General features: G+C 30.0%; 5 protein-coding genes across 5 annotated transcripts; 3 read left to right on the top strand and 2 right to left on the bottom strand.

The window, feature by feature from the left end:
• Positions 1–12,657: 12,657 nt before the first annotated feature.
• On the bottom strand, positions 12,658–15,110 carry LOC114378109. Its single transcript, XM_028336653.1, has 3 exons — positions 14,868–15,110; positions 13,445–13,650; positions 12,658–13,241 (listed from the first exon to the last, which is right to left on the bottom strand). Exons 1-3 carry the CDS (start codon positions 14,955–14,957, stop codon positions 12,980–12,982), a joined length of 558 nt encoding a protein of 185 aa, XP_028192454.1. The 5' UTR covers positions 14,958–15,110; the 3' UTR covers positions 12,658–12,979.
• Positions 15,111–18,443: 3,333 nt separating this feature from the next.
• On the bottom strand, positions 18,444–26,089 carry LOC114378309 (COP1-interacting protein 7-like). The gene is made up of 9 exons (XM_028336882.1): positions 25,573–26,089; positions 25,296–25,472; positions 24,957–25,081; positions 24,222–24,274; positions 24,089–24,141; positions 23,825–23,977; positions 22,788–23,017; positions 20,615–22,338; positions 18,444–19,927 (listed from the first exon to the last, which is right to left on the bottom strand). The coding sequence occupies exons 1-9, from the start codon at positions 25,629–25,631 to the stop codon at positions 18,938–18,940; spliced, it is 3,564 nt and encodes a 1,187-aa protein (XP_028192683.1). The 5' UTR covers positions 25,632–26,089; the 3' UTR covers positions 18,444–18,937.
• Positions 26,090–37,245: 11,156 nt separating this feature from the next.
• Positions 37,246–37,647, top strand: LOC114379045 (uncharacterized mitochondrial protein AtMg00810-like). The gene has a single exon (XM_028337601.1). It carries the CDS (start codon positions 37,246–37,248, stop codon positions 37,645–37,647), a length of 402 nt encoding a protein of 133 aa, XP_028193402.1.
• Positions 37,648–40,527: 2,880 nt separating this feature from the next.
• On the top strand, positions 40,528–48,318 carry LOC114379044. The gene is made up of 4 exons (XM_028337600.1): positions 40,528–41,131; positions 41,754–41,836; positions 47,726–47,853; positions 48,046–48,318. Exons 1-4 carry the CDS (start codon positions 40,638–40,640, stop codon positions 48,316–48,318), a joined length of 978 nt encoding a protein of 325 aa, XP_028193401.1. The 5' UTR covers positions 40,528–40,637.
• An 11,188-nt stretch (positions 48,319–59,506) lies between these two features.
• Positions 59,507–61,552, top strand: LOC114380548 (NAC domain-containing protein 72-like). The gene is made up of 3 exons (XM_028339656.1): positions 59,507–59,815; positions 59,912–60,180; positions 60,623–61,552. Exons 1-3 carry the CDS (start codon positions 59,635–59,637, stop codon positions 61,208–61,210), a joined length of 1,038 nt encoding a protein of 345 aa, XP_028195457.1. The 5' UTR covers positions 59,507–59,634; the 3' UTR covers positions 61,211–61,552.
• The last annotated feature ends 10,537 nt before the right edge of the window (positions 61,553–72,089 follow it).

Raw genomic sequence — 72,089 nt, 5'->3', positions numbered from 1 at the left:
TTTTCTTTTACCAAAATATATATTTTACTTTTTTTTAACGGTAATATATTTTACTTTTAAAATTATATATAAAAACTAACAAAGATTAGCATAGGTGGTTCAGGGATTGATTTCTTGTGTTGATCCTTACTTATGAATTAAATTATGTTAGAAGACAACATAAAATAGTGTTTATGATTTTAGATGAAAATTAGTCATTGATTTCGATAGGATTATTGGGTATAGTTATCATGATTAACAAAAATAAATATTACAAATTATTTATATAATTAATTTTTTTCGTTAATTCAAATGCTTGTACTTACATGACATTTTTAGTGACAACATGATAGATAACTATTGTCATATATCATTGTCACATGTAATCTAAGTAATTATTATGTGTCAAAAAGTTTACTTTTTAATTTAATAGTTGCACCTGAATAATTGTTGTCATTTTAGTTCATTTTAGTTTTTAAATTTAATCACTTAGTGATATTTTAATCCTTAAAAATAACACATATTATTCTTTTAGTCCCTAAAAGCACTTTTTAACTTTCAATTAAGGGTGAGTTTGTTTAAACTTAAAAAAACAATTTTAAAATAAGCTTTCTTTATATAAACGTTTTGTAAGAAACATATAAGATTTACTTCCTAAAATAAGTAGTTTTTTTTAAGCAAAAACAGTTTAGACAAAAAAAAAAGAACTGCTTATTTTATTAAAATAAACATTTATTTGAATAAATAAGTTTAAACAAACTGACTTATTAGCATACACATTAACATATTTTCTTACTTATATTATTTTTACAATTTTATCATTTAAATTATACTATAAATATGAAACTAATTTAATGAGTACATTACAATAGTAAGTGTTAAATCAAAAATATTATTAACAAAATTTTATAAGGTTTGAAAGCAAATACTCTACTCAAATTAAGTTATTATATGCTGTAAAATGTTAAATTAATTAATTTATTTTATGAAATAATGATAATTAAGAAAAAGAAGTTTAAAAAAACTTGACCTATTCATTAATTAATCTATTAGAATATTTAATTATAATACAACTTTTTATTTATTTAATTATAAAAAAAGCTATTTTAAATTTTATTTAGATGACAATTATAACACACATCAATCATCGAAGAAATTTAAAGTAGATCTATACTAATTAAAATACTCAATAGAAATATCATGTATTTCAAATAGTAAATAATATGTGTGCTTTATGGCACTGAAGTTGAAAATAATTAGTAATAAAATAGTGTTACAAGAGATCTTAAGAGAAGCTAATTAAGTTGCAGATCAATTGGCAAAATAGACTTTTAACAATATATTTTAATTTTGATGATTATGATTTTGCTTTTGATTGATTGCTTATACTTTAAGAGCTTATATGGCTTAGACATGTTTTCCTTTTCGAGAGGCTTTTAGTCTTTTTTTATGTCAATTATCTAAAAAAAACATAGAAACATTAGTAACACCATTTTATTCTTTTTTCTTTTGACAAAAGCAACACCACTTTTATACACCTTTTTTAACACGTACTTTATATAATTTATTGAAAACTACTAAATTAGTAAAGTGATAAATCATTAAATAAGAAGTGAAACTCACATAAAATTATAATTTTTCATAGATTTTAGTTTATAATTGTTAAATCTGACTGTGTCCAAGTTACATTTGAGTGTACCAAACAATTATACCTCCTAAGGTTTTGATATTAACAAAATATAAATTTTATGTGTTAATCTTTCATGCTTAAGTTACATATTATTTTATCTTTATGAGATATAAGCAAAAAAACATGAACTGAAGAGTTCTGGATGATAGACAAAGTATTAGCCGCTAGATGATAATGCTTCTGCGTCCAATCCTGAAAAGATAAATGCTTTTGCACTTGACTCACAATGCAAAAGCAATGGAAAAGTTACTCAATCTTCAAGAACAAAAAATAATCACAAGAAATTAACGTCCATAGACTCAGTAAAAAATTCGTGCTTTAGCGCACAAAAGGAAAGATTTAAAATATCTTGTTTTGACAATCTTAATTCCTTTTGTCTTATGCTACTAACATTTCTTTTAACCTGTATGTTGAAAGTCAGCTTTGAGCACCAGACGACACTGACAAAATGTACTTCTCTGAAGATATGCTGCAAAAAGCGTTTGTGGTCTCTACTTTTTCTCTTTGCACAATAGCGACCTCGTGTCAAGTGCCAAAGCTATTAGACAACGGCTAGTTGGAATCTCTCAACAGATCAAAGCTCTGAAGTCTACATAAAGCCTGAAGATGTTCGTGTTAAGGTTGTCAAAAAACAAGAAAATATTATAAGACAAAATGAACCAGTGTTGTAACGCTGTCAGTTCACTGAACGAAGGAAACTTGAGTGAATTGAGTGAACCTTAACATTGCTAAGTTAGCAAGTTTCATAGTATTCAAACTTATTGTGTAAACACTAATTGAGTGATTAGAATACTTTTTCTATCAAACATATATTATTTGTGAAAATTAGGAGTGACTTAGTGACAAAAAATACTTTGGTCTTAATTTTAGAGGGAGATTAAGTGTAGTGTCAAAAGTGGCCTAAAGAGTACTCGTTGTAGCCAGAAGTGATATAGAGAATACTTGGTTGTAATCAAATATTTGATTAGTGAAATCCTTTAAGGTTTGACGGAGAATTGAACGTAACTTAAGAGTTGGAGTGAACCAATATCAAATCTTTGTGTTTTCATTATTACTTATAGACGGAGAATTGAACGTAACTTAAGAGACGGAGAATTCTTTTCCTTAAGTCACTTCAACACTATCATATCTAAATTTTGTGAATTAGTTTTCCAAGCACAAAGCTATTTTGAACCCTTTAGACGAAATCCTTCGTCCATTGATATTTGCTTTAAGAAAAGTCTTTTATAGTTTTTGAAAGACCAAGTTTTATCTATTATATTATTCAACCTCCCTTCTATCGAGTTTCATGTATTTTAATAATAAGAAATGTATTTAAAAGTAAAGCATTTAATGTTTTAAAAATACAAAGTAATACTTAACATACAAAGTAATGTTCTTCCTTCATTGAAGTGTAACTTTTTAACATCTTTGAGGAGAAAAGAACCAAATAAAACAAATTGAATAAAAAAAGAGACTAAAAGAATAATTTAGGTTAATTTAATACTATTCCTGAAATCAATTAACTCAACATATGAAAAAAAGATATGCATATTTATGACACTTGTTATTGACCGGCAAGATGATTAAATTTGATATGTTAATGTTAGAATTTGAATTTTATCCTAACTTAATCCTACAAAAGTAAATCCTTCTTGTATATATGAGATATCCATTACACTTTTATATCAAGAATTTGACATCTTGAGAATAAAGTTTATAGGACTAGATTACGTAATCCAGTAACAATCCGATAGTGAGAGCTGTCCTTAATCATCTAACAAATTTCTCCGTTGAATGTAATGAACTAATAATAAACCTACAAAAATTTGTAATGAAATGCCAAAATAAAATTAAATAATTCAGTAAACCAGAAGTTTCCACAACTTAAATAATTGCTGCACTCTTCTCATGTATTAAAATATAATATAAAAGATATATTGTTGGTGGGAGATGATTTAGTTAATAAGAATCCAAACCATTCATGTGGACTTGGAAATTTGGAATGAAGTGTTCTTCCGTTCACTACTTCACTTGGGCTAATTTGTACCAAAAATAAATAATACAGTGATTAATAATAACTCTTACAATTCCACAAACTAATAGTAAAACTGTCAAAGGACAAGAAAAGCCTTTCAAAATCCACTTGCAGAATTTAAATGTTAAGTTCACTTCTATTTTTTTCTTTTTCCTCACATGCATTCTTTCTAAAAGACAATTTTATTGTCCAATACTAAATATGAATATTTTTTTCAACAAAAATTTGATCATTAATTCATTATGTAATAAAAGACTAGTGTATCTCCTTAGATTCAATTTTGGTTGCATCTACTCTAAATTTCCTTGATTGTGAATTTCCTTTTCTACCAAACAGAGAAACCCAACTTTTACTATGTATCCACTTTCGGTCAATTAGCCGCATATTGTTGGATCTTTTTAAGACATATTTATTCTCACAAACTAAGTGTGTGTTTGGTTTTACGCTTCTCATTAGACGCACGTAATTGTTACCTCAACGTGATTTCAATAAGTTTAGCACATGTTTGGTTTCATTTCTTCTAATCGATTCGGCCCCAAGAATCAATTCTAAGGTGAAGCAACTCTGGGTTGCTTTCACGACAAAGAAAATTGATTTTATTTCTTGAGTTTGATAATTTCCCTTCTTCGCCCTTACTATGATGTCTATTTTATGATTTTATTATGTTTTGACACAGGGATGGAGGATAAGCTGTACACACGACACTAATGTTGCTTTCTGGCATAATAGGTGTACTCAAAGTGTTTGTGAAAATGGTTCAGTGGGGAAAATTTCTGGATTAGAAACAGGTTAAGGGACAGTGGCATGATGACATCTAGCATTTGATAGCAAGTGTTTTTTATTCTTTGTGAAAGTCGTTTTATTAACAAACTTGTTTCATCCTCGCAACCGTGTTGTTTAATTCCTGGATGGCATATATATCACCTCACAGCTTCCTCATCAATGAATATGTTATAATTTTTTTATCATTATGTTATAATTTAAAGTAAGTTAAAGCAATTTGAACTCGGATGGAAATTTGTGATTCGCTGGCTGTCAGTCATTAAAGTGTGTTAATTATTAAATTATATATAAAGATTAGAGAGAGATATCAAAATAACTAAAAGTACATTTTGGTAATTACATATTTAAAATCAATTTTAATTTAAAGTATCCAAAAAGACCTTTTATTTAAAAAATAATTTCCTAATATTTATTATCCAAACAAAAATCATGTAATTTTAAAATTAATTTTAACCATAATCAATTCTATAAAATTAAGTTAGTCTAAAATCAATTCTATTCACGTATATCTAAATACACACTAAATTCCTTAAACTCTCCTATTCTAGTCATGGCTTCGTAAAATTGGCTTGCTACTTTATGTTTTTGTTTTTCTTTTGACTCTATTAAGCCTATTCTCACATACGAATTTCTTGTACAATTCATTCTATGTGAAAAAGTTGCCGTTACCTGTTCCACCTTGCTCTCACTACATACACTGCGACCATTGTTCTCAATAATAACAACCCTTGAAACTGTCAACACCACAATAACATGAGAAGAAAAAAGAAGTGTTCCAATCGGCCAAGAGCTAAATATTGATTTCTTGAAATACTAACATTTATTTATGAAGATAATATTTTACAATAAATATTTTATAAGCATTAATCAGAAATAAAATTCCTAATTACATGATAAAAAAACAATATAATTGATAAAAAATATTACATCAGTGACGTGATACTGTGCTGATAAGTGGACAGCTAGTAGGATTTTCAGGCCCTATCCCATCTCTGAATCGTGCAGCTTTATATTATATGATATCACTTCATGAGATGCTCCAAAACTTTCACAAACTAAGCCAATTCAATTTATGTGCATAGTACAATTATGGACCATCATCTAACGATTTTAAGTGAGTAGGGTAGCTGCACGCCCTAAGGTACTAACTTACCTCTGGTTTCCGCACATGATAGAGGGACGGCTACAAATTTAGATCATTTGCATTTTTCTTTTTTATATTATGATTGACATATGGAATTGAATTTTGATTGAAATTGTACACTATGATGGTATGTGTAATATGGGTTAGGACAAAGATCAAGTTGAGATTATAAACTTAAGCTTAATCCAGATTAACATTCGTCAACGAAATTAGTTGTGGCTGTTGTTTCCTACAACGATTGATGGTGATTCGAAACTAGATTCATAGCCAATGGTTTGTGTATGAGGCCAAAAAATAAGACTATTGATGGTTTGTATTAGGGGTAACTCTTGCAATCATGGTTGAAGGGATGCGTGAGATTGAACCTCCCCTTTCATTTGAAACAGGAGAAAACTTTGTTTTGTAACGCCAAAAATCACTTCATATAAAGTACAAGTCACGTTGCTGTCACTTTGATGCAACTTTTGAGGGAAAAAAACAAAATAAATTATACGTACGAGAGATTATAACTTTTTAATTATCTAATTATTGTATCTTATCAATCTTGCATATGTTGAAAGCATTTCAAACGACTTAAATTGCCCCAGCTGTCATCAACCTTATCTAGGTGCATTGGTGTAAAGGGTTATTGAAATCGACAATAATAATGTAAGAAGTTGAATGAAGTATATTTTGTATACTTTGGGTTCTTACTTTGATAAGATATTTTGGCCTGTACGACTTAAGATCAAATTGACAATACTAGTTCGGATATTGGAGATATTGCATTGTTTATAATAATGCAAGTGTTATAAAAAAAAATACACCACTAATTAAAAATATCATGGATAATTTTATGGCAATGTTGGGCATTGGAATGTGAAATACTACTAAAATCATGACATGACCAATAAGAGATGGATGCAGAAAAGTACAATTGAGGTACCGCTGCATGCTTTGAATTTGGCAACTAAAAACTTTCTTAGTATTCATTCATTCATATGAAACGATTACTTCGAGTGTTCTGTTGGGGTTTGTGTTAGGAATTGTTCCCTTGAAACAGTATCTTATGTTTCAGAGATGCCAAGCACTAGCGCTAGCATGTGGCACTTTTCTTTTTTTGGGGTCAGGGATTTGACCCTATGGGATTCGATCCTAGTAACTATATTAACTACATAGGTCCTAAAAAATTAAAATGGACCCGATCCCATTTGATATTTTTTTATAACTCCTCACTGTTTAATTTGAGCATGTGAAGTTATGACTTATGAGTGAACCAAGGACTGACAGCTTCGGAAAAGAAGCGAAGAAGAGTAACCCCCATCTCCTACTACTATCTACAAAATTCATTATATTTGTTGAAGTGCGCGTATAATTGTTGGATACCCAACTAGAACCAATTAGATACCTATGCGCAAGGCATAAAAAAAGAAAAATATAGGCTTAATAAAAAATTATTAGGTAGTTTAAGATTATTATTAGTCTATAACATCTATTAAGTTTTTAATTTATGAAATTTTTTATTAATATTTGATTATATGTCATCTGAAGATTAATTTGAAACATCTAATTTAGGACAAATAATAATTTCTCGTATAATAATTAATATAACAAAACAAAAAGAGAGACAAAATAAATGATAAGTGTTAAAAATGTGTTGTATAGAATGTTGAAATGTCTAAATATCATTTCTCATGCCACTATTTGCAAAAATTATGTGTGCATAAAGGTATATGATATTTGGATATTTCATGATTTTAAACACATTAATTTTAAGAGGAGAAGATCTAAGTGGAAATTTTACATGAGGGAATCCAATTCCCATCATCTATTCTTCTTGTTTTTCTTTAGGTGTCTCTTCCTATCATATTATTATCACGTGTCATATATATGATTTCTCTCTCTCACTAAGTGTTAAATAACAATTTTTGGATGTCCAAGTATATTTTTCTAAAATATTATGTTTTAATAGATAAAATAATTGATGCCTTCACACTATAAATAAAAATTTAAACTATTAATCAATCATAATATAAAGAAATTTTGAATATGTATATTAAATTTATTATTTTATAATTATATTAAAAGTCATATCTATCATGATTTTTTATTGACAATATAAATCCTTTTAGATTGAAATTTCATAAAAATTAAGCTCTTTAATTATGATCATATATAATGAAATTTCTTTTTCTTTTTCACTATGTTATAGACTAATCCTGTTCACGGTGCATAATCGTTATTAGTTTAAAAGAATTTTACATATGAAAGAAATCAAATATGAATTATTTTGACAAATAAATTGTTTCTTCACATATAAACATATTAAAAATTTATATCACTGCATCAAACTTATGAATTATGAAAATTCTTTTGTTATTATAAAAAAGGATTAAAGTAAAAATATAAAAAATATATTATTTTAAAATTTAAGGGTAGATAAATGAGTAGCTCATTTGTTATTAAAAGGACTCTTAAATTTAAATTCAAATTTAAATTAAAACATGTAGGTCTTACTAGTAAAAAAAAATAGATAAATTTCATTTAATTATTCAGTGGTAATATACTTTACGAAAGAAAGTAGCACAAATAGTACGAAATGAGAACGCATATCAAAACCTTTTTTTTCAAATAAATCTTAATTAAAAATTAAAATTTATAAAATAAGATTTGACAAAATAAAAAAGGTTCGTAAAACTATAAGAAAAGTGTTTCATGCTAATTAATATTTCCCTTAATTATTTAAAGGGAAATATCTCATCTGTCATTCATTCCTTGTCTCCCATTTTGCCACACTTCAAGTTATGGGTTAAACATCTTTGAGTTGTGCTTTTAAGTGTTATGCCCATTTTCTCGTTAAAGAAAAACATTGACAAAAATCATGTGTATCTGTGGGTGTACGAAATTTACTCAGGCCAAACATTTCGTTGTCTTCTCAAAGGACATAAACCAAACATTTTCTATTTTTCTTTTTCCAGTTCAAACAAAATTATTCTTTTGAATCTTTTCATAACCAAAAAAAGAAAAACTATTTTTCGGCACCATAGTAGCATTTCTGATGTCGATGCATATCTTTAACCTTTTTGGCTGGTCTTCATCACAAGAAACCTATTTTTTTTGTCGGTGCATTTGTCTCACAACGTAAAAAACTCTTGTTCTTTTTTTTTTTTTTTGAAAATCGCCATAAAATATTTGTCATGAAAGATATTCTTAGAAAAATATCACTTTATTTTTTCTTTTTCTATATTTTTATGATCAGTTTCTTATATGGAATTGTGTATTTCTTTTTGTTACAAGGGCAACTACTTGAAACCCTACAGCAAAGAATTCGAAAATTCTTACATTCTTCTATCATAGGAACCGATCATAAGAAATGATATAGAAATTGATTATAAGTACTTTAAATGTGAAGATAGCATTATTATTAAGACGAATTTTATCCTTGTTTTTAGGTTACAAGGGCTATGTTTTAAAATTGACTAAAATTGATTTTGATAAATTAATTTTGAACCATTTGATGTATTTCAAATACTAATGTTTAGATTATCTCAGCTATAAATTTATATTGAAATGTGCATTTTTCATTGAAAAGTATAAGAATTAATTTTCAAAGGCCAAAGCAAACAAGAGTAATACAAAATGCGTTAAGGAATAATTTTAAAACTTTGGTAATATTAATCAAAACTTCAGTGATCTGGATGGGCCATGTTCACTGATAAAAAAACGTTGACACCATTCTGGATTATGGATGTCTAGGTCCAGAAAGTGGGCTAATTACTTAACGCAACAGTATATTTACTATGGTGCATCCAAATTACATTATGAATTAGATAATCCGTAGTACAATTAGAAAGTGTCATTGACCAACAAAGTTAATAAGACCTATCTCATGTGCCTACGTGTAAAGTTAGTTTATTTTGTTAAAAAAAGAATTAATTTTTTTTCTCAAACTTTGTGTTATATTTTATTCTTCTTAAAATAAGTATCGTATTTGAGAAAAATATTTATTCTAAAATAAGTATCGCATTTAACTTTTTAATGTAATATTAATTTTTTTAATAATATCCATAATGAGTGTCATTTTAATTTTTTAATATAATATTAATATCAATATTATTTTATAAAATTATTATTATTTTTATTTATTTAACAATTTTTCTTGGTCTATATAAAACAACAGACGCTTATGTTAGAAGGGAGAGTTACCATATAACAATAATTTCCTCTGAAACTGATGGTTATCAAACTTGCATTAATTCTGGTGCGAGTTCCTTTGAAGTACCAATGCTAACTAATCTATAGAGAAAAGAAGTAGTTAAAATGTGATATCTTGTCAAAGTAATAAGAGAATAAAAGAACGTAATCAATATGTGTAGATGACTTTTCTGAGTTCTGAAATGGGTTTGCTTCCATCTGATTCATCCTTGGTCACATTTGAATAGTTGAATTAATAAATGAGAACGTATTATTTATCCCCGCGGCTTGTTTTTATTATTGAGTTACAAAATAAAATACAGACCCACTTAGTCAATATACTGACTGGGTGTTTGGGTCAATGTGTTTAACTAGTTTTAATTTGAATATAAATAAATTTTGTGTTAAAAATGCTGAGGCATATTGTTAATACTTAATAGTAATATATGTGTATCTGTGTACATAGCTAACCAGTGCTTTTCTTTTTTTAAAAAAGAAGCTAACTAGTGCTTTAATGATAATGTATAAGAAATTAAAAATTAAAAGTTTTTGTTAAAAAATGTAACATTTAACATTACCAATATATCTTTGTCATGATTTTCAATATAAAAAATGTTTAGTTTTTAACTATTACCTAAAAAAACCATATATATGAACTCATAAAAAAAACTATGCTTTGTGTCCCACCATCTCCCTTTAGGTTTTTTTGGTTTGGGACTTCGGGGAGGGGAGATTGTTTGACAATCAGAAGCATAGGATTAATTCATACCCCTTTTCCCCTATTTTCGATTTTTTATTTTAGACAAAACAGGTCAATGCAGTCCAAAATAACAATTTAAACTGTGGCGAATATTGCGATATGCCTAAAACACATCTCAAAATAAAATGAAACCATTTGAAATCATTTGACACAAGTTGAAATGATTCGAGACACAGAAAACTGTCTCTAAACTAAACTTTAAAGTTAACTCCTCCATAACAATTGAATTTGTTAAACTTTGATGCCTTCTAAGATTAAAACTTGTCTAATATTTATTTAGATTTATAAGTACTTAAAAAATAAATTCCACCATACCAGCACTTTATATAAAATTCAAAGATCCAAAGCAAAGTCACGGAGACAAACAAAAGGCTACAAAGTTACCCCAAAAAAACAGGAAGGAAGAGAAATAGTTCGAAAAACCTAAACAAACTTGCACAAAACGTAATAAACAACTAAGACAAGTATACATGAGTTTGAGAAAAAGACCATGCAAAAGTATAGAATAATTTTATATTCTCGTCGAATTCTTTTTATAATAATTACGTTAAAAATTATATCAACAATCATTTAATTTATAATTAAATGTTAATATAATTTTATACTATGTACAAACATTAAATTCCATAAGTTTTTGAATTTAAAAACTTAAAAGTTACAAGGCAAATTTCTTATTGGTAATCTAATCATAAAAAAACAAGTATGTCCATGGTTGGGTTCCTTCTCAATAGAAGGAAATGAAATGACATTATTGACCAATATATCAACAAGTAGTTGGTAATGGTGGTTCCATACTTATGTCTCTTAATTAAAGTTTGAGGTTCAATTTTTGGGTTGGGCATGAGTTACAACTAGAGATATCATTTTATCTCAAAATTGACAAATCCAGTATGAGGAAGATTAGTTAAGTGTCAAATAAGAAGTCTTAAATATCTCCTTGCTACATTAATTTTTTTTGTCCAATATAGGTAATTAAGAAGGTTGCATAAGTAAATACATAGCCTAAAAAAATTGGGCTAATCCAATCAATCAACTTAACCCAGCCTGGTCCAAAATGTATTCATCCACATTGAACCTTCCATTGCATTTTGAAAAGTCCATTCTAAAATACAAATTTGTATTCCAAAATGGATTTTCTGGAACGCAATAGTGGAAGTATAGGAAACAAATGGCATGGAGCCAACCCAAATGGCCCAGGCTAGTTTGAATTGACAACCCTGGCCGAAAGCTCCATTTGAGACGATCCGACTTAACACTTAACAGCCATATCAAAAGTTGTGTATAGAACAAAGACCACATTCAACAACTAGAAGACCCATTGAAGACCCGTTTACTATATTGTGACTAGCTCCACCAGGACTATATTTCCACAACTAGGAGAATTTCTAATCCAACCAAGTTTTATACTCTGCCCTTTATTTAACCTCAAATTGAGGTGGAGACAATTCCAAATTTGGTGCAAGTTGCTATTTTTTGCTGTAAAATGATCCTAGTGAGATCATAACCTAAATGCTATGAAAGAACCTAAATATACACTAGGTCAACCTGAGCGGTGGTTATGACTTTTTTTACTACACTTTGAAAATAAAAACTAAATACTAGTAACTTTTTTGAAAAATAAATTATATTTAAACTATGTACTTAAATTGAAGATTTTGTTTGTCTACAAGTTATTTTGAAAATTCTATCTATTGAAATCACAATTGAGAACTTTGAAGTCGAACCCATGACTTTTACTTATTTGAAAGTTTAAAAAAAAGAAATTGATATACTCCTTTCTGTCATGTTATAAGCAACAAAAATCACTTATTTTTTCTCAAATAATTATCTTATTTAATAAAACTATCTTTAAAATATCTTTCATTTAATATTCTTTGGACTTTTTTATGTTTAATATCAAATTTTAATTAAATGTGTTTTAAAAAAAAGGCTTATTTTTATTTTGAGATTAATACAATTTAATGAAATTAACTAATTCTTTTAATAAGTGTAAAATCCATTATTTTTAATAGAGACCAAGTAACGTGGGGCTAAAACCTTTTATATTACTCTAAAAATAGGACTAATATTTTATGTGTCAATTTCATATGGGGCAATTATAGCACTTGCTATAAACTAAAACTTGCAGCTGCCTTATGCCCTTATGTAATATATATGGACAAGGTTCTTTTGAAGCACCAAATGTGTGAAATTCCTCCTATCACAAAGTACCAAAAATATTAAGGAAATTGACCCTACAATGAAGTTACCAACAATGAAAGGACTACAATTTAAGTATGCAGACACTATAGATCAAGTGTGATCAGAGAATGTAAGAAATTATTTCTCTTGTTGATATGTATACATGACAATATAGATCAAATGTGCTGCAGAATCCAGACTCCAGATATAGTCACACCAAAATGTTTGCTGTAAAATTCTTAACTAACAAGCTCATTTGTAGGTTCCCATACCTACACCAGTCTCGCCACCAGCGTAAGGTTGGAAGCTTTCCCTGGCCCTTGAGTAGTTGATATAGTAGAATTCAGAAACTATGGCAGTGAAGAAAATAAAAGCAGCACCAGCAGCAAACACTCCCTTCCTAACTGTTTCGCAAGACGGAGGATTCTCCCCGAAGATGGTCCTGTACTTGGTGTGATAGGCATTTTCCACTGATCCAGCCAACAAGCACACCTCAGATATGATGAAAAACACCCTGAAGGAGAAAGTTGCAAAACAAATGTTATCAGTTAAAATGTTAAATACCAAAAGTTTGTCATGGTGTATCATGTATGGAAATTAAATGAAATTAATCAGCTTTGCAAGATGTAAAAATATCTGACTATTCTACATTTAGTTAAGAGTTAAGACTTGATATCATTATAGGTAATTCATTGAAGAATGATAATGATAATATACCAGCAGATTATGAAAAGGACAACTGCACAGGCCCTTGATCCTCCAGGGTTTAGAGGCTTTCCACAACAGAAGCATCGACTTGCCACCATTATCAGGACTTGACTAACCAAGAGGAACAAAAATGCTCCAACACCATAGCCAGTTGCTATATCAGAGTTATAGACACAGTAATTATAATTCTTTTCATTGTCCGGCACAATGCTAGCCTGCCAATGAAAACAAAGATACATCTTTTATTAAGGAGGAGGTAAAAAGGTAAAACCTCAAAATTTGATTGCATTGTATTTATATAATAGTCACTTATAAGTCATTAAGAGTGAACTGGTGGTGAGCGGTTTTGAAAATTTAGAAGAGATTATAGGTTCAAACTCAATGCCAAAAAAGTAACAAGGAGTAAAAAAACATTTTATTCCTTCAACCAGAAGAATTATGATAATGCATCTCCTAACTCTAAAAACGGGTTTACCATTACATTTTCACAAGTACTTCACGAAATTTTTTGAAAACTAGATGAATCTTTTGTTTCATATATACCAAAAATTCATCATTTGAACCCTAAGTTACATCAACCAGGATTGAAAAAGAACCTTGACTGCTAAGTTCTATAAGCATTCATAAGTTGCCACTATGCATTAGGGAAACACCTGTGTTAGCTAAGTAGTCATAGATTCATGAGCGGCAAGTACAAAATCTGAAGCTAAGGTGGCACATATGACACCTTTGAAAAAAATAATAAACAGATAGACAATTTTTCATTGTTGAGCTTCAATGAAAGAATTATCAGCCTAAGTTTGATACATGATAAGGTTAAAAAGAAAGAGAAAAAGGAGAGGTCTGAGGCTTCAAGTCACAGAGAACATTTCTTGTATACAAAAAGGACAGTAAAATGTATATACAGATCTAGAGTTCTATTCACAAACATAACCAGAGAGACCACAAACCTATGACATCGATGCCGAACTTCTTCACCCAAGGGAGAAAAAAGTTCAAGATCTGGCATGTCTTGGAATGCAAACAACCAAGGAAAAAAGTCACAGAAACACAAAAAGACGGCAGTTATTTTCATTTGTAAACTTTATCCAATATTACATTCACAACGAGTTTGAAAGAAAGAGCACATTTTCAACAGAAAACAGATCTGGGTATGCCCACATCAGAACAAACTGGGAACTCAATAAATAAATAAAAAAAACAAAGGTACCCAACATCAAATTTTCAGACTTTAATTCATACAAAGAAATGTAAAAGATTAAAGATTCAAGCTTTGCCCACATTTTCTCATTTCATCAACAATCAAGATAGAGTAAAAAAGAAATGATCTTTTATCCAGCAATGGTTTATTGATCACATGGTTCTTCTCAAACCCAGATTTTTGTTTTGGATTCAGAGAGAAAAAAGAGTGAATTGAAATGAGAAAACTCACAGTGCTTCTTCTCTGTTCAGCAGCCACAGCCAGTCCAAAAGCAATCAAATCAAAAACGAAGACAGTGATGAGTAAAAGCTTTGAAGCCATGGTTGAGAGTGGAAAATGTTGCAGAGAACAGAACAATGCTGGATTTGTTCACTCTCTCTCTCTCTGTGTTTGTGTTGTGTTGTGTCTTCACTGCTCTTTGCAACTATAAAAGCAAGCTGGATTCCTGACTTTGGAAGTTAAGCAGCAATAAATCACACAAAAAAAAATGTAAAAGGGTAAGATACTTAAAGATTAAAAAATTGTGATGAAAATAATAGAATAGAGAAAAAGAAAAGGACGTGGCATCGGTTGTCTAATATATGAAAATTGGTATTTTACCTGCTAATACAAAGATTACTTACCAGACTATAGGATTCTCTTTTGCTAGGGGAAGTAAACTAGAATGATAGTGTAAGGTGATACATAAATTATTTGTTTGTGTTAGTTATAATCACAATGTGTTACATAATTAAAATGGAAATATGTAAAAAAGATAAAAGAGAATGAATGGATTGATGTGTATATAATTCAAATTTAATTAGAAAATATTAAAAAAATAAACACCCCTTCGTGTAAAATTATCTAATTATAAATTATTAGATATAATTATTCATCTTTATAATAATTATATTAAATTTTATAATTAATGTGATTTTTAATTAGTTGAATGTATATAACTTTTTAGAATGATAGTATATGAAAAATAAAATTTTTATATATGAATTTAATTATAATGTATTAAAATATTTTTTATATATTTTTATTCAGTCACTCACATACTAACATATTAGATGGTATGTTGATTTTTATAATAATAAAATTTAAAAATTACGCCTTAATTAAATGACAGTATAAGTTTATATAATAATGTATAAAAAAACAAATTTTTATATTATTATTAAAAATTTATTATTATCATTGTTTTAATTTATATATGAAAGTAAATCTTGAAAACATATAACTCAGGAGGTGGCCTAATGAGGAAGATTTTTTATAACATATATAAGGATTTAGGTTGGATTCTCATTTATTATATATATAAAAAAAATCTTAAGAAGATGATAAATTGATGATCCCATTTCAAGAACAAATAAAATTTCGATTTATGAGTTTCCAAAGTAAAATAAATTTCAAAGTTGTTATTGTTATAATTGTTAATTGTCATTGAATAATTAAAGTGTAATAAATAACATTAGAATGGCCTATTTGTATGTTGGTACCCTTGAATCAAGTTTGATGGGAGAGTCGGTGGGAAACCGACGGTTATTGAAGAATTGAAGAATTGAAGAATTGAAGAAGGGGTAGTATGGTAATTCAGGGGGCACGTGAGGGAGATGGAATTGTTGTCGGCGAGGACATAAACGAAAGAAAAATTACGTAGCAATGAAAGGACAACTGATCAGAAATAGATGATTCTATTCTACAACACAAAGTTAATCAGCTTTTATATATATATATATATATATATATATATATATATATATATATATATATATATATATATATATATATATATATATAAATCTGTCTGTATTCCATCGATGAAAAGAAGAAAGAAATCACCACTCTACTTCAATTTATTTTAGAAAATAATTATTCATTTTTATCAATTTCTTGAAAAGTCATTATTTCTAAAAAATAATCATTTCTATATAGATGCTATCAGACCACACAGCTTAGAATTAGATGGCAGATCCTTGCTTTCATTTTCAGCCTTCTCCTTTGTTGTGGGTTGAATACTTGAATTCTTATAATTTGATATTTTAAGCAGAATAAAATTATAAGCAATTGTAACGCTGCTATGTTTAATTAATTATACTTGATAATTGAACCAGCTTATTTTAAAACGAAACTTGCAATGTGTGGATTAAATGACATGATTATTTTTTTTAATTAGAAATTTCAAATTTAAGTTGTATGTATCTGTGTCAAATATTTAGAAGGAATGTTTTGTTATTGATAATGATCTTATCTAATTTGAACAAAATTTTACGAAAGGATATGTGATTTAGACCAAAAATTAAAATGATTATCCTATTTCTCTATTGATTATAAAAATAAGCAGTATGCATAGACACATGACTATGACTAGGAATTGTGAGGAACATTTGTTATTTTTTTAAGTTTACTAAGTGTATATAACAGTGCAACCTTCCTGAAAAATGAAGACTTTTATATGATCGCTTCCAGAGTCAAGTTACAAAATATTGATTCTACACTCATAATTAAAGGTCGGATTCTTTATTTCGGTTTTCCTTCTTATATTTTATTAATTTTATAGGGTTTTTGAAATCAAGAGTAGAGATTTAACTTCCTTTCTCTATCCGAGTATATTCGGGAAATTTTATTTTAATTATTATCTTTGTACACGAGAAATGCGTAGTCTCATTTTGATTCCTTTTATCAATTAACTCAACCTAAATAACATGAATGTGTATTGGTATGAATAAGATCCTCTAAATTAGGAAGTCTTATCGTTTTTGTTCTTCAATTTGAAGCTGTTGTGTAGTGGTAACGAGGAGGAGGATTTCGGCGATCCTCAATGGATGACTTCAATAATGACACCAAGGCTATGTTTGAGAAAACGTCACATCCCATACAACAGAAAAGTAATAAATATTTTCAGTAACGTTTTGTATCTAAAAAAATGAAAAAATACTTTGAAAAACGTAAAATGAAGTTTCTAACTGATTTCCAAACACCCACCTATAAAAACTCATGACGATCAAGTCAAGATATATGAGTATAAAAAATGAGTGAGCTATTGTTCCTCGAAAGGCTTCACACACATGCACTTTTGCCATGAAAGGTTGTTAGCTACCATGTGGGGAGCCACATGGCTAAGTATGCACGAATGCTTGATCATCTTGTTTTACTTATTATTCTCTCCTGTCTTGAATATAAATAACAAATTTTAACTTATAAAGTCTTATGTAATGAAATTATTCTCAAAATACCCTTTAATTAATAAAGCCAAAAGACTTTTTTTTTATATAGTTAATAACAAGTTTTGAAGTGTTGTTGTTCAAGATAAATAAGATTACTTTAGGCCTGTGAAACTCAACAGAAATATTTATAAATTACCTAAGAAGGTCCTCATGTAATGAGAATCAAACTCTAAAATATGAGTTTGTTTCTTTTCAATTGAAACAAGTTTTGTTGATAATATTGTAGAATATGTATTTCTTTAATGTAGATGTAATTCATACACGTGCTCGTGTATAGTGACAAAATTATCCCACTCTAGGCACAGCTATGCACCGTTCGGTTTTCAGCTAACGTTTTCGTGATCTTGTCTTACACTTACATGTACATCATGGTCATATTTTTATTGCTATTTATGTCGGTGGAGCATTCATTTTTTTACCTTTTGGTTCTTCCATCCCTATTTATGTCGTTGTAATATTGTGGACATTGATTATTTTTCTCCTTTTTTGGTTCTGTCATCAATGCAGAACTATACTAAACACTAAGCAATTTAACATTCATTGGACGCCTCCAAGGAACAAAATGAACACAAAAAATAACTCATTGGTGTAAAAAGTATTTGCAAAAGAATATAAACATGAAATAATATGAAAGCCATACACAACCAAACATTACAACTTTCATGAGTACATGGAAACAGTTTTTTTGGCATCAAATGACACCAAACAAGATAAGCCTCGTATAGAGTTCCAACATGGAAAATTTATTACCTAAGAAATCATTCCTTAATAACACAATAATCAGATAATTTACATCATGGATCTCTAACATAACACAGCAACTTCCAATCTCATTGCCTTGTTATTCAGTGTGTCAAGCAGGAAACTATCTACAATCTTCCACATGACTTCCATAAGTGTGTTCAAAACAACATATAATTCAATGTGCCAAACACTTTCTGTTGAGCAAAAGAATGGAAAGAGTGAACTCTTCTTGAAATATTGAAAAACCAAAAGCATGGAAAAGAGAACTGATAGCTGATCTGAACACTTTTGAAGATTATTATGAACCAATTTGCACAAAACCAATCAATCCACAAGGGTGATTCTGCTTCAGCTCTTTCTTCCAAAGAATAGAAGCTTACGAAATCCTTTTGCTGGTTTTGAATTGTCCTCAACAGTGTTCCATTTCTTCCTGGAGTGGACTGGTTCTGGCATCATCACTTGGTTATCAGGTGGAGGGGTAGTAGAAATTTGTTTCTCAGTGACTTGAGGCAAGATAGTATTACTTTCATCTATTTCTTGATTAACCTTTGAGTTCACAGAAGAAACTGTTTGGGGTTTGCTGGGTAATGCAGCTGTAGGACTTGTGATCACCTCAGTAATATGTCGAGGTTTGTTATCACCAGGAAGTAAAGATAACTTGTTTGACACTTCTTCACCTCTTGACTGATTTCCTCCCAACGCACAATCATGATTTGGCAAAGATGGATCGGCGTGAAGCTGGCCAACATTTGCGTGCACGTGCTCTCTTTCTGAAATCCAATATGTTGTGTGTTTCTCTAATGATGTCTTGGATAGCTCTCCATTGTCTTTCGAACCAAGATTACTGTTGTTCGGTTCGACAGATTGTGCAGGGACAGACTTCATTGGCAATGCTACTGAGACTTCTTTTTCATTCTTATCCTGGCCATTAGTGGCACCTACTAGAACCTCCCCATTTGTTTTCTTTTCGTTTTCTTTATGACTTGAAGATTTGACTTCTTTTGGGGCCTGCTTCTTCTTTTCTGTGCCAGTAGTCTTCTGCAAAGGTACACCATTTGCCTTCAAGGATGGTTTCTTGGTTGGACCTGATTTTGCTGGACTTGGTGAAACCTTCGGCTGACTTACTCGGGCAGTTGCAAGGCGTTCAATGGTGGAATTCCTGATGACTGGTTTTTGCAATTTCTTGGTCTCCTCATTGGATGGATGTATCTTAGGATTCTCTTTCTTTGCAGAAGTCAAGGAAGTCTTAGTTCCAGTCTTCTTAGAGGCACTTCTTTCAGCAATTCTTTTCTGCCGCTGAATCATCAGTTCCTCCTTTTTCTTTCTATTTTCCTCTTCCTATAAATAAGAGGGAAATAAAAGTGAACAAATAAAAGATTAAGTAAAAGAATGAGCTACTCCAATAACTCATGATGTTACAACTAAGATCTATAGAAAATATTAAGAGAAGTAAAAACCCCATCCCACATGTATTTTTTTGGGGGACATCCGATCCATGTATTAATAAAAGAAATTGTTACTTTTTTTCTAAGCCATATAATCAAAGAACTATCCATGTGGATCTGGCGCAACGTAAAGTGTTCTTTTCTGAGCCATATAATGATATAATCAAAGAATTGAAAAAGAAATTTCTACTTTTTGAAAATAAGCAAGCAGCTGTTCAATTCAATGAAATTTCAAAACAATTGAAAACTCACCACACAGTTTGAATTATTTAAATCACTTGCAGTTGGACTTATCAACTGATGGGGCATCTAATAAGTGGGGGCTCAAATTCCAATCCAAATTAAACTTCAAAATGATTGAAAACTTACAGTTTGATTCAAAATGAAACATCTACAATTATTAAATTCACTTGCAGTTTGATTTATGTATCTCAAAAAAGAATCCTATCATATATGTCTTGTTCTAGATCTAACAAAAGCAATTATGCATCCTAAAAAAGAAGCAATGTTTAATATATTCCTCTTTCTTTCACTTAACATTTCAAGGAAATTGCTAGAGCAAAGACAGTTGTTAGTTTACCTTCTCAGATTTGCTCTTTGTAACTCTAGTTTTGCTTCCAGGGGATGCTTTGCTTCTTGACGTCATATCAGATTTGCTTTTCCCAAGAGATGCATTTAGAGCCTTAGACTTTGCCTCTTTACTTGAAACTTTCCCATTTTTCACTCCAGGAGTTTTTGTATCAGTACCCTCGAGATTAGATGGGTGATTTTTATCAGTTTCAACTTCAAAAAGCTTTCTATTAGCTTCATTTGAAGAAATGTTATCATAATCCATTTCCATGCTCCAGGGTACCGGACTTTGCTCTAAAGCAGAATCACGGTCAAGAACCATGAAGAGATCATCAGGCTCATGGGAATTTAAGGTTTCAGTCTTATTGTGTGAACCTTCTTGTGTGCTGTTCATGAATTCAGTAGCCCCAACAATGTCTGAAACCAAACTTAGATCAGCTGCTGACTGAGAATTGAATTGATCTTCTGATGATCGAGCTTGAATCATGAAAGAGTCATCAGTCATAATGTCTTTCTTGTTCTTCTCTACATGAAAAGAATCAGTAGCTGCCGATGAATTGGAAATGCCATTAAACATGCTGAAATCTCGGTTTTGATTCTCATTTCCTGGTTTACCAGACTGATTGATAATGAACCAATCCTCTTCTTTCTGGCATTTAGTGAGGGAAGATTCTAGGCCATTGCCCGACAGATTTGACATAGAATAGCTACCTGATTCGCCAATTCTCTGAGAAAACAACATCGCCTCACCTGAGTTTATGCTTTTCCTCATTAATGAAGGAGCATCCTTTCCTTCCTTAAAGTTATCAACACGGTTTTGACCCTCACCCTTGAATCCCCTCTCTGTCACAACAAAGGAATCATTTGAAACTGCTTGAGTTTTACTAAAGTCTGGTTCGTGGTTAAATTCATTTGATCTTCCATTCTCAAAATTCTGACTGCCAATATATTCCTCCTGGAACTTCATAGGCTTTTCTCCGGCATCAGGAGTAGAATCATCATCTCTCAAAAGAAGATTCTGGAAAGCATCCCAGTTGTTATTGCCTTTCATGCCATTGGAATCAGCATTAGTTGAACCATTTAGCTTGCCAGAGTGCTTTGCACTATGCTGTTTCTTATGGTGACGGGAGCTTGACTTGTTTCTTCTCTCGAATGATCCTACAGGTTCCTCTAGCTGTTGTTTCAGGGAATCTACATTGATATATTCTTCCTCATTGGACAAACTCCCCTCTGTGGCACTACCTTTTTCACCATCTCCATTAGAGGTTATATAGTTTATATTGCGTATAACCACTTTCCTCGAGGACTTCTTTCCATGCTTCTTTTTGTGCTGATGTTCTGTTGAAGAGTGCTTTCTACCTTGCCTTGAATGGTCATCTGAATCACTCTCATAACTAGAGTCAGAGGATGCTGTTGAGCTATCTTCTTCAGACTGCTCCCGTGCTTGAAAATGTTTCTTCTTCTTCTTCTTATATGATGATTTATGATAATCCTTGTCTCGGTGATGAACAATATTAGAGTCTTCCACATTTGGAGGCCATTGCATATTCCCTGGATGGTATGAAGAAGGAACCTGCATACCAGGATAGAGGTACCCTTGGTATGGGGGCATTTGTTGAAATGGATGACCCTGAAAGTTGTGCATGTACTGTGGTAGATGGTTTGGCCAGGACATTGATATTTGAGCTCTTCCATCTGTTGATGGTGTTTGACCTGATGCCGGCAAGCTATAATCTGGAAGTTTTCAAAATCAACAACTAAAAAACTTTTGGATCTACCTGTACAAGATTTAAGTTGCTAGATAGACTTTGTTTCAAAAAATTAGTCCCACATACATTTTGCTGGAAATTCCAAGTAGTGATTTGTATAAGTCTAGTCAAGCATGAGGCAAGCACAATCCCCCAACTGACAGGGAATTCATGTATTAATTCTAAATTTTCTCAAAAGAAAGAACTATGTATTCTTTTTGTTTAACAATGAAGAAAATAGACTAACAGTGGTGAGAATACCATAATATATATATATATATATATATATATATTTTATTTATTAAAGATGACTATGGCTAAAGGCAAATTGTTTAAAATAAAAACACATTTGTTCTGCTCAGTTTTTGGAAACCTTGTACTCAGGACGGGGCAAAGACTGAGATAATGAATCAACTTAGCAGTAAAGGAGGATACCTTGGCCTATGTCCAAACTTGCATGACTTGGCGTTGACTCAGAAATTGAGGCATCAACTATGCCATTTAGTTTACTGCTTGTATCATCTTCACCAGCAAGTATGATTCCAGATGTCCTCAAGTATGGCAATTCAGGCTGAGCGGCTGCCTGCATGGCTGCTATCTCATCTATCCAGAGCTTGTCTTCATTCTTTTGTTTGCACAGCTCTAAGAAATTAATGCATGCTTCCCTACATGAATTGAAATAATATTAAATAGCAAAACAGAGAAAGTTTTCTGGGGCTAATCATTCATACGATAATCCTATATCAAGGAATCGTGTGAATATATTGTATTCAATGAGTCTACTATGTCGAAGGATAGAAAGATTTATAACATAAATCAAATAAAGTTGAGAGAGAGAGCGAGAGGTGTTGAGACAAATTCAAATATCAACAGAATACTGTTTGTTCTGCTGATGGTGCATCTATAGTTTAACTAGTTCTCATTACTTCTATAGTCTAAACAGTAAATGGAAACTGAGAGGATTCCCCTTTTGGGAATATTAAATTTTGTTTCCTTTTTCCTTGTTTTTACCACTCTTTCTTCCTGCCTAACAAGTTTCATAACAAGAAACACACACCTGCAAATTATTTAACATATGTTTCTCATAACTTTTGATGTAATAGACAAGCAAGTTATTATGGATTTATTTTTAAAAAATCCATTAATCATTTGAAAAGGATTTTCAGCCAAATAGGAAGGAGGCAATATGTATATGCAATTGCTTGAGGTAGGTGCCATTCATGTCATATCTCAAAAGGAACACTGTCTAAATAATGCAGTGACAAAACAAGAGTAAAATGAAAAACAAGCAGTGAAGAGTTAATAAGGGGCAAACCACTATGTCCAAACATAAATGTAAGTATAAATGAACTTCCATTCAAGCGAGCTAAAGGTTTTATTTATCATTATTATTTTTTTCCATTCAAGGGGAACTGTTTCAATTGATGAATGTCATTTTGTGGCATTGAACATTTTGTGGTACGCTTGCTGACCTTAAACGTGAAGCTCCAAATGCATCAGCAAAACATATTAGATCATCCACAGATTCTGGGTAATATCCTGCAACTAAAGCACGGGCATAGGCCATTGCTTGTTCTTTGCAAAGCATAGCTTTACGATTATCTAGAACACGTTGAAGGCGAACCCTGTTCATTGAAAATTGATGAAAAATTTATTGTAAGGTATATATGGACACATCCTGAAGAACAAAAAGATGTCATACAAGACAAATAAGGAAAACACCAAAAATTCAATACCTGGAGTTTTCTTCATGTCCATCTTCATTAGTTCCAGATGATTCATCTTTCATCTAAAAGACACCAAAGGTGATAAGAGTTTCAATATCTTAACAAAACCAAGGCAACATTAGCAAGCGTCATATTTACATACCTTAGAGGAAGTTGTTGACCTTTTGACACGCCCATCAGCAGATGAAATGCTTCCTGTTAATCCCAGGTCAAAATATGAAGTTGAAGCTACAAGTCTTTTTTCTATTTACTTTCATTATTACAATACTAGAAAAAGTGCAAATTACCCAACATAACCTGCTTTTCACCTCTCGTTTCCTATATCCTTTTTAAAATGATGATGGAAGATAAACTAGTAGAAAAGGGAGGATATAAGACAAGTAGTTGTTGGCTTCAGAAAAGTTGCTAATGATAATGTCAATAGGTTCATAAGTTAGTCTTTCTTATAGATGATTGTAACCTGTGCAAACGCTATTTGCTAATTTTACCTTCAAATGGAACATTTAATGATATCTTTTGCACAGTTAACATGCTGTGCTGACATGGGTAGCTAATGGGACCATCAAATTATTGAAAAATCATACCAAACATCCAAGTCATTTGGTACCCTTGCAAGTGCAATCAAATTAGCCATAGATAAGGGCATATATACATATCAGTTTAGTATCTCTCACGATTCACAACTCTCAAAAGACAAAGTATTGACCGCTATGATTGATCGAAGAACAAAAAGAAAAATAAGAATTTACCCCAGGAGAGTTTAATTAAGATTAATAATAGGGGAAAATAGTTGTGAAGGAGGTATATATTTTGGGATATCCAATTCCAATCAATAGAACGATAAGTCAATAGCGTGATTAAGATTTCCCATCCATACCTTCTGCTTCTGCCACCAAATTGCTCCTCTCACTTGACTGAATCGACCCTTCAATCTGCACAATCTCCTTTTCTATTGTCACAAACCTCTCTAGAACTTCTGGGGTGCTTATAAATCTAACAAACCTATAGAAAATAACCAAAAACAGACAAACAACACTGGTCTTACAAAATCATTCTACATCATGATAACCTACACACAAGTAATTAAAGGAGCCAAATCCTTATTCCTTAGTCTGATCCAAAATTCACATTTCTTCTGCTTTCAGAACATTCTAATCCAATTTATCAAAACCCCAAAATTTTTGCAAACCAAAACACAAAATCAAAAGAAAAGAACCTTTGGAGGGTGGCTTTGGTGAACCAGTGAGGATGTCCACCAGGTGGACGCAGAGTGATGGAATAGCCACCTTTGGAAATCTGATCCTTGGCACTCTTGAGGTGAGAAAGAAACGGTTCTAACAGCCCAGAAGCAAGCCTTTCACTCACACCTCCACCAACAACAACAAGGTCACACCTTCAACATGCAAAACAAGAAAAGGAACACACACAAAGTCAAAACAAACCATTTGGTGCCACAATTTTCATGTGTGTGAATTGTGAATCATCGTTAGAACCTGGTTCTGGTTGGAGTGAGCTGAAAGAGGGCATGATCAAGACGAGTGTTTGGGTCCATAGATGAGCCAAAAAGAGAGTGAGATTCAAACTTCAAAGTTGAAAGCTTTGGATCCTTAACCTTATTAAGTCCCTCCTCTTACATGGAAATGCAGAAGAGGGAATGCTAGCAGTGGCACATGGGGTGAGGGAGAAGAATGTGGGAATGCAATAGGCTCGGTTTTGTTGAGTTTGGAACGAGGGACCGACAGAACATGCTTATGCTGTCGTGTACACCCACACTTGCACGTTGTTGTTGTTTTTTTTTTGTTCAGAAAGAGAATTATGTAAAAGAATGCTTCAACTCGTAGAACTTTCAAGTGCAATGAGGATGATGAAAGTAGCAGAAGATAGATTTGAGAGTGGTTAAGAGGTCCATTTTCTTTTCTGTGTTAACTTGTCATCCAAGAGAGCAGAGAGAGAGAGAAATTGTGTGTGGCATTGTCTTGCTTTAACATGTTGTCGGTGTCGTTCACAGGAAGAGTGAGTGAGTGAGCAGAAAGAATAATTACAGTTGTTGTAATCACTTCATCCTTGTCAATGCCAAGTGCCAACCACAAAAATATTTATTACATAAATATTTACTATTTATTTTTTTAAAATTTAATAATTATAATAAATAGTTAATTTTAATTATTATATTCAAAAAAATTAATAATTAAAACAAAAAATAATTTCTTTAAAGTTACTCCTGATCCCTTTTCTTACATAAATAATAAAAAAAGTATATTCTCGTTGGCATGAGAATCGCATGAAGCCCATCTGTCTACATCCCATGCTTCCAACAAACAGTAATAATTCAGCTTCTTCTTCTGTGGACGAACCCTTACCTTTTCTTGAAGTATCTTCACGAATCCATTACCCATCTGTGTTGTGTATCATCTATCAAGGAATTTTTTAATGAGTATAGCCATTATATAATGTCAGTATTAGCTTGGATAAATTGGTAAATAAAAAAATAAACGAAATTAAATCACAATTTTCATATAAACTAAATCAAACTTTTCATATAGCCATTACGGTGCATGTATACGCAGCACAAATTAAGGTAAGTGAGAGGTGTTCGTAATTAATTAAAGTGATTGCTTAAGAACTATGTTCAAAGTTTCATCAATAATTATTTGTGATTGGTTTTGTAAATTTTTTTATTTTGACAACATGAGATTTAAACTCTAAACTTAATATATCAATATTCTTGTTTATAATCTTAACAGTACAATTTTATGATTAAAAAACTCTCTCTTATGCTTAAAATTAATTCAAACTGAACTTTAATCAATTACAATTTTGAGATGTCTAAAATATTAATAAAATTTGTAATAAAATAATTTAAAAATTATTTTCAGTTTTTAATTCGTTATTATTTACAAATATTGTGTGTAATTAAACAAAAATTTCTGTATTTTTTTAAGGCAGTCTTATCCTATTTAGAGCTATTATAGTTTGGAATGTAGTAACTGAATTAATTGCTCTTTTGTTTGGTTCATATTGAATTCAAAACATGTGAAGGTTACGGTGGTCCTATCAAATCCGAATAAAATTGTTTCTTATGGCAGAAACTTATGATCTAAATCAAAAGAAAAAGTTAAGTTATCGTTAAGAAAAATATTAGTAACATATTTTCTGATACGGTTTTTTTAATAAATTATCTTGTATTGGTTAATATTTACTGAAAATTACATAAATTTATTATGGGTCTCTCACATCTTAATTATTTAATGTCTCTCTTATAATTTTTAATAAATTTAAATCAACAATAAAGTGTGTATTAAAAAGAATATATTAAAGTACGTGCTATTAATATTTTTCTGTAACTAAAACATCTTTATTTTATGAAAAATTCATAAGGCACTATTTGCCCTGATATAAAGAGTTATATCATAAAAGAATGGTATATAATCACAGTCAATTAACCCTGTGAATGATGATATCTTATATAATTAGTTATGTACTAATGAAATCCGAGCCTACACAACTTATTAAGAAGTAGGGTTATCCACAAACAAAACTACTCTACTCATGCCTAAATGTTTGAATACTATGAACCACATTGAATAAACTGATCTAAAATTACATCAGAAATGAAGAAATTAAAATTAGTCATTCTTAATGCAAGGAGGTAAAGAGTAGCTATCTGTGGTTTGCCATTATGATTAGAGTCAATAAATTGGAAGGAGCTACCTGTCTATGATTGTGCTTTTGGTACAAACAAATGTACATCTCCAAAATAAAGGAAACCGACAAATAAAAGTAAGATAATAACCAAAGCTCACCTAGCTGTAGTGATGACAAAATAAGTTATGGGAAAGAATGTTGTGTTCTTGCACTTTTAGAAAAGGACTTTCAGATGAGGATAAATAGTTGTCCTTTTTCTATTTCTCATGAAAAATAAACAACGATTCCAAAAAAAAAAGAACTTTTTTTTTCACCGATCCTCCATGTTTTATTTGATTTAGAGGAAGAAAAACAAGAATTATTGGGAACATTTTTAAACTTGAATGGAAGAAAAATACAAAAAAAATGGAATTTTTATTCTCAGAAATCATTTTTTAACTAAATAAAAATGCATTATTATTTCTGTTTTCTTTTTCTCTCATCCAAACTTACCATTAGAGGAAGAACAATTCATCACTAAACGTTTTTCTTTAACAGAATTATATTTTTCTTTCAATAGAAAAAGACCATTGTTATAGATAGGAACATATTTACGTTTCTATCTTTCCAAGCACCAAATAGAAGAGTCACTCTAGGACTAAATTTTGCAAATGATATTAGGGAATGCATGGATAATTGAATTAACCCACCTACTTTGTAGTTAAGGACAGGGACATAAGCACTCGTGGGGCTATGTAATGGTGGTTGGATCGTTGATATAAGAAAAAAAGGTAAACAAATTTTCAATCATAGCCTTGCTAATAATCCATGACCTTTCAGCTTAATGTCGGTTCATATGTAGCTTTCCAACACAGAAATCAAATGCTTATCGGATTGCTTCACCATGTGTTAACAGTAAGTAGGCCATAATTATTGTTATTTGATTGATAATAGTATTGTTTTTGGACTTTCCCCTGATTTGATAATTGATATTGCTATTAGCTCTATCAATTCTTGACAAAACACTGTTCCAACTTCTGACTTCATGTATTTTAATGTAGGGGGATAAAAGGAGCCATCCAATTTAACTACCAGTAGATATGGTACAATCATTATTAGTTAATAGTCGTCTTTCAAGATGAATGCTCAATTTGTTAAGGAATTTTACTCTCAAATAGTATAAAGTAGTTATAGGGAAATTCCCACTTTTTACTCTATCACTTGGTTAACTATATATAGTTTTTTTTTCCCTCTTTTTTAAGTGTGACTTTCGGTCAGAGAATAAAAAAGTTGTCTCATTCTTTTATCTTCATGTGTCTTTTTAATCTTGATTTAATTTTAAATTATAAAATTATAATCAAAATTATTGATAAATAAAAAGTTTTCATATCAATATAAAAATATAAATTTATCTTTATCTAATATTATCCATATCTTTTATTTATTTAAAATATATTATATATTAAAGATATAAAAAAGGTTTTTAACATTACAAAAATTTAAATGTCTTCTTATGTAATACTATTCACATGATTTTTATTTTATTTTAAATTATAATAAGCAAACAATTAATAAAAGTCTTCTTATTTTTCAATATTTTTATTTAATTCTAAAATACATAACCTTTTAGTTTTCTTTTAATTGCTATAATAAAATATACAAGTATTAACTAAAATACTAGCAATTCATGAAAAAGGTTTCCCCAAAGTCTTCATCCAAGCATGTGATAATAAATAGCAAAAATTTCACCTCATCAGAATTAATGGATTTTTACAGTTAAAATTCAAATTAAGTAGTGATCAGGCACTACAAAAAAATAATCATAAATTTAGTGACGAAAATTGTTTTTCTGTCATTAATTCTGGAGTCACAAAAATTTTAGGGCTTGGTTTCTAAAAGTTACATATAAATTATTTTTCCATTAATATTTCTCATATTGAGAGAAATTTATTCTAAAGAAATGCAAAAGATTAGGATAATAGGATTTTTTTAATCTTTCATGGCTATTAATATTGAGCATCTCTTATTAAAGACAAATTTAAAGATCAGTATTCTTTTCCTTTGTGTGTGTTTAGTTTGTCTACTTTTTGTTTATAAAAAAATGAAGATGTCTATTTGTTCAATATCTCTTGTTCAAGGTTGAAATTGTGTAAATCGTGTTTCTTTTCCTCCTGTGACCATTGCAGCCGTTGGGCCTTGTTTCAAACTATGTTTGTTTCCTTGTAATTAAATCAAAAGCAATCATTTAAGGTAAGTGTAGAAAATCACCTGCTTATTATGGGACCTATTAATGCATTTTAAATTCTCAACATGTTCACTTTAATATATATTTAGTTAGACCCACTAAATGGTGTTTTAAGTGACACAAAATCAGCATGGTGATTATGCCCTTTTGCCTTGGGTCGATATTATTTTTGTTTGCATATATACTTTAATTTGTTTATAATAACTAATAAGTAGTGGAAAAAAAAGAAATTGATGTTTGGTTTCATAGGTCTGCCAATATACAATGATTTACCACATATCTTAGCTGTGTACACTGTGACATGCTGTCCATGATGAAGATGGCCAAACACAGCCTTTCTGAGCACAGGGTTGGGTCCATGTAAGCTATTTTTGATTTGTTTGACATTGGCACATGACACAAAGTTTTAACTAACACCACAATACAAGCAATCTGACCAAACACTCTCATCACACCTTCTACTGTGTCCCAATAATCTTGCAGTATGCTTATAAACATGTGTAGCATTTGAGTATACTTCTTGTATATTTATATTTACATAACATTTCCCATTAATACTATCATAGTCTGGGAGGACCCTGAATTGGTATAGGTAGCTATAGGATGGGGCATATGTCACTTCAGCAGTATTCTAGCTTTTTAATTACTTAAACAACATGAGAAGAGAAAAAGTTGAAACTAAAATAAAACTTAGGAATTAAAGATAAATAAGATTCAATCATTTATACATAAAAAAATCACTTTATTATAGAGATCTTAATTGTACTTGTTTAACCGTTTTAACTAATTTATGTGTTTGTTTGACCAAAACAAATATGTTTAATAAAAAAGATTTATATTCCCTTACTTCATAATATTTCTAAAATATCACTTAAAGTAACTATACTTCAATTTATAATTCATTGTTTTATTGATAGTTAACACTATTTATTTTAATTTTAGTAAATATTTTATCTTTGAAAAAAAAAGAGTTAAAACTATAATTACCTAGAAAATATTTTTTAGCATAAAAAAGTAAAATTTACAAAAAGAATATATATATATATATATATATATATATATATATATATATATATATATATATATATATATATGAATATGTATTTTATGTTTGTTAATTTAGTTCAAGGGTTAATTTTATAAATAATTTTAATTCAATAAGCTAATTTAATAGATTTTAGCTTATAATTTTATTAACTATTTTTTTATCAAACAAATTCACAATAAAATTAAGGCTAAACTACACTCATGGCTTAACCAAATTTAATTTGATATACTGAATACAGGAAAGATATATTAGTAGTTAAACGCTGATGTAGTGAATCGGACTTTGTGATCTCCAATTCATTAACAGTTTATCGCAAAACGCTGATGTACTAATATAAGAAATATATTCTTTGATCAGTATATTGGAAAGATACATAAGTGGTTTTTTGTAAAATAAATTCTGTTGAAATTTTGTGTATTATCGTTGTCTAATCATTAAATTAAATTTTAGATTATTAATATATATTAAAAATAAAATGTATGGAATCTTAATTGAGGAAGATTAATTATTTGGATTCCTTAAAAAAAAATTAACTATTGGACTTTATGATGTGTGTGAGTCTAAGATGAGTTGGGCGTTCACTTGGAGCCTAGGACCCAATTTCCTATTTACACCACCCACTATATTTTTCCCCTCCCTGCACCCCCCTTCCCCTTCAATTTTAAGTCTTTCTTCTTCCTTCTCACCCCCCACCTTCTTCTTTTCCTCATTGAGCACCCCTCCTTATTCTGCCCCCGTTTCTCTTCTTTACACCCCCTTTCACTCGTCTTCTTCACACCTCCATTCTTTCCTTCATCTTCCCATTGTAGAGCTTAAGCTCCTCAACTCAACCCAATCTTCTTCACACTTTTTTTTTCTTTTCTGGTAAGTTTTTTCTTGTTTGCTCATTTCGTTTTCTTTTCATGTTGGCCAATTATTGTGTCTTCAGGCTGCACACAAAAAAAAACTTGTTTTTGTTGTGTATATGAGATATTATTATTTTTACTTATTTTAATTTTTGTTTATGTAATGCAGATACAACATGTTGCATGTACAATTTGGTAGATTTCCTAGCAAGGTTTCTTCTAGGATTGTTATAGCAACTATGACACAAGTACCAAATTCTAAGCCTTAGGTACCTATTATTGAGCCATAGATTGTTGGCCCCCTTTCTTTAGGAGGCCTTAAGCACCATTTTGTGTTGAGGTCCTATGCAAACCATATTTACCCATGGTTGTGGGAAGGACTAAACTATCAAGAGCTGAAAATGATCAGACATGGAAGCAATTACTCCTACCTCATCACAAATAAGTGAAGAGATATATGGAGAGGTCAGAGCTGGTGCCTCCTATAAAGACATGAGACATGCTATCACATAGTGGATCTTGTCTGTTTTTGTTGAGCGATGACATAAAGATATTGACTTCTTCCGTCTTCCAATTGGAGAGATGACTATCATCCTAGATAATGTGTCATATCTACAATATCTACCTATAAATGGGAGGTCATGTTCTTATCCACTACACAAGGGTGATGATGCAATTAGCTATGTGATGCCATACTCGGGGTTAGATTCGACCGGGCACATCCAATAAGACTAGGCAAAGAGTGGGTGTGACATTTGTGTATATGTCTAATACTCTAATTAATTAAAAACGTTACAGAATACGAATGTGTGATTATTTTCAACTAGAGTTGAATTAATCTTTTTAATCTTTACCATTGATCCAACTAGAGTTTAGTGCAATTAAAAACTTTATCATTGATCCAACTAGAGTTAAGTTAATAAACAAAATTATGAACAGACATTAGCTTGATTATTTTCACTTTAACAAAGAAACGGAGAAAGAAAATCAAATTGAACTAATAATAATAGAAAAGCTCGCCACCAGGGATCACCCAAAGTGCAAGTGTCTTGACTATAAAACATAGTACAATAAATAGAGAATCTCATTTTCAATACCAAAATGCAAGCACAGGTCTCATTCATTGTAAAATTAAATGCAATCACATTAAGTCCAAAGTAGTAGGAAACTTACTTAGAATAACATGGGCCCAAGAACTAACTCTCCTCCCCGGAAAACTTCTTATACAACCAACACTTTCTTCACATATTATATTATAATTTATATAGATTTACAATCCGTATAAATCATACAGATTATAAATTCGATAATAAAATAATTATGTTATAAAATAATTAATATCATTATATTTAATACTAAAATTTTTAATATATATTTAATACATATATAAATTTACATAATATATTTTTTATAATTAATTTTAATCTAATAATTATTTTTTGATATATATATATTTTTATTAAATCTATAATTTTTATTTAAAATTTATATATGTAAAAAAATACATTATTAAATCAAAATTAATTATAATAAGACAAAAAACAGAAATTTACTTAATGTAATAATTATAAAAAATTATAATTAAATTTATTAAAAAAAATTAAAAATATTTCTTAAAAAAAATAGAGGATACGAATTTGCAATTCATATGTTTATTAACATGAGTAATTTTGAAAATTTTTAAAAAATGTTAGATGTAAAAGATGTTCATGCGAAAACCCCGCAACACTCCAATAAAGTCCATGAGCAGACAACACATGTCTGTAAAATGTTTTTAGTTTTTCTTTCAGAAAAGTTGTCTTAATTGATCTTTGAAGTTATGAGTTCTTATTATTTACTTTATCAGTATGCAATGAAGATCAGAAATTTTGCAGTTAACTAAAATATTGAGAGTGGTAATTCCAATTTGGGCTAATAGCCTACGCGAGAACCTCGATAAATATGCCCTGCACGTGCTACCTTGAACTTCAGGGCTTTAATAAATAAAGTGGATAGTAGTAACAATAAGAAAGAACATTATTAAATAAAGAGACTAAACTATTTGTTTACATATTTGAATAAACGGTTGCTGAAAGAATTATCTCTGTTACTTTATTTTATTTAATAACAATGAATCTTAAATCGAATTAAATTTTGCCAAATTTTTAAGGTTTTTTATTTTTCTAGCGGTGGAACAATAATTCAATAGGAACCCTCTAGGCCACCAAATATTGCAATGCTTATTGTTGTGTAATTATAAACTTGTGTAGGATCTATTAACAATTAAGAAGATTTTGTGTATCAGCTTTAATGAATGGTTAAAATCTATTTAACTATAATTAGGCAATGGTATTTTCACGCATTACCATTAACTTAGTTTTGCCTAAGTGTTATAAATACACATTGTAATAAGTCAATTAGTGCATGTGAAAATTTTTTCTGTTTTGCATTCACTCTCTCTCAACGGCATAACTGTCAAATTCACAAAATTTGTTATTCGCTTTCTTCCCTCTCTTAAGAACTCACGTTCAAGCGTAAAATCAGTTGTATACTGATCAATTGAATTCCAACAGATTGATATCCAGAGCAAGACGATCCACGATCACGCAAGACGGCGAACATGGCAGAAACTTAAAAAACCAGTTATCAAATTCATGCAAAACTTCCAATCTTTGACGGCAACAATTATGAACGATGGACGACGCAAATGAAGGTTGTCTTTGGGTATCAGGGTGTTCTTGATGTCATTCGCAGTGGAGTGACACCGCTTGATGCAGCACCCACGGAGACGGCAAGGGCAACTCACCATGAACAATTGAAGAAAGACGACAAGGCGATATACTTTCTCCATCAATGTGTAGATTCGAATGTCTTGGAAAAGATAATTGAATATGAGATGGCCAAAGAAGCTTGGTATGTTCTTGCAACCACTTATGCCAACGATAAACAAACCAAGAAGGTGAAATTGATGACTTTAAGGCGTCAATTAGGTCAATTACAAATGGAACTAGATGAAACAGTAGCGCAATTTGTGAATAGGTTAATTGTATTAACCAACCAGATGAAGAGTTGTGGTGAAATAGTTACTGATTCAATGAAGGTTGAAAAGGTTATCATGGGTTTAACACCCAAATTTGATAATATAGTTGTTGCAATTAAACAATCTAAGGACCTAGACACGTTGAAATTGGAACAGTTAATAGGTTCGTTAGAAGCTCATGAATTGAAATTGAAGAATAGCGATGGTGTCAAGAAAGATGAGAAAGAAACTAAGAAAGCGTTGTTTACACAATCTCAGAAAAAAGGAAGTGGTGGTAATGAATCTTGGAAGAAGAAAGGTAAAGGAAAGTGGAAGAGTAACAAGAATGAGGGTGGAAATTCCAAGCAAGAATCTCAAAAGAAAAGAGGTGAAAGTGATGGCAAGGGAAAGAAGAAATCCAAGGAACACATTCAATGCTATAATTGTAAAAAATGGGGCCACTTTGCAGATGAATGTGTGAATCCTAAAGTGCCTAGGAAGAGGAATGAAGAGGCCCAGTTAGCTCGTGACTCTGATCAAGAAGTTGTTGCATTGATGGCAACAATTGATGAAGAAGTGATGGTGTTGATGATAGCTATTGAAGGTGGCGGAGTAGAATGGTGGTACTTGGATACAAGGTGCTCTAATCACATGACAAGCCATTTAGAATGATTTTGTGAAATTGACAAAACTATGAGAAGGAAGATTAGAGCACCCTGTCATGTGATTGGTGTGAACTCTATTGATAAAAAATATCTAGTTGCACAAATGTCCCATCCTCTTATGCCATTTCCACACTATATCAATAGAGTTCACACTAATCACATGACAAGCCATTTAGAACGGAGGTAATTCCTATTTTGTGTCCTTTATAGATGACTATACTAAAAAGATGTGGATTTACCTTATACAGAAAAAAGTGAAGTGTTTAGCATTTTTAAGCAATTTAAACTGTTAGTGGAAAAACAGTGTGATAGTTCAATTAAATTGCTTAGAACTGATGGTGGTGGTGAATATACTTCACATGAGTTTGAAGATATTTGTAAAAATGAGGGTATAGTTCACGAAGTAATGGCTCCATATACTCCTCAACACAATGGTACAACTAAGAGAAGAAATAGAACTCTGCTTAATATAGTAAGATGTATGTTGAGAGAGAAGAATCTTCCACATAAGTTTTGGGCAGAAGCACCATATAAAGCTACTCATATACTGAACAGGTGTCCAACCAAGAGACTAGAAGACATCACACCTGAAGAAGCATGGAGTGGTGTGAAACCAAGTGTAAAGCACTTTAGAATGTTTGGTTCACTATGTTACAAGCATGTTCCTAAATAAAATAGAAGAAAACTTGATTCTAGAGCACAAGCAATGATATTGATAGGCTATCATAGCACTGGTGCTTACAAATTGTATGATCCAATTCACAAGAAGGTCGTAGTGAGCAATGACATGATTGTAGATGAAACAAGAGAATGGAATTGGAAGGAATCAACTGAGCAAGCTACTAGTAAAGTAACTAGCATTCAACTTGACAGTGACCGAGTTGAAGATGAGGAAGAAGTGAATGTGCTTGAACCAAATGTTCTGGATGATGATAATGTGAACAATGCCAATGAAAACAATGTTGAGAATATGGTTAATGACAATGTGGAACAATTGAGAAGATCTGATAGGGTAAGATTCTCATTAGTGAGACTGCAAGGTTATGCCCTGTACCCTACAGGCTTGTGTGAAGATGTTACTGATATAATGCACTTGGTTCTCATGGCAGAGTCAGAAACTATATCACTTTATCAAGCACTTTCAAATCCAAAGTGGAAAGAAGCAATGGTGGAGGAATTAAGGTTAATTGAAAAGAATGAAACTTGGCAGATGGTGAATCTACCAAGTAATAAGAGAGCCATTGATGTGAAATGGGTCTACAAGACTAAGATGAAGCCAAATGGTGAGATTGCAAAATATAAAGCTAGGTTGGTTGCAAAGGGTTTCTTGCAACAACCTGGACTTGACTTTAATGAGATATATGCTCCAGTTGCAAGGATTGAGACTGTGAGATTAATAGTAGCATTGGCAAGTTTGAGAAAATGGAGTTTGAATAAACTTGATGTCAAATCTGCATTTCTCAATGGGCCATTAGAAGAGGAGGTTTATGTGAAGCAGACACTTGGCTTTAAGAAGAAGGGTATGGAAAACAAAGTAATGAAGTTGAAGAAGACTTTGTATGGACTCAAGCACGCACCTCGTGCTTGGAATAAGAAAATTGATGCCTCACTGTAGAAGCTAAATTTCACTAAGTGTTTAACTGAACATGGTGTGTATGTAAGATTGAACATAAATGATGACTTGATAATCATTTGCTTGTATGTGGATGACCTGTTAGTGACAGGGAGTAATGAACAAGAGATGGTGAAGCTTAAGAGGCAACTGATGACTGAGTATGAGATGACTGATCTAGGAAAATTGTCTTATTTCCTTGGCATGGAATTTGTGTCCTGTGAAAAAGGAATTTTTCTGCATCAGAAGAAGTACATTACAAATGTACTCAAGAGGTTTAAAATGCTTGAGTGCAAACTTGTATCTACACCAGCTGATATTACTGTGAAATTGCAAAAAAATGCCACTGATGAAGGTGTTGACTTTACATTGTTTAGACAGTTGATTGGCTCACTTAGATATGTCTGTCACTCAAGGCCAGACATAGTTTATAGTGTTGGAGTAGCAAGTAGATACATGGAAGTGCCTAAGAGAACTCACATGGTGGTTGCAAAGAGAATACTTAGATATCTCAAGGGCACAATCAATTGAGGAATTTTATTTCCTAGTACAAAAGGACCTGAACTACTGAGTTAGTATGATACATTGATGTTGATTGGAGTGGAGATACAGAAGACAGGAAGAGTACTTTTGGTTACATTTTCATGATGGGTAAGGCTCCAATAGCATGGTGTTTGAAGAAGCAAGATGTTGTAGTATTGTCAAACTGTGAAGCTGAGTACATTGTTGCAGCATTTGGTGCAAGTCAGGCACAATGGCTACAAATGTTGTTGCATGGACTGAAAGTGAAGTGTGAAAGTGCTATGAGGTTGAAAGTGGATAACAAGTCAGGTATTGATCTAGCAAAGCATCCAATTGCTCATGGAAGGAACAAGCATATAAAGATCAAGTATCATTTCCTAAGAGATCAAGTGACCAAAGGGAAACTAGTAGTGGAGCATTGCAGTATAGAAGATCAGTTAGCAGATATGCTAACAAAGGGCTTGAAGATCAGCAAGTTTGAAGGTACGAGGAGCAAAATAGGAATGCTAAGCCTTGCAAGTTTGAATTAAGGAAGAGTATTGTTGTGTAATTACAAACTTGTGTAGGACCTATTAGCAATTAAGAAGACTTTGTGTATCAGTTTTAGTGAACGGTTAAAATCCATTTAACTGTAATTAGGCAATGGTATTTTCACGCGTTACCATTAGCTTAGTTTTGCCTAAGTGTTATAAATACACATTGTAATAAGTTAATTAATGTGTGTGAAAATTTTTCCTATTTTACATTCACTCTCTTTCAACGACATAACTGTCAAATTCACAAAATCTGTTATTCGCTTTCTTCCCTTACTCAAGAACTCACATTGAAACGTAAAATAGTTGTACGATGATCAATTGAATTCCAACAGTGCTAATATATGATTCAGTATACAAAATAGAAAGAAATCCCTTTTTCAGGAGATAAACTTCAACCTCACCCTTCTTTCACGTGATATTTCATCTTTGTGCTCCATGCCGACTTACATTGTCCGTGATATACTTCAATCCCTCCCTCTCCTTTTCTAACCCCCTTTACCATTTATTGTAGAATATCTGTGCTTATTGAGTAAAGAAAAAAATATTCATAAAAACTAAATTCAAGAATCAGAATTTACAACAACTTATACATATTACTCAATTAATTAAGCATCATCTCCTTAATATATAAATACAGAAATATGAATTGATAAGAAACTTTAATTTAGATAATTTAATAATTATGTGACACGATTCAAACTTTTCTTATCCCAACTAGGCCAAATATTACAGTTATCAAAATTTAAATGTAACCTAATTTTTCGGCTGAGACACTTCTGTCATGACTGCCGGCAAATATACTTTCATTTCAATAAATTCTATAATTCCAGATTAGGCAGGTAAAAACTAAGATTATATTTAACTTAATCTTGGATTTCATTAGATAATTTGTTTTAAGTTAGTACTGAGAATTTGAGATTGATTTGCGTACCAAATTATGCTAGGAAACCAACGAAGTGAGAAGGTAACATTACAGGAAAAAAACCAATATGCAGTCTAACAAGTTCCACAAGTCTAATTCACATAATTAATTATGTAGAAACAGACAAATGCTAATTAATGTTCTATATTTTTAAATTAACGAAATCAAGTTTTTCCAAGGAATATTTATAGTATCCAAGTAAAAGATGCTGCTTTGAATAGCACTGTGTGACATGCTCTATAATTCACATGAAATTGTCTACCAAACAACTTATAGAATACCCATAAGAATTAGTGATCATGCCAAAATTCTCCTTATTTCGATATGGAATTTTTTAATCAACTAGGTATGAGAAAAGTTGTGATCAGTACTCATGACTTGAAATTGTCTAATTCAAACAGTCAAAGGAAGAAGCACCCTGGAGTTTGCTTCCTTTGCAATTAATTAATCTTTGATCATGAGAGGCTGAGCCATCGACACAAATTTATGGTTGACTAATTAAGAACTCAAGAGCGTCATTCAATATGTTATGTGCGTTGTATGCACAAATAGACAAGTTGGTCAAAGCTAGAAAGCAAATAAGAAATTCTTGGCGCAGCCAAGACGAAATTGCTTTGAACATGTCCAGAAAATTAGGGACAAGGCACACAGTAGTTTTAAATTCCTTTTAATTTGTTTCATGTTTGTTCCAATAGTCCAACCCAAAACATGGAGAAAGTACTTTGTTCCATCGTTCAAAAGATTAATTCGTGTCTCATATGGATCATGTTCAATGTTCACATGTGAGGATGAGAGTGAAACTCAAACAAAACATACCAACGTGTTTGAACCGGTACACTCCTCTTTAGTATAGAACCTTTGGGGGGGGGGGGGGGGGGGTTCTATTTTACTGTTTCTCTCATTTGTCAAAATCTACTCAACCGTTAAGAAACTTTTGAATCTCAATAATTTAATTTTGAACAAAACTTCAACTTAATTCTTTCATAAATATCAAAATGAAATTATAATTTTAATTGGAGAATAACAAATTGATTTGTCAACAGAAATTAAATCGATTGATAATAAATGAACTCAAATTTCATGGATGTGGATCACTTTCTCTTATATGTGAGAATTTTGTTAACGAAATCCAACTCACATAAATTTTTAATCATTAAAAAAAAAACAAATTGACCTAGGTCTTATCTTTAACTTTTTCCATGCTTTCAAAATCAAATATGGGCCAGCCAAGGTAAAACTAGATTGAATATCCCACCCAAAGAACTTTAAACAAAATAGATGAAAGAGAAATTTATATAATTTTTCACATCTAAAATTATTATTAAAAAATTCACGACACACCCCTATAAAAGGGGGAGTCCCCATCAATTCAAGAGATACCCATTTCATTATCATCATAAAAGCCATAGCGTAAAAGCAATATCCCACAAAAGAAACCAACAAACAGCTTAATCATCAAGAATACACTCACATACATACATACATAGAACACCTCTATTGTTATAAATTCCTAGCTATATATTTTCTTAAGCAGCCACACCATGCAACGTAACATGGCAATGAGCTTCTTCCAGCGCAGGTTCTTCAGCCAGCAAAGGCGAACACAAATGGTGGCAAGGCGAGTGTTGGAGCCGTGTGACGTGTTCCTGAACCATAGGAGCATGGACACAAAGAAAACAGTGGCCACGTTGCTCTATGACCATTTGAAGAGGCACGGTTTCAACCCTTTCTTGGACAACAAGAACATGAAGCCAGGGGACAAACTGTTTGAGAAAATCAATAGGGCTGTTATGGAGTGCAAGATTGGGGTGGCGGTTCTCTCGCCACGCTACACGGAGTCCTATTTTTGCCTCCATGAGCTTGCACTTCTTCTGGGGTGCAACAAGAAGGTCATTCCCATCTTCTGTGATGTAAAGCCTTCGCAGTTGCGCGTTGTCAACAACCCTAAGTGGTCTGAAGATGAACTTAGACGCTTCAGACGGGCTCTTGAGGAGGTTAAGTTCACCGTGGGACTCACGTTCAACTCCTCAAAAGGGTAAATTTTTCTAAATCTTTTTGACAATGCCTTTGTTTCATTTCTATATGCACCGTCTTAATAGTTTTACACATGGATTAGTCAATCAAGAAAACATGTTAATGTGGTTTTTATTATAACTATAAACTAACATAGTATAATGCAGTTTTATCATGTCTAATTGTTCGACAATTTTACACTAATAATATATATTAGGTACCATTAAACTTACATATAAAAATTAATAAATTTATTATAGATAATAATTTTATAGTTAAATAATAATGTAAAAACTTTTATAGTATAGGTGCGTACTATTTACTCATTTAATTATATATCTATTTGGCTTTTCATCTTTATAAATATATATGCCTATGCTGACATTGCTTTTGTATAAGGGTAATGGAATAAATAATATGATTTATTAGCAATAAAGTATTACATATGTATATTAAAGTGAGAATGGGATACCCTAGGTTTAGGAAATAATGACATGCTAGAATTCTCAATTCAGATGCATCATATGCATTTGAAAGTTTCCACATGTTAATTTGCTGTTAATTAACTAAGTTCCATGTATATGACTTATCCGATTGTAAGTTGAAGAAATTCTTATATTCAATTTGTTTGTGGTGAAATGCAGGAACTTTTCTGAAATTGTGAATAGTAGTTCTGACATCATCATTGGCAGCATGATAGAGCTCAAGAATGAAGAGCGGATGCAGCGTAAAAACTTACAAATTCCTCTTTAGAAAGTGTTGAAGAATTCTATTTCTCTGTGTAATATGATTTAGATCCTTCTATTTCTCTGTTAATAAGGACATAAATACCTAATTAATAATTGTTTGTTCATTGATTTAATTCTTATTTCCATAAGGTCATAAAAAATAACATCAGATTCTCTTATTTTTGTACCGTGCATGATATAGCAAAAGATATGTAAAGTGCTTCTGTTTTTGCAATTATATATACTGCTGCTGTTGTATTAATTCTTTTAGTTAAAGGTAAATAAAAAGGTGTATTATAATTTTAAAGAAAACATTAGATAATTTCATAATATAATTTTTATTTCTTTAATTAATGATTCATTTATTCTTCTTATGTATTATTCTCATTAAATATTTATTAAGAGTAACATTGAAAAAAATATTTAATCCAAATTAATTTTGTAAAATGATATATATTTTAATTTTTTAAAACGTTATATATTCTATAAAACGGGATACTAAAAAATAAAAAAGATGATTAATAAAACATGATTTAACGTGAAAACGAAAACGACCTGATCGACATAGTCTAGAAAAATAATCTTTACTACTACACAATAAGATAAAGGTATCTTTCAACTTTCTATATCGCTTGAGATATATCTTTCTCATTCTTCTCTCTCTTTTGTAAAATAGTTTGTCACAACCTTAATTAAAAAAGATAATGAGCCCTTTGCCATTTAAGATAGATGTTTTAATCTTCCTAAAACCTTTTACTTTAACCTTCTCATTTTAGAAAAAAGTCATCTGTTTTCTTCAACATAATGGCATATATACACAATAGAAAATGATTCTGATCTTCCTTGAAATTAACAGCAAATATACTTTTCTTTTACTTAATTTAAAAATTACATCTGACTCCCAAATACCTCTCGTTTTTGCTTTATAAATTATTATTTAAAAGGAAAAATGTCATGATAATGTAAAGAAAAAAAAAAAACTGTTATGTAATACCAGCAGAGTAAAATTTGCCCAGGTGAAATTCAAACCAGCAAAATGAGACTAAGGTTTAGACCAGAGAACAAAGGTCAACCCAAAGAGACTATAGGGGATACGAAATGTTTATGCTTCCTCTCTTCATGATGACTAGTATTATAATAAGACAAATGTTTATTAGTATTTTTAGGATATCAATTAAGAAACTATAAATATTTTTATTAAGAGATAAAAAAATTATGTAATTTATGATTATTTTTATACTCTTTTATAACTTTCACAATAATTTATTTATTTATTTTTAGTTTCTTAATAAATGATCTAAAGACAATAATTAGTAAGACCTTTGTAATAAACGTGGAGTCGGTCTTGTGTAATAATTAAGGTTGTTTTGCTTATTCGGCTGTTACACATTAATGTTGTTTAGGTCAGCTAGCTTAGAATAGACAGGTAGTTAAGCATAGCAAGAACATAAATGGTGACATGGCCTATATGTACTCTCATACCATAGCAATTGCGTTGGCCAAAGGAGTATTTAGGGGGTTGATCTTAGTGGTGCATACATTGGTACGGTTCATGACTCGCCAACATACCAAATTATACTCCTAATATTTTATAGAGAACAATTTTTATTGTGTGAAATTAATTAGAATTACAAACATATGTCAATATATAATATTAGTCTAATTGAAGGGAGTTTAGATTTACAATTCCTTACTCAGGTTTCTGATTGTGTTTTGCAAGATTAGTCCCTCACTTATTAAACGAAGGATATTCTGATGTAAAAAAAGCAATTAAATATTTACTTTTAAATAGATATGGGTTTTGTGAACAGTATTTTTAGAACATTGATTAAAAAATTAAAAAATATATATTTTAGAAGTCATGAGTAACACAATTTTATGCATCTCAATAAAAATCTTACTCTTTTTAGTTTGTTAACCAATATTTTAAAAAGATTAACATTTGTAAATACGTATTAATAACTTATTAATTCTTAGTTAGCATTTCATAAAGAGTATCTATATTTTACATGAGAACTTATATTGAATTCGTATTGGCACTACTATACACACACAAAATGTATAGAAAAATTTAATAAAAAAATATATCATTCGATGTTATATGAATTTAAAGTTGTTATATATTTTTAATGAAAATATATCATTTTTTTTGTATTTTAAAATTTTATATATAGACTACTCTTTATTTATGAATTTTAATTTTTAATAAAACAAAATATATATTATGCATTTTACACACAAAGTATTTTTTAGGTCATTGTATTATTAATGTGAAATATCCATTAACTTCATGGATGAATAGTTTTCATCAAAATATTACTTTAAGGATTTGAGTCTAGTTTCACAAAAAAGAGATGTTAATACATAAAAAAATGTTTTAGTTATGCTAAAATAAAACTTCTATTTTACTTTTTTTAATTAAGAGTATTTGAAAAAAAATCAAACATTTGACTCAACTATTAAAAGATAAGTTTTATTTTCTTTAATAAAAAAATTCAGCACATATATTTTAATGCCAATTGAAAGAATACTCTATTTTTTCATGTTTTTAATTATTAAATGAAATAAATTATTGAAAGTAATTTTATATTTTTAAGATATTAAATATATTTTTATATTTAATATTTTCTATATAAAATATTTAAAGAAAAACACATTGTAAATTATAACATTACTTCAATTAAAAATCAAAGTTAACTTGTTGCTATCATAACGTGCAGTTTCTCTCTCCCTCTCTTGCTGAATAATTGACAAATCACAAGTTTTGATTTTTCTCATTGAAATACTAAGAATTAGTAATTTACATGCATTTTCTGTTTAATTTTTTTAATTCATCATTTAATAAAAATTTCTTGTGTTGTGACGTTACTTTAAGGAATAGAATTATGCAACAATAAGGTAAATTTTTATTTAAATGTTTATGTCAAAAAGATTATACTAACATTACATATAACTTAAATTCATAAAATAAATATAAGTTTTTATTATAAATTATTTTTAAAAAATTGATTGAAATCATTAGTTTGGGTTAACCAAAAGTCGAATTAAATAGATTTCTCAAGACTAATCATTTTAAATGTTTAAGAATTCTAATTGATTGAGCATATATTTAGAATGTTTTTATTTGCATTTTAATAGAAATAGAAAGGAGTAGAAGTTTTTTTTTTTTTTTGCTTTATTCTCAAACCAGTAGTTGAATCATGTTGGACTGTTTGAGTGCCCTGTTAAATGAGTTTTTTTTTTTTTTTTGACAAAAGACTGTTAGATGAGTTTAATAATTTTTTTATTAATAAAATACTGGCACTGACAGATAAATAATGATACAGTAATAATTAGATAAATTTGAATATAATTCTTATGTTGTTTTTTTTCTAATGTGTACATAATTGTAATATATTTATTTAATTTTTTTTGCTCTTTTTAAAGTTCTTAACAATGTTTTCAATCATATACCATTTTTTTTAAAAAAAATTCCTTCATTATTTTTGTTTTTTTTATATTTTTTTTTTCAATTCGTTCTGACGAAGGATGTGTTTAGTGGGCAAGAAATTTGAAGAGGAGACAAGAAGAGCGTGGACTGTGTAGAAATATGAGAACTCACTTGGTTTGGTAGGATAGAAAGAGCCTATAAATTTTTGAAATTTTAATGTGACCAGTGTGCAATATTTTCACGTTCATGTGAGTGGAAAGGGAGGAAACACTCCACATAACTTTACCGACACAATCTTGTTCATCTTACTTTTTTGCCTGTTTCATATGTATGGTTTGAAAAGTCAAAATAATTATAAAATAAAAGTACAAATAAAAAATACAAATGTATCAAAGGATAAAAATCTATTTTTATATCATCTTATTTATCTAATAAATTTAATTTCAAATATTTCTCTATATTTTTAGTTTATTTTTCTTCTACGAACAATTTTTATTTTTCTTTCTTTTTCTTTTTTCATCTACCTACTTCTCTCCCATCTTTGTTGCCCGCAACTGTAAAATTTATATCATCCAATCATAATTTATCACATATATAATAAATTGTTAATTTTATGATAATTATTTTAAAATTTATATTAACAATAATTCCTAATTAAACGACAATACATATCAAAACTAATTTCAAATATATATTTTATCTTCAAAGTTTAAACACACTTCTAAAATATATTTGATATTTTTTTTTTTAGTTCTATCTTGAATTTCAATCTTTTCTAAAAGAAATTATAAGTAATTAAAAACAAAATATATCATAATATAAATTATTTATCATAAATCTAAAATAAATTTATAAGTACAAATCTATTTATTAATTATAATATAATTTATATATTTTAAAATTTAATTATATAAAATAAACATTTATCTTGTACAATGTACCAACTAAACTACTATAATATATATATATATATATATATATATATATATATATGTTATTAATAGACACTTATTTAATAAATTGTTAATTTGCTCTAAAAAAGTTGTTAATTAAATTGTCTTTCTAAACACATCCATTTTTCTTTTGTGAGATTAGAAAATTATCTTCTCCCTCTAACAATCCTTGATCATAAGAAAGAAAACTCTTAGGATTATGATTATCTGATGAGCACCACGGTTACCATCAATGTCCATGCATAAAGTAATGTGATTATCTTATATTATCTTTAATGGCGATATATTATATAAAATAACTGCAGTGAATCTTTAATGCGGCGATATAATTATATAAAGTAAACATTTATATAGGTGCGTACGTAGTTTAATTTAGAATGCAAATCCACTACGATCACATTTAACTTGACGATATATTATCTGGTGAGCCTGATCACCAAATTACGTGTCATGTCATGCATATATATTGTTCAGAATGATCTTCTATCTTCTATCTTATATTGAACTAAAGGCTCAAATGATTGTTATAACTGAGATAATGGAAATGCGAGGCACCTTTGATGCTCAACTCTAGGACCATGTTAATAATGTAAAATAGAGCTTCTTTACTCTAAAAACTTATTTAACTGGCTTTGCAGGAGCAACTTTGTGAAAGGGAGCACACAATTCATGAGCTTGAAAGGAAAGTGGAAGATAAAATCAGAGAGCTGCATTATATTGTTCTGGTATGTCAATAGAAAGCCCAAGGCTTTAGTTCCTGTGGTTATAAAAAAATATTATATTGACATATTTCTTCACCGGTAAAATCTTTAAAAATATTGCTGAGAATTCACTATGCTTACCAAAAAGTTGGAAAATGATTAGAGTTTTGTTACTTAGGAGTACTCTTGGTAAATGCTCAATGTAACACAATTTGCTTCAACCATAACTATTAATTACTAATGCTAAGATATGGCTAATTATTCATTTCTGTTTAGGTATTCTCTCTTGACATATAATTTCAAAATATTTCTGACTTATGCATCTTTTCTGCTTTGTGTATAGATCTTGCCTACGTTTCTGCTTTATGTAAACTTTATCTCAATCTTCAGTAACATTGGAATTAACTTATCATGTACTCATTCATTGCAATTGATTTTATTTATTAATAATAACAAACCTGAAAGTATATAATTATAAATTTACAAAATTACTTGGTGAATGGACAAAACTTAGGTGTGGTTTTTTTAGGTGTTTTCATATTGTTTTCTGATCAAAATTAGAGTTTTACCTTACTAATGTGCGTAATAAAAATATGCATAAAGGGTAGTATAAGTTATTGAAATGAAATTTCAATTCTAATTAGAGAATAACATAAAAAACACTTAGAGAACTGAATGTAAGTTTTGTTCTTTCTGAATTTATAGGTATGATTTGGTTTTCACTATTGTTTGGACAGCGAATTAAATTATGAAAAGAATGACTTAAGTACAATATTGATAATCATAACTATACTGTACATGCAGATTGGGCTTCTATTCTTCATATCCGGCTTTTGGGGTTTCTTCCCTCTCTTTCAAGCCATTTTCACTATTCCCTAAGAGCTATTGATGCTAGAGAAAGAAAGATCTTCAGGAATGTACAGGCTCTCCTCGTACTTCATGTCAAGGGTGGTAGCTGACCTTCAAATGGAACTTAGTCTTCCCTCCATATTTATTCACACCCTCTTACTCCATGTCTTAGTCTCACAGGACCTCGGCGCTTCTGTCATGGATCAAAAGATGCAACCACATTGTCCTCACTGCTCCTGCTGTGTTTCTTGCTTGCTGGTGGTTTTTATGTTCAGCATGTTCTGGTGTTTATTTCATGGGTGAAGTACATTTCCATCAGCTACTACAACTACCAGCTCTTTATCGCGTCTCAGTATAGCAATGGCGAGACATACCCTTGTTCTACTGGCCAGTGTCAAGTTGCGGAATTTCCTTCTATAAAGCAAACAGGGTTTCATTTCAATTTGCAGGAGCAAGTCATGGCTGCATCTGCTCTAGTGATAATGATGATAGATTACAGACTTATAGCCTATGTTGCTCTTATGAGGATTGGTGTGACAAAGAAATAGACTAGTGTTCTAAAATTAGAAGGAAATTAGATATTGATTTTCTTCCATAAAAAAGGTATTGTTCTAGTTCTGTAGTGTGGAACATTGCTTCATGTGCAAGGGAACTAGCTAGTTAATGTGAAACTTGGCAAGCTGGAAGTCGAAGGCAACTAGGAAGGGACACCAATCACTACAAAAAAATATATCTTTTGTGATGAATAAAATTATGATTAAAAATTTAAAAAATCGTCAATAAAAATATTTAACATCGATTTAAAAAAAAATCGATGTAGTTAGTGACATTTAATATCGATTTTTTTAAAAAACCAATGTTGATATATAAATTTTTAGTCTTTTTTTCATAATTCTTATCATATAATATTGATTATTTAAATAATTGATATTGTATTTATTAGTTAATATCGATTTTAAAAAACCGATGTTAACGATGATACTTTCTATATTGGTACTTTCAACATCAATTATTAACCTATATTAAAAATCTTAAATAACCGATATAAAAATCTTATTTTTTATTAGTGCAAATAATATACCCAAGCACCATAATGGATCATTAAGCAGAGGTATTGTTTGGGCTGAGGAAGCTCCTTCCTTCTTTCTAATTGACTCATCTTGTCTTCTTTATTTCTAAGTGAGGTGTTACATTTGTTTTATGATGTATGTATCCACTAGAAATTGGTTGCAATGGGCTGTTTTTATATCGTTGTCTAAAATCTAAGGGAAACAATTTCTGGCGGAAAATGATTTAAAAGATTTTAAAAGTTAAGCTATCAATTTTTTGGCCGTTTCTAAAGGCCAAAAAGAAAAACAATAACCTTTAACGGAGGAATTTGACAGTAATAACTAAAAATCAAACAAAAAAATTAGTTTGGAGACCATGAACAGCCAATATTTAATTGAGAAACTAAAAATAAAATAAAAGAATAATTGAGAGATTAAAAACATATTTTATCCTAAAAATTATATATGTAGTGATTTCTAATTAAGTAGTTGATGTTATAAAAATCTTTACACTTTTCTTCAAAAAAATAATCTTTAAACTTAACATCAAAATTAAATTCAAAATACTATTCATTAAATTATCGGTATGAGATTTATTAATAGTCATACTAATAGAATAATATACCGATAATACATATTAATTTTATACGAACAAAATTATATATTAACATAATTTAACATATTATTAGTATAAATTATAATATTTACTACTATATCAATAGCTCAATTTTCATCAATAAAGTCTATTCTTATAGGAACAACTAATCTATATTTTTGTTTTTGTAGTAATCCATCATTATCATAATTTTATTAAAAGAAAAGGATTTAAAAAGGACAATTCTTGTAGTTGTCCTACCGATGTCGGTATAGTCAATAAACTTGAAAAAGATTTGCAGCATACAAAATTTTCTTGGGTGCATGTTGATGGCAGTCTCTATCCAAGTTGTTGCAGCAAAGGATGGGTTAATTGGTCAAGTTTACTTCAGAATCTACGTCAAGACTTGACAATTACATTGAAAGAAAGCACCCTATACTTTCCAAAGGCACGTGGGAAAATATTCATCGCTTGAAATTAGAAAGCTGAAAACATGGAACACCGGGATTAGTGGAGCTTGTCTACTGATTGTTACGGTAAATTCCCAATCCCTCAATTTCAAAATATATAAAGTTTTAGAGAAAAAAATTATTCCTAAATATATATGATTTTACAAAATCAATGATACATTAATATATATATATTAAGAATACTCTTAATATATATATATTAAGAATACTCTTAATATATACTTAGTGGAAATAATACATAAACAAAATAAATGAATCATTAATTAAAGAGATAAAAAATATATATTAGAAAGTTATCTAATTTTTCCTTTGAAATTCAATAAATTAATTGTATTCTTTAATACTTATACAAAAACCTTAAACATCATATATTCTTAAACAGAAAAAATTATATTATTATCTCCGAACCAAACTATAAGTAAAAAAAAATTATAAACTGAAATTGTAAATTTTTTTATATAATCATCAAATCACAATTCACTATAAATATAAAATTGTTAATTTTTAAAGTAATTATTTTAAAGTGATTTGTGATTAGATGTGTACATAATTTTCTTATTTGTAATAATGTGAAAAGAAAGTCTAACTTTAATAAGTTATTTAAGAATAGTAATGTTGAATTTCTTGACCCATTGTCTTAGATTAGTCACTTCTATTTTTCAATGGAGGCAAGGGATATAATGATAGAGCGTCACCTTGATGTGGTGGAAGTTATCCGTTAGAGTCTAATTATTTCTAAATCCAATGTAAATTTTTTTATTTGTATGATGTGATCGTGCATAGGCATTAAAGAAAAAAAATCTATATGTAAATATGTGATGAACTAAAATATACATAAATTTTTGCTAATTCTCTCTTTCTCTTAAAAAAACTAATTATCTCTTATTTAATGATATATTTTTTAAAATATCATTCATTTAATTAGAATTTTATTTTCAATTAATTCTTTTTTTGCCCAATACAAATAAATATAAATATACAGGGTAATTTTGGCTTGTTTGTTTTTTCTTATAATTTATAAAATAAGGTGATTCGAGTTAATCTGATTTCAATTGTTCATATCAATTCTTTTAAAATCAATTAAATTCAATAAATATTAAATCTCTAGCAACGTTAAATAGGGTCTAGCAATCCCACTGCATTCCAAAACATACTTGAGCAATTAGAAATTTCACCATATTATATTCTCTTAAACTCTTAACACCTAAACAACTACATATTCCATCTCCAAATTTACCTTGGCACAAAACCATTGCAGTGTTGTTCACAAATTATGGAATAGATGTAGTGCATGACAGGGGAAGTGAAGGTATTGGCAAGGGATATCCCCAGAGCCACTTTTGGCAGCATATAGGACGTATAAAGGGGGCCAAAGCTCGAACTTTGTGGTGGGCTGTTTGGGTAGCTTTGGTGTGGGCAATATGGCAGCATCAGAATGCTATTCTGTTCAAGGATGGAGTATGTGATCTTGACGGTGTGTATGATGAATGCTTTTATAAGTCATGGAATTCGAGTAGGGCAAAATGATAAGCACAAAAGGCATTAATGAATATAGCAGGGGATTGGTCTGTTATCTGAAGCTGAATGCTGACTGGGTGAGTGGGTATCGTCATTCCATTTAAAGCTCATAGGTTTCAGCATCAGTAAGTGGGTATGCGTGGATTGTGCCATAGGTCTCATCGCTTGTAATTAATTCATGTGGAATTCTAAACTTCACTAAATTAGTTTCAGTAACAAAATCAAACTTAATTGATTTCAAACTGTTTTAATTGATTTGATTTTATATTTAAATAGTCAAACTGATTTAGAAATTGATTTAAAATTAAACTGATTTTAAAAAATTAATTTTAAATTAAATTAATTTTTAATCAATTTTAAACTAGTTCTAAGAGTCAAATTAATTTTGAACTGATTTTTAAATTATTTTTTTAAATAAAAAGTATTTAAATAAAAATAAGTTTGATTAATTGAATTGGTTTTACAGAAACAATTTGATTAATCGAATTAGTTTTATAAAATCATATACTCATTTTTTTAACTAGTTCAAAGAAAAAATCAATTCCATTACAATCCCATTCAATTCAAACCAATTTTTTTATGTACCCCTACTCTGGCAACAACTCACCTTTAATATATCAATTCATTTTGCTGTTCGAAAAAAAAACTTGGCATAAAACCTACACCAAAACCAATATGGAAACAAGGTGAGGTAGTGAATTCCTTGTTTGGACATAAACATCTAGCGGATCTAGCCAAAATCAAATACCTCCCTACCAGTTAGAAATTTTTGAACTGGAAAATTTAGAGGCATCAAGAGACTAGTTAGAAGCCACTTCCCTAAAAAAGGAAGCTATGATGCTAGAGCAACCACCATATTTTAGAGCAAATAAAACATCATAGATGTCAATATAACACCAAACAAAATATTGTCTTGAATTTATAAACGAATCATAGAAGAGACAAGCTTTACTTGAGGATTTTGTCAATAATCAACTCCAAGTATCATCTAAATATTTAGTAACCATATAGGTATTGGATCCTTATTCATGTGTGTATATTCCATATATTTTTGGAGTGGTATTTCTTGTACCATTTCCTTTTAATGATATTCTTTTGGCTGATAAAAAAAAGTAATAAGGTTGATCGTGTTCACTATATAACTATAAAAGTAATATCCCAAATACCATTTGAAAAAGGATAGTGGTCTCTCCCTAATCATCCAAATAACAACTATCCATATCATAAACCACACTCTTCTTTTACTCGTCTCATTACCCAAGACCCGAATTGGAAGCAAAGTTGTGAAACAAATTACTTGGAATAACTAATTAGACTCCAAGCTAATAAAAGAATTGAATCATTTGATACCAAACAGCTGTCGCATAGTTAAGAAGATTGACTAAAAAGATGTAAGGTAGGAGATATATGATGTTGCTAAGAAGTTATTGGTTTGAAGGGTCATAAACCCAGTTTTTTTAAGTAATATCTCAAATTTGAATCTTTTAAATGAAAAAAACATAATTGAAAAAAAAAATCCATCAAAAGTGATTAGTTAGATTTTTCGATAAAGATTAGTCATAAATAAAGTTGATAGATATTCTGTACTAGTATCATGATGACAAAAAGAAAAAATATCTAATATTGCATGCACCTACATAGAACATGCATATTTCCATTAGCATTTTCCATAAAAATGGTGTTATAGCTTGATTTTGATCTAAATGATTGATCATGAAGAGATATCAAGTGGTTCAAGACCTACCCACATTTTAAACATATATAAAGCACGCAGACATGCACACTTCGCTATTTCTCATGCTCATTTCAATCACCATTTTTCTCTCTGGAATTGCTAGCTTGTCTTATTTTTTGTTGTCTAATCTAATTGAAACACTGATATGTGTTCTTTTTTACTTGTGGTGGTAAATTATTGTTGAGTTTACTTAGGGTTGTGTTTAATTTAACTAAAATTGACTTTGGAAATGGTTTATCTAATGGGATCATATGGGATTTGAAAAGAATGGATATGTTGATTAGGGTATGGCTAGAACAATTTGATTTGTTAAAGTTGTATGTGTGAATCTTACCTGGCAACTAAGGCAAGTAATACGAGTAGTTTTGTAAATTAGCTCATTGAATTGATTCACTTAGAAGATTCACATATGGAAACACTAGGTGCATGTATGTGTGGTCTCTATTGTTTAAACCTAAGGATTGTTGAAGATATTATACATTTGGGGTAGTTTGGACATTGATTCATTGAACTAGTGAAACATTTGATGCTTCGCAGATATTAAATGATATGATTGTTTATATGTTGGGTATCTTAAAGTGCATGTTTTGTATTCTGTGTGTATGAAGCTATGGACAAAATCAAGTCCCTTGAAGTAATGAAGTTGATGTTGGTGGGGTAATAACTATTCAGAAATCATGACCTACTATCAATGATGTCTTATTTTGTCTCCAAAAGATAGAATAAGGCATCATGGATAATCTGTCTTGGTTTCTAAAAAGTAGTTGTTACCCATCAACTTCAACTTCATTGCTTCAAGGGACTTGACTTTCTCCATAACTTCATACAGAACACAAACTCATGAACTTTTGGATTCAAGAATCAAGAGCGAATCGTGCTGTCGATCGTTTCTTTCTACTCAAAACTAGCAAATTCAACACGTGCGTGTCAATTTCGGGGTTGTCCATCGCTTTCTGCAACGTCGGAAGAGAAGATGACAGATCTAAAGGCAGAGGACAATGACAACCACTGAATCAAAGCGAGAGAAGGTGTTGCAGATCTTTCACACTGTAACGATTGCATTGTATATAACTCAGGAGGTGAACAAAAGAAAATAAAAAATAATGATCTTTAGAAGAACAAAAAATAATCTTTATTACAATCTTACTTATTAGTCAATATACATTACGTGAGTTATTATTCATTTTCAAGGATAATTATCAATATTGTCATTTAAAGCATACTTTTTACTGGCTAATATTTAGTAGTTGGTAAAAGAATTGGTTTTAATAATTATTTACTGGCAATTAGTTTATTGTTATTAAATAGCCGCCAAAAGTAACTTTTGTAGTATTGATTAAGATATGAAATAGTTTTCTATTAATATAAAATTTGGTAGATGTGATTTATCTATGAAGAACTTTTAATTCAATAATGAATTTTGAAATAAAATTATTTAATTTAAAATTATTAAATTATGTAATAATTAGTGTAAGTTATATTGGTATTGTTTAAAAAAGAGTATTTTTTAAAAAACAAGCCAAACTTTATGCTGGTTGCTGATATTTCATTGACCTATTTTCATCCCAACATATCTAAAGATTAAAAATTAATATGGATAGGCATAAATAAAAATCTAAACGAGCATTGGCCGCCCAATTATATGTTAAAGCACGTTGATGTATTAAAAAGTATAGTTTGTGTGCGAGCTTTCGGGTTTGGCTTTCCATTTGAACGAAGTTGCATGTCAAGAAGCAGGTTGATTACTAGTTTTAGTTTTAGGTTAGGCCTGAGTCAAAAAACTTATGCTTGAACTCTCAGGTTTGGCGAGCCACCATGTTGACGTTTATCTATATAGATAGTTTGGTGCCTACAGAACACAAAATAGGACACAGTTAATTAATGCGTGTCATGCCACACGTTACACTAACAAGCCTAATTAACAAAATCAGTTACTTGTTGCATGCATGCTAGCTGCATTCAGACATCAACTCTCTGCCTATATTCGATCGTTTGTTGTTCTTAGCCATATGCACGAAAAGAAAAAAGGAAACATCATGTTGTGTGTTGATTTGTCTGTTACTCTATTTCACTTCCCGGATTTTTTAATCAATTTTAAGTGCTTCGTTTTTCAAGGTACCAAGATATTTTCATTTATTCTTCCTTTTTGAGTAGTTTTTCTTTTCTTGTTGATTTAAATAATATAAGATCGTTGCAATAGTATTCTAAAAGGTTTGCTTCTGTTAGTTTCAACTTTCAATTAACCTTTAATAATAAATAATCCCTAGAAGCCACTGATTGATTAAAAAAAAATATGCTGACAATACTGATTATTTCCTTCAGCATAACTTGTCACTAGGAACTTCCTTTTTTTTCCAATATAATTGTCCATGCATGTGCTATTCAACCACTTTTGCTTAATTGCTCATTGCTGAACCTGTCAAGCTAAGATCTTGATCTTGATTTTTTATTCTTAGTAGATGTACACTCCCAGTTCATGGTTGATATTAGAGATTGAATTCATTTTAGTCTTGTTTACCTTCTAGGGACCAAACAAAAACCTAACCTCATATGCATGATGGAGTAATCGTTTCTCGGGCTGAAAACATACCTCTCAATTACACCAAAGAGACAAATAAAAAACACTTAAATGAATTGGTCATAAACATTAATCTTCATATTGAACTCTAGAAAATTTCCTTGACCAGAAGAGTAGGCAATGCAGAAAAAGGAGTACTTGACTTTTCTACAATTGATAGTCCTCTTGACTGTATTCATATATCCTCTTAAGTGTATTATTGTTGAAGAAACATCCTTGTACTCTTTTGATTATATTCTTTACTTGTAAAAAATAACTTAATATTATCGCTCATCACTTGATAGTTATGAATATTATACATTACAAGAGAGAAAAGTCTGTTTTTTTTTTTTATATATCAAAAGGCAAATTCGACGATAATGAAGTAGTACAACTATCACTGGATCGTGTGTTTTTCTTTTTCCTTTCTCTTTTCTGGCCTTTGGCCAAGACCTTCATTATGCACGTGATGTTAACGAAGGTAAAGTTTGACATGATCACCCCATTTTAGAATTCTAAATGGATTCAGTCACGGCTAAAAAGAAAAGAAAAATAAAAAAGATCGACTTCTGTGTTATCACAATACCAAATTTAGTAGTCTTCCATATAAAATTGTCTTTTTAGATTATGTAAACTTAAAGTATATCACCAAATAAAAATAATATAATTAAAAGGCTACTTTATAATAAACCGAGCGAGTATAAATAATGTATATACCAAAGACTATTTCTGAAGAGAAACAAACAAACTTAATTTATGCGAGAAATTAAAGGGGAAAATGCCATTGAATAATTGACTAAGCTTCTGGTAAAAACTAGAAATTGAATAAACTCGTCAAAATCACAGGCGGTACGAATTTTCCTTACATATACTAGTCAAGTTATACAAAGGAAGTATGCAAGAAGGGGGCAGGGGAAAAAGGTGATTAATTAGCAATATCTTGTAAGAGAATTGAAGCAATTTGAATTTTAACACTTTTAAGCAATTAAGACAAAATCGCATTAATTAAATACTTTATGCCTAGTAGTAAATGTTTTCATTTGTAAAAACGAAATTAACAAAAGAGTGGTAGGTGCTAGAATCGTTGTTCCCTCTTCATATTGCTGGTCCATTTTCTCTGAACCCGAACCTTTCTACTCTTTAGCTTCATTAACCATTAAACTGAAGCCACCTCTTACTTCGAATGTAAACGTGGCAAAGGCCAATTCCCATCACAATAACACAAAAGTAATAACGAGAATTTCTATGGTTTCTCAATAATTTTAGGAGTTTTAATATTGTTAATTTTTTAATCAATCAAATTATATGTGATATTTTTATTAATTATTTTTTTGTTTTTTAAATTAGTTCTTAATTATTATTTTTTAAATTAAAGATAATATTAGAAGTTTAAATCCTAAAATTTTTTAGTTATTTTTAATATATTTTTATAAAAGAAAACTCTTTTGAGGTTTAGAATTGAATTTTTTTTTATTTGTTAAGCATAGGTTTTATAAAAAAAATGTTAAAAATAATTAAAAAGATTTTAAGATTCAAATTCTAAAATTATCTTTAATCATATTTTTTAATTTAAAAAATTATAATTTTTAAAGTAATAATCAAGGATTAATTTTAAAAAATAAAAAATAATTAATAAGAAACTGAAATATTATTTAATTGGTTAAAAATTAACAATATTAACCCCCAAATTATAAGGATAACCATATAAACTCTCAATTAGTAACACCCTATTGACCCAAGTGCCTCTTTATTGCAATCTTCAACATTTTCATATTATTTGTTTAAGTGTCAACCACACAATTAATCTCTCATGCTATAGTATACTTGTCAAAATACCGCCACCGTCGTGTTCACAAATCCACTCACAAACACAATCATACATCACCATTGACATTACACCGAACCCCTTCACGTCACATTATTTTTTTGTGTTCTTTTACATTTTGTATCTTGACTAAATTAATACACAACACCACCAAACACATGCCGATCACTAATTTGTTCCCTTCCCTATCTCTAATCCACGTTCATAAAACTCTACTACGTCACCAATCAAGGAAGAAGCTAGAATCATCGCCAGTGAATTACAAACAAATCTAAAATTCACATCACTTTTTCCCCCACAAATTTCTTCCTCCAAAAATACTCTTGTTTGAGATATAATCCAACATTAAATATAAATATGTGTTTCAATAGAATAAATTAAACCCTAATTCATATAATTGTAATCATTTTCATGAAATTCAACCTTTCCTTATACAATTCACACTACTCTATGATAATATTTTTGACCTTGACTAGCCACATCACCACCCTATCTTTTCTTGGAAAACGACCCAAAACCTTGAAAGCCACACCCATACCTATATTACATTTCATACTTGTAAGCGTGCAGCTGGAGGTTGATGAGTGAAAGAAACACCTAAATAATAAGCAGATTAAAAAGAGAGGCACGAAAAAACAAAGGGAGGGGGCATGTGTCCAACGGTGGAAGCAACCACCGCACGAGCTTTTCTTTATGCTGCTTTCCTTTTCTCTGTTACCGGTTCTGACAAAATTCTAGCCTAACTCTTAATCTCTCACATGGACACGTGCCCGCACGTGTACACCCTTCCCGCAAACCCTACTTGGTGCCGACGTGGTTTAAACTCGCGCGTGAAAAATGATTTCGTCCCAAATATATCACTTTTTTTTCTGAAAAAAAAAGTGATCCCACACAATTGTATATGACAGAAACTGGATAATAATGAATACTGAATGGAAATCGTATGATGATTAACACGTGTCAGAAAATGACTCGTTGGCTTCTCTTTTAAATAAAAGAATAAACAGTGAGAAATAATTGAGACTGCGGTAAATATTACTTTAACATATCAAATCAGATTCATGATACCTTTTTTTTTATTATAGATGCACTGATAATTATACTATAATAACATAATCATCATAGTAATAATATTTTTTAATAGAAAATTTATTTTTAATTCATTAATTAAAGCACTAATTAAGATTTATTTAAAGATTTGTTTCATCTTGTTATGTTTAACATATTTTAATTGTTCATAACAATTTCCAAATATATACATAGCTGAAGGGAGTTGCCCAAATGATCCAATGTCGATTTGTAGCAAAGGGCACGTGTTTCATGCGTACGGATAGGAATTACTTAAAAAAAGTATTTAAAATCTTGTTTAGTCAGTGTTTTTTAAAAAGAAAATTTCTCAAGTTGAAGGAATAATTACCTCTATGAATAATGTTTTATGTTGGGATCGCTTAGCTCAATTTGTCCATTCTGTTCAATAGAATTAAATTCATCATCTCTTACTTATCTAATCATACTTTTACTAATAGTAATATCATAAATATTTAAAATTCAACAAATTGACAATATTGCAATTTGCCAAACGCATGCAATAAAACAAATTTTTGATAGCCTAAAATTAATTAGGGTTTTAAACTTTCACGCGTATGACTCAACCCGGCGTGGTTTATTTTTTTTTTCTCTTTTTGTTGTAATCATTGAATGAACAAAGTACTAGTTTTATTTACTCTTTATTTTTATTTTTTTTTTACTTTTACGTTTTCGGCTACGTGCAATGAACCTACCGAACGCGACGGGTACCGTATCGGAACCAGATAAGCTCGAGTGTCTGCATGCTTTTTTTTTTTGTTGAGGACACGTGGTGAACTCTAAGAGGAGAGTAACTCAAGTGGGTCCCACCCGTCCAACAGTAAGACAAAGATAACCGTACTTATCTCAGCCCATGTGTTGGCTATAAATAACGACCCATGTCTACCGTTTTCTGAGAAAGAAAAAAAAAAAGGAAACAAAAACATTTCCCCTGCTACTTCATCTTCTTCTTCTTCTTCATCACCGGTGGTTCTGTTCATTCTTCCTTGCACCTTCTTCTTTGAAGATCGAAATTGTGTTTTTGAAAAAATGGGAGTTCCAGAGAAAGACCCTCTTTCCCAATTGAGTTTGCCTCCTGGTTTTCGGTTTTACCCCACCGACGAGGAGCTCCTCGTTCAGTATCTATGCCGCAAGGTCGCTGGCCACCATTTCTCTCTTCCAATCATTGCTGAAATTGATTTGTACAAGTTCGACCCATGGGTTCTTCCAAGTAATTCAACCCACTCACTCACCCATCTCCATTTTTTTTTTAAATGTTAATTACTTTGTTCTGAATTGAATAAATTTGATTGATTAATTTTTGCAGGTAAGGCGATTTTCGGTGAGAAAGAGTGGTACTTTTTCAGCCCTAGAGACAGGAAATACCCTAACGGGTCCCGACCCAACAGAGTAGCCGGGTCGGGTTATTGGAAAGCCACCGGAACCGACAAGATCATCACCACCGAAGGTAGAAAAGTTGGCATAAAAAAAGCCCTCGTTTTCTACATTGGCAAAGCCCCCAAAGGCACCAAAACCAATTGGATCATGCACGAGTATCGCCTCCTCGACTCTTCCCGAAAAAACACCGGCACCAAGGTATATACACAGCTACAGTACATTTTTTCTATCAATAAAAGTTAATTTTTTTTATCTTTTTTAGTATTATTAGTTTTTATTAACGGAAGATTTAAACTTTCAATGGCTCCTCCATTTCTTATTTTCCAATCTTAAATTTTCCTTTACAACTATAATACATAAGTGCATTCACACATGCATATTTTCATTAATTTAATCAAGTTCAATCGTTTTACTTAACGTCACACCAGTATCATCGATTTTATATGATGCTTTCGAATTCACTTAATTTGAACTGAAAATTTGCTTTTTGTTAATTGAATAAAGGTGGGAAGCATTGGAATTGAACATTGGATATATTAATTAAGCTCGGCATGATCATAAATGATTTTATATCATTAACGTCCTCTGTTTCTTAATTATTATACCTTTAACTAATTTCAATGTTTTATTGATGATGCAGCTTGATGACTGGGTTCTGTGTCGTATCTACAAGAAGAACTCGAGTGCACAGAAGGCGGTGCAAAACGGCGTCGTTCCGAGCAACGAGCACACTCAATACAGCAACGGTTCCTCTTCTTCTTCTTCGTCACAACTCGACGACGTTCTGGAATCGCTGCCAGCGATTGATGAACGGTGTTTCCCGATGCCACGTGTCAACACGCTGCAGCAACAGCAGCACGAGGAGAAGATCAATGTTCAGAACTTGGGTGAAGGGGGGTTAATGGATTGGACCAACCCTTCGGTTCTGAATTCGGTCGTTGATTTCGTATCGGGGAATAATAATCATAATCAAGTGGTGCAGGACCAGACGCAAGGCATGGTGAACTACAACGCGTGCAATGACCTCTATGTCCCTACGTTATGCCATGTGGGCACGTCAGTTCCGCAAAAGATGGAGGAAGAGGTGCAAAGCGGCGTGAGAAACCAACGGGTCCAGAACAATTCCTGGTTTCTTCAGAATGATTTCACACAGGGGTTTCAGAATTCGGTTGACACGTCTGGGTTTAAGTACCCGGTTCAACCGGTGGGGTTCGGGTTCAGGAATTGAACCCTGTTATCGATTAATAATAGTAGTAATCTTTTAAATCGGTAAATAGGTGGGGGATTCTTTGGGCTTAACTCGTGGGGGTTTTAGATTAATCCTTTAGAAAAGGGAAGAAGAAGAAGAAGAAGAAGGTGAAAATTTTGGTCCTCATTTTCAGCTAAAGATGTAGGGTATACAAACGTTCAATGAACCAATCCACGAGATAAAGCAATGACGGGACCATTTTAATTTGTTACGACGTAGTTTTCGGCCCACACAAGCCCTTACTCAGCCACATGAATCACATTTGTACTTCAAATGAACAGCAAGAATTTTTTTTACTATATGTTAGGTTTCGTTAAATAATTCCAATCTTGATATTACTTTGTTAACCAACTAAAGTACCTAAAGAAATGCAACTCATTAGAAAAGACATTTGATTCATTTGGTTGAATAGGAGATATAAGTTATTATAAATCCTAATCCTATAATTGATTTATTCGATTTACGCATAAAAAAAAAAAAACTAAAAACCTATATAGGGTATTTTTATTAATATGTTACGTGTTTTTTGCACGTGTAAAATGAGTCACCGTTGATAGTGTGATCCCAATTTGGGAAGGTAGGCGCATTGCCAATATGAGAAAGATAGTGATAAGGATCGTATATTAAACTTCTGTGTGCGTAAATGAAATTCGATAGTCAAGTGGCCGTTTCCTTTTTTTTTCTTACCAGTATTTTGACGATTTCATGCAGAGGAATAAAGAAAATGGTTTTAGAGAGGGAAAAGTACTTCACGAAAAAAAAAAGAGACCGATCTAATTAATTGAAGAAAAGTTCATGGACGAGTAAATTGACATTTCGGAAAAACAAAAAAAAAACATTTGACTGCAGAATTGTTGAACATGAGAACAGAATGGTATTTGTAGTAGTAAGTTAAAAAATGTAATGTAATCAAGTTTTTATTTAACAAGTGGAAATTAAACAAGGTTAATTTTCGTTCTAGTGTTTTCTTTTTTCAAATAAAAAGGGTAAAAGAAAATCATTTGTTTGAACTATACAATCTAGAACTCACCAACTGTTTAATTTTATTCCACTTCTGCAACAATGAGATGGGACCAGCAGCAAATTGATAATTGAATGACAGGTGCACCTTGGAAAAATACATATTTTAGAAGCTAGTTGGATGGACTTGGAAGAGAGCAAACACAAAATCTTCAAATATCATTCGCATAAAAGCGAAAAAGATTAGCCTGAAAGTATGGAGAGCAACAATGAAATGGAATAGCATTTTTAAGGCTCACTTTCTGTCTCTCAGATTAAAAAAAAAAGGAGCAAATTTTGAAAGGAATCTAAAATTAAAACTATTTGTCTAGGTATTTAGTTATTAGTTAGGTTAAATATTCAAATAGAAAAGAAAAATTATCAGCAAAGAAAATTATATTGACTGAAGAGAAGAGTATAAGTGATACTCGACCATAGCAATTTCAACAAGCAGATCATAACCCCAAGTCAACCACCTGAGTTTTGAATAGAGAGTTTTATTGTTCCTAGATAAATAATTTTTTTACTGAATAGAAACTTGTTAAATGAATATTTATAACATTAGAAAATATAATAAATACATTGGTATAAAATAATTTTATATCATTATTTTGTTATTCTATTGTATATATAAATTTATTTATTAATTTTTATGATAATTATTTTAAAAATTATATCAACGGTGATTTATAATTGAATAATAATATAAAATTTATTTATATGGAGTATATCCTTATTAAACTCACAAAATTATTTAGTCAAATATACTCTTAATACAAGTTAATTTGCTTGAGTTTAATTTTTTAAGAAAAAATATTTTTAAAAAATTATTAAAAAGTAAATATTTTTAAAAATAATTTTGAAGAAATACACACACTTTAGATAAAGCATTAATTTTACACGTCACGTCATAAAATGTGTCAATTCTTTATCTAGAATATTAATAAAAAAAAAACTAAAGAAAAAATAATATTGATCAACAAGTGTGTTCTCCCATCCCACGGGTTAGAAAGGGATAAAACCAAGTGGGACTGTCATATTCGACAAAAGAGGACAGATAAGCATCTTATCTGCTAACCATAAATATACACAACAGTTATATGCAATTTACTAATAAGGTTATTTTCACAGTTAAATTTGTTTATTTTTCTTATGGGCATATTTTAATAAAGAAAGGAAAAAACAGAGACTAAATAGAAAGAGAGAAAATGTAATAAAAATCAAAATGTATAGATTAGTATTTTTGTTTGTAATGTTTTTACCATAGTAAGGTAGAGTCTCACTGACAGCAGCCGGCAGCACCATGACCAAACACGAATGCATGTATGAACGAACAGTCAAACGTAGTACCACAAACACAAGATAAGTATCACGTTGTTATTATTGTACCAGGTTTCGGGTTTCTGAGCAGTGAGTAAACCCATGTTTGAATTTTGACTACGTTTCAAATCAATACTTGAAATTGGTATTGGATTTCATCATTGCCACTCATATATATATATATATATAATCTTATATAGGATTATTCTTTGGTTTATTTTTTATTTTGTCAGGGATTATCGTTATTAATATTTTAAAAAAAGAATAACGATAATCCCTAACAAAATAAAAAAGAAAGCAAAGAATGATCCTATATAAGATTCTATATATATATATATGATAATTTAAAATATTTTAACGGGCTAAAACGGATTCATCTGACTCCTATTGTGAAGCTGTCAATCACTTGCGAGGGAGATTAGGTGGTAATTCTGATTCTACGTCTCGTTTCTTTCACGTGATTTAAACGTGACAGTTTTTTTCTTGTCTTTTTTTCGTTTACCAAAAGTTTTTTTTTTTGTTTTTCCCGTTATTCCTTTTAGATTTAACAATTATGTGATTTTTATAGTTATACAAACTTTTCTTATACTCTCAAAATATACTTAAAAACATTTCTTTTTAATTCTTACATATATGATTTTAATTATTTTTAACCTTTACATATATTATTTTAATTTCTTTTAGTCCTTAGGAAAAAAATAAGAAACTAAAAATAGAACATATGTATAAGACTAAAATGTGATATTTTGAAACATAGAAACTAAAAGAAATTTTTTATAATTATAAAGATCAAATGAGTCTAATTGAATCTCGGGTGATAATTAGTTGCAAGTTTTAAAAAAATTTAAAATACAACTAGGCAATAATTTTTAAAAATTAGTTTTTAGTTTAGGGTATTTTTAGTTTTAAAATTAGTTTTTTTTTTCTAATTTAAGTTTCAAAATAAATTAGTTAAAAATTTTCTTATCCAAATAAAATCAATTTAAAAGTATTTATATGATAGTGACGATAATGATGATTACAAAACAAGTGAAGATAATAATAATATTCGTACTGATAATGATAATAGTAATAGTAACAATGACAATACTGATAGAAGTGGTAACATCAATAGTGTCAGTGGTGATAGTAGTAACATCAGCAATATGACAATAATAATCATGATAACAATAATAATAATGATTGTGTGATGACATGTTAGTTGTGGTATTGGTGGGGATGACAAGAACTACCATCGGAGAATGTATTTTTTTTTTTAAATAAAAATCAATTTTACAATTATTTTTTTAAAAATGAATGTAAAATTAAAGAGTTTTAAAATTGTGTTAAAAATTGTTTCAATTTTATTTCAACTAAACACATTTTGACTAAAAATGCATTTGGAAATTAAAAACTCATTATCACCTCATTGGCCTAAACCTTGCTTTTATTCTCAGTTTTCTATGCATGCCCATTTGAAGTTGCTTTCTGCTTCTGCCCATTTTAAACAAATTTGAAACGTGCAAGTTATATGCGTTAGAAGCATTGAATTCGTTCAAACATGCACCATGTATATGTGACTGTGGGTATGCATCCTTTTCAGCTATTATTAAAATCATCAGTTAGATATTGGTTCATGAATGCTGTCATGCCCTCATGCTAGAAAGCTCAAATTTATCTTTTTATTAATTATTGCACATCAGTACGCAATATTTATTCATTAATAGTTTAATTTATAGTAATCTTCACGTTTAAGGCATACCTTAATTCTATGTTAAGAACGCAGCCACGAGTCGTGTACAAAGATACCACAATGGTACGACAATGGTGACACAGTGAAATATTTTAGATGGAAAATGAGTCTGGATGGACTATATATTTAAACAGCAATGCTATTTGGTACGAAACCAAATAACACGAATCGCATGAAACATTCAATTATTGATGTGCAATTAAAATTTCAAGAAAAATAAAATAACCAATTTCTAATTCGATCTGAAAATTCTCAATAATCAAGGAAGAACAATCTCTTGTAAGTTGTAAGTTGTAACCAATGTAAAAACTAACTTTTTAAAATTAATTATAATTACAATAAAATAAGTCAAAATTACTCATCTTAGGTAAATAGTATTGAAAATCACCTAGTTTAAACAAAATCACCTAATTTGCTAAAAATAAGTTTAAAAAAAAGCATTTGTAGTATAAAAAAACAGGAAAAAAACATTTATCACATAATTTTGATATATAATTTTACGAAATCACTTAATTTGATAGAAAGAGTCATAAAAAGAAGCATTTGCAGAAGGGAGCCGTGTGATTGGTGAAAAAGGCCGCATTCGTACTTTTAAAGCGAAATTTGCTTGGTCGTACCAAGAAGCATTTCCGATATTTAAATTTAGCATTGACCAAACTAACACAAGTGCATTCATTACACATTAACGTCATCCAAGTTGAAACTAATGCATAATTAATGCACTAGATCATTTAGAATTAGCTTCTAATGTAACATTGGTTTTATACCATTTTGATTGATCTTCTAATGTAGCATTGGTTTTAGTCGACGCTAAGTAGAATACCTGTTTTAGTTTTGCATTGGTTGCTGCTATCTTGCAACTAATTAGAAATGGTCCAATCATTCTATAATATTAATTATCATGTAACATCGGCTGGACAAACACTACTGTTACTATTGATATTAGTGTTTGATTATGTAAAATTAATCTTAATATCACTTTTGATTTATTATGTTTTTAGTTTCTTTTTTATAAATTAAATTTTAAAAAATTTATTATCATTTTTTATATTTTTAAAACATATCAGTTTGATTTTTTTTTAAAATTTAAAAATTAACATAATATTAATGTTTTTAATAAAAAATTGAAAAAATATCAAAATGATACATTTTAAAGATATAAAGAATTAAAATAAAACTTTTAAAATTTAATATATTAAAATAAAATAACTGAAACATAATAGAATAAAAATAATATTAAGTCATACTTTTTTATTATCTTTAATCAGGTGTAGGACATGAGGAAGCCTACAAATGACATTCATTGCAGTTCATATTCTTTATGTTCTTCTACTTTATCTCTCGGATATTAAAAGAAGATAAAGACACTTTACTTACTTTTCATTCCGAGTTTGCCGTTGATTGATTCTGCAAACTATTGGATGCTTAACGGCATGGTAAATTAAGGAAACCTGCAAATAATTCAAATAACTATAAAAAATATATAATTATGAGAGAAGATCCTATTAAAAATAACCAATTAAAATTTTTAACGAAAATTACTCTTCAATAAGACCAATAAATATTTCATATGATTAAAAAAGAGCGTGTGCTTTGGATTAGGAGACTAATTAACATATTCCGATGGCAATATTTAATGAAGCATTAAGCTTTTGGCATCATTTACTTGTGTAGAACTGAACTTTGATTTTCACGCATGAGATGAGTCAGAGTTGCCTATTGTATTTTTTTTAGGGAAGAGTTAGAAATATGATGTTTATCATTCCTCATTACGAATATTAAAATTTATTAATTTGAAACATTAATTTCTAAGAGTTAAAATTAACACCTCCAGAATTTAGTTTATAAAATTTAATAAAAAAAATTTGAAGCTTAATTTTAGATGTGTATATATTGAAAAATATATATGTTCCAAAAATTAATTTTTATGAAGGATATTTTTGTAAGAAAAAAAATAAAAGAAAATGGAACAGGGACGCAAAGAGAAAAAAATGTACAAATGAATCCTCGTGTTTTTACTATAGAACTAATAATCTCAGCCAAAAAATGTCCAAGACTGTTAAAGCCCATTACATAGCTTGGTAGTTCTGGTCCATCATCAAAACCCAAAACTTTGATTTGATGGGCCGATCTTTTGCCATTAAGGGGCTCTGATATAGACAGCAAAACATGAAATCATTCTAATTTTATTGTTCTTATTTTATCGACAACTCTTCGCAAATTTTATCTTCTTACACATTTCCCCCAAAATGTTCATATGCTTTCTGATCAAATCACCGGGATATTATGAAACGTGTGAATCAATTAACGTGAAATCATTTAAGCTTAATAAAAAATTTTAAGTTCAAGTGTTGGAAATGCATATTGTAATCCACTAACACAACTTGTTTTAGTATAAGTAATAATTTCATATTTGAGTATATTAAAAATGTTGTATATATATATATATATATACTTTTTCAACGAAGCATAAGCCCCACTAAATACAAAAGTGCTCAACTTTTTAAAAATTTTACACTTGTATACTTTTAAATTATATTCTAAATATTTAATATGTACACTATTATCATTAACTAACACATAAAAACATTTCATTTTTATTTTATAAAAAACAGTGTAAATGTTAATATATTTGGATTTATGGAGAGGAATTAAAACAGTTTACTATAAAAACTTGATTTGGATATTAACGCAAATTTAGAAAATGCTTGGAATTTTTGTCAGGTAATTTTTAACTATTAAACTTGAAACCCCTCCTTCTAAGTCCTAAGAGTGAATTTCTAAAATCCCCCGCACTACTCTCTAAGAACTTAGTGATATATTTTTGACAATTATTATCAGAATAATGCCCTTCTTCTTTCTTGTTGCGACAACAACGATTGAATTGTAGAACGTATGCTGATATATATGATTGAAGATCGCAGAAGGAAGCATTTTCAAGGTTAAACCTAGGATCTTCTTCGGGTGCAATATTAATAGCAAGATACGATGATTCTGTGGTTGAGGCGAAATTAAAGAACCTTTCAATCAGATAGCAGTAGAGAACATTAAGGAGTAACGTGTCTGATATATATAGGCTGGTGCATGGGATAATGGAAATCTTACATGAAGGAAGTAGATGTCTGAGAATGAAAATCTTGGTCAACAAATTAATGGATCTTCTATCTTCAATATCACATCATGTAGTCATAGAGATTTCTTATGTGTACTTGATGCAATTAAAGGTGAGGACTTCAAATATTAATTGAATGTACATATAGTTGCAATTTGCAAGCACTGGGAGACAATAAATTACCTTTGCATCAAACTGGATGGGATGTCCTTTGGAGTGTCTTAAACACTTGTAAAAGTTGTTTTCCACTCAAAGACCTTATGCCATATTGTATATATAAGAGTTAATTAGAATACCTAGCTAGCCTCTTACACTTTTTCAATGAAATTTGCTTATAAAAAATAATAAATTTAGTGTTTAATTGTTAAAATTTAGTATTTTGCACGTATAGAAAATAAAATTAATCGAAAGTATAATTAAGAATCAAATATGAATTGTCTGTAAATTTAGGTGACGATATATACTTAAATGCGTTACATTTGAAATTTTTAATCATGGACGAGAATATTGCAAGCTTATTATATGATAAGTATCCTCAATTGGTCACCAACTTGTCTTCGTATATCATGCATGGTAAATCAACATCTCTATTATTTGGTGATAGATTCCAAAAAAAACATTTTGTACACCAAATAATAATCATGATCAGACGAATATTTAACATTTAATTAGTAAAACAAAGCCTTTGTAAAACCTAGTACTAAAATATGTGTAAAAGCATGCACGCATGTGTAAGTGCAACTTACGTCATACCATATATTATTAGATATCTCAATAGAGCACAGTTTTTTTTTTTTTTTTGAAGTGTAATTCTCAATAGAGCACATTAATTGGTCAAAAAGCACCGAAAATATCGCCATATACATGATGAAATGATGAGCTTACTTAGCAAAAAATGGATGCAAGCATGACCTGGAACTTAACCTAGTGTGACTAATCACTAGCTAGTTGCTAGCTATAGCCCAATAATGGTGCATGCATGGTGATTTAAAACCTGCCAGGGCATATTATTATTGTAAGTATTAAATAAATTTAAGGACCTACAAACCCTTATCATGCTAAACAGAGAGGAAGAAAAGGAAAGCTTTGAATACACAAAAGATGACATAGTATTTTCCGCAGTTCACAGGATCATTTTCATGGCTAAGACGACATAGTGACTTAATTAAATATTTGTGGTGGTGTTTGCTTTTGTGTCCTGTTTATAAATTTGTCTTGTTCGACAAAATGGAAATTTGATCGGCATTTGCAAACAATGTCAGCAAAATTTGACTTAAAAACAGCTATTAGTGAAAGCAACCCTTAAACTTGCGTTTTCTCTCACGTTCTATATAAGGCTAGGCAGAACCATGCTCTTAATTCAACCTTGATTGCCTTTCATAAGCTCTACTTGATGAGTCATAACCAATCACCCCTTTGTTCTGTTCAAGTGTATCTTTCGGATATGAAAGCGAAATGCAATTTACAAATTACATTAATTCCATGGAATTTGATCCAGGGGGCTTTAATTATGCGGTAGGAATTAATAGTGGAATTCCATATTTAATTTCTAGCGGAAAAAAATGTAGTCATCTAAATCACACCGTACTAAAGTGGAGTCAAAAGGATTAGCAAGAAACTAAAGATATGATAGAAGACGTATAAAGAATGTATTTAAATTAATTAAATTCCTTCCAAATATTGTATGGTAATTATTTCATGGTTCTTGGTTTGGCCACGTGTGGCTTTTACTTGGTCACTACTAGGCCAATTCAGGAACTGATCATCATACACAAGAAAAATAAAAAATAAAAGTGAGGCGATGCTTGTAAATTCCTAATTTGATCTCTTTTTGAAGTGGTAATCTATAATGCATGAAAGGAGAGTACACACGAGTGCATTTATTACGAAAAGAAAAAATATGTGGAACTAATAGAGAGATGGTAAATTTGACAAAGGTAATAGGAAAATCTGGAAATATCACTGAGGATAAGCACGCGTTTTTGTTCGTAAGCGTATTTTGGAATAGATTACATTCTATAAATTTAATATTTGGATATCCTTTTACCCTCTTATATATGCATGCGTACAAGCATCATTTTGCGGCCTTTTTATCTTAAAATCCACGTGCAGAAGAAAACTCACCTCAACTTATGAATAGAGATCTATCTGATATTTAAGATGAATTGCCTTTTATTTGATGGTATTTTCTTGTTATCCACCCACTACTTCTACGTTTGTTTTCATAGGAAATTTTTTGTTTAGTAAAGTAAAGAAAAGGAGTGAAAAGATCCATAAAACAATACTTCTTCCTTCACTAAACTATACTTTTTGTACAATTTATCTTTTGTTTTTTCTTTTCTCATTCCTCTTTTTTGGTAGTCAAAACGGGATCAATTTGGCAGAATGATATACCATGCCAAAGGACTGCAACTTATTTTATTTAGCAAACAGGAGTTCAGTATAAAATCATAATTTATTGTGTGACACGCACAAAAATTTATTATAATATAAAAAGGTATTCTTAGGTAATTTCTTAATACATTAATTAAAGTGAAAAGTATTAAATAAAAAAAAATATAAAGTTTCAATCATATTTTTATATTTAATAATAAGATTTTTCTCTGCATCAAATATATTATGAATATAAAATAAATAAAATATTGTCAGTATAAATTATTATAGAGCTCTTCAACAAATTTCTCATAAAGCATATAGGATCTTGTACTTATATATAATATTTTTTTCTACTTTTTTTTATCAATCTAAATATGTTGTGAGATTTATTTTTGTCATTTCTTATTTAATTATATTTATTCAAATAATTTATATTTTACCAACAAATTGTTAGTTCAAGTAGTATTACACTCAAATCTTTTAAGTAATATCTTTTCAATGAAGATTAATCATCAATAAAATTAGTAAATACTTTACACTAATAATATAATTATTCAAAAATAATATATATTTTAGTTTATTTCTCCTTTTCTTATTTCTCTCAATCTTAGTTTTCTTTCTTATTTCTTCATTCACTACTATTTTTTTTAAGCCAAAGAGAGCATACATGTTTTTGGCCATTGGATACTCTTAAATATAAATTAGTGTGTGTTTGTGAACTAGTGGCGCGAACAAAACTGGGGTTAAAAAAAGCCTTCCCTCACATTGCATTAAATTTTGTGTCTTGGAACGCATATATTTTCTGTTCAACATGAATTTCAATGCTTAACCAAATACACACTTGGTCATATGTATTAAGGGGCAAATGCACATTGAGAAGTGTCGGGGCAATTTCTCCTACAAAGTAATTTTGTTTTTACTCAAACATATTTAATAAAAAAATTTATTCCCATGCATAAATAAATACATGTCGTCTTTATAAGATAATTTTTTTTAAAAAAATAAAAGTAAAAACTTATAAGAGATTAAAGAGATAATAATTTGGTGCTAATTTTTCCACTTCATCCTTCTATATTTTTTTTTTACCATTCTTACTCCTTGGTCACATAATTTTTTTTAGTACTCACAATGGAAGCTTCAAATAACATTTTCAAATTATGAAATTACAGACAATTATAATTTGTAAAAAAATTTTATTTCAAAATTTTTTTATCATGAACTTATGTATTTTGTAAAAACTTTAATATTTTCCTTCGGTAAAAATATTTAAGAGCTAAAGAGTATAAAAAAATTCTTAAAGAAAATATTGTTAGCATTTC

This window comes from Glycine soja, chromosome 12 (genome assembly GCF_004193775.1).
Source record: "Glycine soja cultivar W05 chromosome 12, ASM419377v2, whole genome shotgun sequence".
Taxonomy (NCBI): domain Eukaryota; kingdom Viridiplantae; phylum Streptophyta; class Magnoliopsida; order Fabales; family Fabaceae; genus Glycine; species Glycine soja.
Note: the sequence above shows the minus strand (reverse complement) of the source record. Positions and strands in the feature narration are given on the sequence as shown.

Excerpts from the sequence above, each read along its gene's own strand:
- LOC114378109 (XM_028336653.1), bottom strand. The coding sequence starts at position 14,957 with ATGGCTTCAAAGCTTTTACTCATCACTGTCTTCGTTTTTGATTTGATT. Across the intron at positions 13,651-14,867 it reads CTGAACAGAGAAGAAGCACT|GCTAGCATTGTGCCGGACAA; the intron begins GTGAGTTTTCTC and ends TTTCATTGGCAG. Across the intron at positions 13,242-13,444 it reads GTCCTTTTCATAATCTGCTG|GGTGTTTTTCATCATATCTG; the intron begins GTATATTATCAT and ends TTTCTCCTTCAG.
- LOC114378309 (XM_028336882.1), bottom strand. The coding sequence starts at position 25,631 with ATGGACCCAAACACTCGTCTTGATCATGCCCTCTTTCAGCTCACTCCA. Across the intron at positions 24,275-24,956 it reads TTTGGTGGCAGAAGCAGAAG|GAAGCATTTCATCTGCTGAT; the intron begins GTATGGATGGGA and ends TGGGATTAACAG. Across the intron at positions 23,018-23,824 it reads TTTGGAGCTTCACGTTTAAG|GGAAGCATGCATTAATTTCT; the intron begins GTCAGCAAGCGT and ends CAATTCATGTAG.
- LOC114379045 (XM_028337601.1), top strand. The coding sequence starts at position 37,246 with ATGGTGAAGCTTAAGAGGCAACTGATGACTGAGTATGAGATGACTGAT.
- LOC114379044 (XM_028337600.1), top strand. The coding sequence starts at position 40,638 with ATGCAACGTAACATGGCAATGAGCTTCTTCCAGCGCAGGTTCTTCAGC. Across the intron at positions 41,132-41,753 it reads ACGTTCAACTCCTCAAAAGG|GAACTTTTCTGAAATTGTGA; the intron begins GTAAATTTTTCT and ends GGTGAAATGCAG. Across the intron at positions 47,854-48,045 it reads GGAATGTACAGGCTCTCCTC|CATGTTCTGGTGTTTATTTC; the intron begins GTACTTCATGTC and ends TTTTATGTTCAG.
- LOC114380548 (XM_028339656.1), top strand. The coding sequence starts at position 59,635 with ATGGGAGTTCCAGAGAAAGACCCTCTTTCCCAATTGAGTTTGCCTCCT. Across the intron at positions 59,816-59,911 it reads CGACCCATGGGTTCTTCCAA|GTAAGGCGATTTTCGGTGAG; the intron begins GTAATTCAACCC and ends TAATTTTTGCAG. Across the intron at positions 60,181-60,622 it reads GAAAAAACACCGGCACCAAG|CTTGATGACTGGGTTCTGTG; the intron begins GTATATACACAG and ends TTGATGATGCAG.